At 35.1% G+C, this 72,089-nt stretch overlaps 3 protein-coding genes and 1 long non-coding RNA gene across 4 annotated transcripts in view; all 4 read right to left on the bottom strand.

The window, feature by feature from the left end:
* LOC129922818 (uncharacterized) overlaps positions 1-1,866 on the bottom strand; it is a 4,444-nt gene extending 2,578 nt beyond the window's left edge. The window contains exon 1 of the mRNA XM_056010363.1: positions 1-1,866. This exon is cut by the window's left edge and continues 2,578 nt beyond it. Within this exon, the coding sequence (XP_055866338.1) occupies positions 1-1,556 (1,556 nt within the window). The 5' untranslated portion in view covers positions 1,557-1,866.
* The window catches only part of LOC129922821 (uncharacterized), a 13,054-nt gene extending 7,260 nt beyond the window's left edge, over positions 1-5,794 (bottom strand). Inside the window, exon 1 of the mRNA XM_056010371.1 lies at positions 5,674-5,794. The gene's annotated coding sequence lies outside the window, so the exon portion shown is untranslated. The remainder of the gene's footprint in view (positions 1-5,673) is intronic.
* Positions 5,795-30,881: 25,087 nt separating this feature from the next.
* Positions 30,882-66,127, bottom strand: LOC106077170 (uncharacterized). The gene is made up of 9 exons (XM_056010413.1): positions 66,030-66,127; positions 65,283-65,345; positions 64,421-64,466; positions 64,071-64,136; positions 63,889-63,954; positions 63,664-63,741; positions 63,296-63,361; positions 63,115-63,180; positions 30,882-31,960 (listed from the first exon to the last, which is right to left on the bottom strand). Exons 2-9 carry the CDS (start codon positions 65,343-65,345, stop codon positions 31,017-31,019), a joined length of 1,395 nt encoding a protein of 464 aa, XP_055866388.1. The 5' UTR covers positions 66,030-66,127; the 3' UTR covers positions 30,882-31,016.
* Positions 32,293-45,494, bottom strand: LOC129922829 (uncharacterized). The gene is made up of 3 exons (XR_008774731.1): positions 45,252-45,494; positions 32,648-32,693; positions 32,293-32,358 (listed from the first exon to the last, which is right to left on the bottom strand). It is a non-coding gene; the product is annotated as an uncharacterized LOC129922829 (long non-coding RNA).
* Positions 66,128-72,089: the final 5,962 nt, after the last annotated feature.

Raw genomic sequence — 72,089 nt, 5'->3', positions numbered from 1 at the left:
ATAGGTATCTGGTGGTAAGCGCTTTTGAGGTCAAATGTACTGTACATTGAGTATTTAGATATTTCCTGAACCAGTTCATCCACTTTTGGCACGGGATACGCGTCGAGGTAAGTGAATCGATTGATGGTTTGGCTATAGTCGATAACCATTCTCTTTTTGTGCCTTTCATTCGTTGTTACAATTATCTGGGCTCGCCACGGGGACGTGGAAGGCTCAATAATTTTGTCAGATAGAAGTCTCTTGATTTCAGTTTGAATGAATTTGGAGTCAGGCATAGAATATTTTCTAGATTTAGTGGCTATGGGATGGCAGTTAGGAGCCAGATTAGCGAAGAGGCGAGGGGCTTCAACTCGTGCAGCTTTCAGCGTACAGACCTGGAGAGTGCTTCGTTTTCCTTCAAATGGGATCATCAGTTTTTCGTGCTGGCTGATGAAATCTAGCCCTAAGATTACATCAGATACTAGTCCATCTAGTAGTGAGAGCTTAACACTTTCATATTGTTCATCTTTGTACTTTATTTTAGCGAAAATATGGCCGTGAGTAGTGCGAGAAAGATGTGTAGAGGCCATGTAGATTCTGTTTCTGGACGTTTCTAATTTCCATTTGTACCTTTTAGCAATTGAAGAAGATATATAGCTTTCACTGCTCCCCGTATCTACGAGAGCCTTCAATGGTACTCCATTGACGAGTATTGAAATAGTAGATTTAGTAAGACCGGACGCTGGTGTCGATGCCCAGGAAGATCCAACGGTTGTAGTCCGAGACGTGTCATCATCTGCTTTCACTATGGCTGAGGTTGTAGATTTGAGTGTCTGTCTGGTCGATTTACAGACTTTCTGGAAATGGCCCCTCTTACCGCACAAGTTGCATGTAGCGTCACGGGCCGGACATCTAAAGCGTTGATGTGGGCTGTTTCCACAAAAGAAACATCTTTTACTAGTCGCCGCACTCACCTCGTGTTCTACTTTTGTCATTGGAGAAAGGCTCTCCTCGTCGGCGCTAGCTCCACAGGGAGTTTCAGAGTGGATGTTATACGCCATGGCATGGTTATGGGCATATTCGAGTTGTCTTGCCTCTTCATAGGCGCACTGTAGAGTTAGAGTAGATTTCTCTAAGAGTCGCAGCCTTATGCTGTTTGAAGCCAGTCCAGTAATGAAGGCGTCTCTTACAAAGATATCTCTGTGTTCTTCAGCGGTGACAGCTTTGAAGTCACAGTCTTTGGCCATACTTTTAAGCTTAAGTAGGAAGGAGTCAACGGTTTGTCCGTTCTCTTGTCGACAAAGAGTTATCATGTGCCGTGCAAAAATTTCGCTTTTAGGCTTCACGTAGACACTTTGTAGAACTTTGATTGATTCTTCGAACGTTGTACACTCACTTATGTACTGAAATACGCTCGAAGAAACGTAGTTTTCTAGTAATTTCTTTTTGTCAATCTCGCAATGAGAGACTGAGGAGATGAAATTCTCAAATGTTCTCAGCCAGTGCAGCCACTTCTCGGCAGCCGATGGCGAGCTAGGCTCTATGTCTAGCTCTTTTGGCATATATAGACGTTCCATTTGTATTACTACTTTTACTTACAGACTGAGAATAGTGTTGAACGAAAATCCAAAAAAGATACGTGAGGCACATAGATCCATGGAATTAAAAATTTCTATTTTAATAAATCGTAATAAGAAATAAAGGAACACTGAAGAGTAACCTAAAACAAGGCTTTATTAAACTAGAACGACACATGAACTGACGAAAGAGACTTGGACTGTAGCACACTAAATCAATGTTGTGAACACATTCTCACGACGTTACACAAACATAAACAAATAGCAACTATTTCACCACATTCACTTTTTAAAATTCTATCCTAAAGGCTTTCTAAATTTAGTGATTTTACAATAGTGTTACTCTATTCAAATTTAAACATTCGTTTGTTATGAAACTTACTACTCTTTTTTTTTTTTGCGTCTGTTCCAGTTTCTTAATGTTTTTCTTGAGTTAAAAGAAATCTGCTTACATAGATAATTTATAAAATGGTTCACTTTTTGGAAAAGAAAAAAAGTAGCCTTTACATTAGAACTTTGAAAGATCAAAAAAGTCATGATGTTCTATTTTCATTTCTCATGTAGTTTCTGATATTTAAACGGGAAAGACGGACGGACGGAAACACAGACCACAAAATACTAATAGCATTCATTCCCCTTTCGAAGACCACTAAAATTTTAAGATATGATTAATACAGCAATTTGATCCCAAGACAGTGGCGTCAATCAGGGAGGTGAGATGCTGTCTGCAACGGCTGACACTCGTGTGACACCCAAGTTGGAAAAATTGATATGTAAAAGCAGCTCATCCGAAAAAAAAATTAAGTCTCATGTTACATAACCAAACACCTAGACTAATAATCTTGAATATATATATATATATTGTTACGATTCTCTTCTACTCAGACCTTCTGTAAACACTGCTAAATACAACACAACACATCAACACATAAAGAACTTGACAACAAGGCTCCAAATATTCTGGTACTTAAGGATCAAATAAAACAACCAATACGACACAATTGGCAATACAATCAACAGCTACAACGTTAGACCGAATATTACTGTACTAAACTCATAAACTCTACTGTCTCTTCCTGGACTCGTACGTTTCACTGGAGGACTGCACCAGGACCGATTTCATTGCTGACTAACAGTCCCGGTCTCAACGCGCTCGGTCTTAAACTGCCGCTTTCCTACACACTGTGTCTCTGGTCTACGCAGGCTTATGATCAGATGACCATAACACGGGCGCTATTCACTTGCAAAGCTCATGCCAGTACTGTCCCTTGCCTTTCAATATAGCACCCTAAACCATTTTGCATCGCGAATAGGGTTATATATATATGTATTTTTACAAATGAACAGTGACAAGTAGAGGTAAACGTGTGACCCCAGCGAGATGACACAGAAGCCATTGTCCTCTGGAATCTATGCGAATAAACAAAGGCAGGATGTGACGTGTCCTCACGTGTTGTTCCAGGGGAAAAACAGATCTAAGAAGTGGGCAGTTACTAATGAACAGTGACAGATAGATGACACTGCAGCGAGTGTTCTCTGGAATCTACATGTTTAAATAAAGACAGGATGTGACGTTTCCTCAGTGTTGTTCCAGAGGATACTAGCAGTGTTTGTGCAACTTTGGAGGAGCGATTTGGGGCTCTTAATAAGTCAGTCGTGAGTGAGCCGTTACAGTCGATACAGACGATGTAAGACGTGTGCGGCTCTAGTGGAAGAGAAATGTGTACGAATTGATGCAAGTTAACTAGGGTAGAGTTAACTGGAGTGGACTACTGTCGTTAAAGTCTATACAGCGAACTACAGTGGACTTGAACCGTTGCAGTCGATACAGTCGATGTAAGACGTGTTCGGCTCTGATTCGGTAGACTTGAGTTCGACTTGGTTCAGCTTTGGGAGACCTGAAGCGACACTGGGAAGTGTGTCGGCGGTCTGTTCTGTGGAATACGGCTCGATGCAAGTTGAGGAGAGATGAATTGCAACGAAGTGAAGAGATGAATTGCAACGAAGTATAGCTAACTGTAAACTGACAAATATTGTACAGTCTTCTACGCTACATGTTACAGTGACGAATTGTTAGAGTTAATAGTCATTAAAGTTATAATGAAACTGAAAGTTAAGTCGTCAAGTTCTTTGCAGTGTTTTTATTTGTGTTGCCTACTAGTAGATTTAAACAAAAAAATTCAGAAATACGTAACAATATATATATATATATTGTTATGGCTATTCCGACAATGAAATGACAATGAAACAAATAGGAGGTAAACTTAAATATAATTCAATAACACCGGCGAAAGTCCGCAACAATAGATGTAGTGGACACTGATGGTGGTCAAGAAATATGTTTAATGATCAAGAAGGGAATCGTCCGATGTCAACTAGGTCCGTAAACTACTTCTTATTCTTGCTGTGATAAGAAAAGTGTCTTGTCTCTGTCAAATTCTAGAGCGTTCTTGTTTTCAACTATCTATCACGTCATTCTGTCGCTAAGTAAAAGATTTTCCCTTATTCCCGAAACAAAATAACTAAATCCTAATCATGTCATAACAACTCAGAAAGAACAAAGGACTCAGCAAGTATATATCTAACTTTGTTGTAATCTATCAGAACATTCCAAATCAAGCTATGTCTGACTATGATAACATATCAGATACCGTCTCTGACGTGGGCGCGCCTGCTTATGCACGATTATGTGTGTGTGTGTGTGTTAATGTTTAGCAAGTGTGGGTTTGTCGTTTGTCTGCTATATGCTTTTTTTTTCTGTTATGTGTCAGTGTGTCTGAAGTATTTATGTTTTTTCTGACATGTGTATGTTTGTTTAATGTGTGTTTGTATATTGGAAGTTTGTATCTATGCTTGACGTGTATGTCTTGCGTATGTTTGCATGTCAAATTTGCTGGCGGATCCAATGGTTTGGGGACGGTAGGGGCGATCGCCCCCCCCCCTCCTCACAAGACCGACCTCTTTGGGGAGGTTAAACGTATTTTAGTTCAGAAATCAAACAATTTGTATACAAATTGTTTACCTATGTTAATAATAAAAAAAGTAATTATTTATATCTCAAACCTTTTTTTTTTGTAGACACCAGAGCTTGTTAACATAATCTATATGATTAAAACTTGTTATTGATATTTTAACCCATCTATACCATCTCCACCCTACCCACCCCACCAAACATCGATACTGTCTTTCCGAATGACTATTATATCACGATTCAATTTCTGACAAACTAATTTAAAAAATATTTACTTTCTAACCTTTTTTTTTTTAAATTTACAACGACCTTCTTGATAACGTTCTACTTTCCAACAATCTATATTGAACTTTTTTTTAAAGCTGACACAAGTGACACAAACGCCCTCAAAAAGAGAATATCCTCCTATTAGATTTGTGTGATCTCAAATGGTAAATAATATATTGAAAGCACAATCTATGGTATTTTATACCTTTTAAAGTTCAGATACAACTGCTATTTTATTTATTTCCGAAAGCGAAAAATGTATTGTAAAAATAAACTATACACGCATTTTGCATAAAAAAATTGTTCAAAATATTTATTTTCAATGATAAAAAAACAACAACTTTAAAAAAAATAAATAAAAAAATGGAGACATTTAAGTTAGTTGTTTGTAAGTTGGGCATTTTTAAAACAAATTGCCGTACAAAAAAAAAATGAAACATTTTTTTACAAAGTTAAAGATTTTTTTTCTGTTTAAAATAAAATGTTTACTTTTGTTTTAAAAGAGAAAAAAATCTATTTAAGTATACATATATAGCGTTTGGCTTCCGAACCTGAGGTCCATGGTTTAAATCCTTGTGAAGACTGCGATTTTTATATTATATTTTTATATTTATATATATTTTAAGGGCGGCCCTGAGTCCACCGAGCTCTAATGGTTAACCGACTTTAGTTGGGGAAAGTAAAGGCGGTTGGTCGTTGTGCTGGCCACATAACACCCTGCTAGTTAACCGTTGGCCAAAAAAAAACAGATGACCTTAACGTCATCTGCCCTATAGATCTCAAGATCTGAAGGGGAAACTTTACTTTTTTAATATGCATTTATGTTGAATGCAATTGAAAACTACAATAGATACTATGTAAAAGATATCAAATACTTACATTATAACATTGCTCGTCAATGTCCAAAGAGACGCAACCGTTAATTATATTTATACATTAGTACAATCAATTAGGCCAGGTTGAAATGAAGTTTTATCTTCAAAGATATCAGTTATTTAATACATGTGAATAATATTATTAAAATTCACAAATCTCCCTTTCATCTGATATCATCAGGTTCGTCAGATTAACAACACAACAGTATTAAAATAAGCTTATTATTGTGAATAGTCTGTAGCTTCTGATATAGTTTCTAATGTTCTTGCTGAAAATATTGAAGCCACTTCAAGAACCGAGTTTGAGTTTGTGTTTCCATTGTAACATTATATCTGCCCCCTTCCACGTAACAATGTCACAATAACTATGTCAAGTATAGTACGTACAACTAACTTAAAATGAGATCCCGTGCTATATAAATGTGTTGTAAAATGTTTTACATGTTTTGGATATTTCTTCAGAGTTGAATTAGGTTAGGGAGATGGTTAAAATGTGACCAGAGTTGAATTAGGTTAGGGAGATGGTTAAAATGTGACCTGATTCTTGGAAGTTTATAAAAGAAGGGGATTTCCCATCCGTAATAAAACAATGTACAGCCCTGAAGTAAATCAAATACATTCTTAAAAATGGAGACATAATTTTTACATTGAAATAGTTTACGTGTCAACGTAGGTTGTAAAATCTTTATCCGTTTCCTGATCTTTATAAAAAATTTTCATAAAATGTTAAAAAAGCAACGTATTAGAGTTGGTAAAAACTGTTTAAAAAATATTAACAAGGTTACAAAGACAGACACAAACTTAAAATCGGCCCCCGAAGTGGTCCACCCAGGCAGGTAAAAAGGCAGGTTTCAATAAAAGGATAGGTGAAAGTGAATGTGAAGTTAGATGTGACTCTGGCCTAACTAATGTCTTATAATGAACATAGAATTGCTCTAAATGTTTTGTAAAAAGTCAATCTCTCATTCCTTAAGAAAAAAACAGTATCTGGTATTTTAGCTTGCCATTTATTATTCAGTATTTTTCTACGATAGGTCATGACCTAGTGGTTAAGTTTTTGTTTTGTTCCATTTCAACGTTCCGGTCATCGCTAATCCCCAGACTCTCATCTTATTCTGACCATTGCTTTAAATGATCGGAACTGTAGACTGTAGAAAGCCCAAGAACTAATCCAAGATACTTTTATTTGAATGGTGTAATGACACAAGATGCGTAGAACGTGGGGAAGGGGTTTTTTCCGTAGTGACGTGACGAGTAATTAAAAAGTAAGAAGAACGGAAGGACTGTGCCCTTCTTTTTTATTTATGAAATTGTTTGACGTTATCAGCCTGCGTTATCTAATAGATTAATTGATCAATCTGTTGTTGTGTCGCATGTAACATCACCATCTAGAATTTATAATTATCAACAAACAGACCATTTACAGTGGATTATGTATTTTGCCTCTACTAAAGTCTATATTTTGAAACTAGCTCTTAAGTTAGATTGGGGTATAGACGTGTATCTACCTGATATCGTAATTGTCGCTGTATATTATTTACTCCATAGCTTAGTTCACCAGAAGAAATGTAAGGGAGAGTTGACTGACAGAGTTCAAAGTCTGGATAGAGGTAGATCAAGTCTGATACCACTAGACTAGACAAAGCTGTCACTCTCCTAGACACATGCAGCACAAAATAATCAACTATACTCCATAACTGATATTTCTGAGAACAAAATAATCAACTATACTCCAAGACTGATATTTCTGAGAACAAAATAATCAACTATACTCCATGACTGATATTTCTGAGAACAAAATAATCAACTATACTCCATGACTGATATTTCTGAGAACAAAATAATCAACTATACTCCATGACTGATATTTCTGAGAACAAAATAATCAACTATACTCCATGACTGATATTTCTGAGAACAAAATAATCAACTATACTCCATGACTGATATTTCTGAGCACAAAATAATCAACTATACTCCATGACTGATATTTCTGAGCACAAAATAATCAACTATACTCCATGACTGATATTTCTGAGCACAAAATAATCAACTATACTCCATGACTGATATTTCTGAGCACAAAATAATCAACTATACTCCATGACTGATATTTCTGAGCACAAAATAATCAACTATACTCCATGACTGATATTTCTGAGAACAAAATAATCAACTATACTCCATGACTGATATTTCTGAGAACAAAATAATCAACTATACTCCATGACTGATATTTCTGAGAACAAAATCATCAACTATACTCCATGACTGATATTTCTGAGAACAAAATAATCAACTATACTCCATAACTGATATTTCTGAGAACAAAATAATCAACTATACTCCATAACTGATATTTCTGAGCACAAAATCATCCACATATTTATTCTTTTCATTATTACTCTTTTTTTTTAAATCTTTGACGATGTTTTTACGACATCAGTGAAGAAATGATATTTCAATAGATTTTGTCTATCACTGAATTTGAGGCTGTGTTATAGTCATTGCCTTTGATGATATTATTAATACAAAACATGAATGGTCATTGCCTTTGATGATATTATTAATACAAAACATGAATGGTCATTGCCTTTGATGATATTATTAATACAAAACATGAATGGTCATTGCCTTTGATGATATTATTAATACAAAACATGAATGGTCATTGCCTTTGATGATATTATTAATACAAAACATGAATGGTCATTGCCTTTGATGATATTATTAATACAAAACATGAATGGTCATTGCCTTTGATGATATTATTAATACAAAACATGAATGGTCATTGCCTTTGATGATATTATTAATACAAAACATGAATGGTCATTGCCTTTGATGATATTATTAATACAAAACATGAATGGTCATTGCCTTTGATGATATTATTAATACAAAACATGAATGGTCATTGCCTTTGATGATATTATTAATACAAAACATGAATGGTCATTGCCTTTGATGATATTATTAATACAAAACATGAATGGTCATTGCCTTTGATGATATTATTAATACAAAACATGAATGGTCATTGCCTTTGATGATATTATTAATATAAAACATGAATGGTCATTGCCTTTGATGATATTATTAATACAAAACATGAATGGACATTCACTAGCAGTGATAGTCGTTCATTAGCACTACTAGTCATTTATTAGCGCTTATACTCTTATAGTCATTCATTGGTACTATATTAATGTTTCTGTACCAATTCTTCTGCTGAAATTGATATTATCAAGATTAAACATTATACACCAGCACGGTGGTTGATGGGTTAAGTGCTAGGCTTTTGACCCTGGGGTCCTGGGTTCAAATCTCAGTGAAAGGCTTTTAATTTTAGGACTTTTAGAATGTCACTAAGTCCACCCAACTCTAATTGGTACTTGGCTTTAGTTGGGGAAAGTAAAGGCGGTTAATCGTTGTGCTGGCCATGGTAACGTTGGCCACAGCAACAGGTGGCCTTAACATCATCTGCCCTATTAATTGCAAAGTATGAAAAGGGAACTTTAATTTTTACTTTGCTATAAACAGTATTTACCATTTCCTTAATCGCTTAGACAAAAGAGGGCAAAAGTTAAGAAAGCTTCATTGCTATCTTCAGTTTACAGCCTAGATTTAGCCTGTCTTTCAATATATTATCATTGTGTTCTTCATATGTACAAAGAAATTTATAAGTTAGTGTTGCAATATATATACTTACAAGACATGAAATGTTTCGCTGTACGGTATTCCATTCCAATAAATGGCATTATTAACTTACCTAGCTTTTTACTCTAACTTATTATTATACTTAGTTCATTTTTGTTGGTTTGAATGCAACTTGATAATTAGATCATTAACTAATTTTTACTAAAAAATTATAATAAACTAAATGTTTATATATGCTATTTGTCATTGTAACTATTAAAAATGAGAGAAAGATCCAATATGAGAATATAACATACCAATTGGTATAATTACTAGGACGCTCTATCAACTAAGCTTATCTTATCTAAGCTTATCATATTTTATCATGATACATAGATAGAAAGATAGAACTAGATTGCAAATAGATATAGATAGACAGATAATTAGATTAGATTAGATTAGTTTAGATAGATAAATAGATAGATAGATAGATAGATAGATAGATAGATAGATAGATAGATAGATAGATAGATAGATAGATAGATAGATTGATTGATTGATTGATTGATTGATTGATTGAGATAGATATTTTTACCTGGAATGACGGTTAAGGTAGATGTGGCTGTACTTGATACAAAAGGATTCAACAGCACTATTTGACAATCATATATTCCTTGGTCTGAACTAGAGATGGGAAACTAACCGAACCCGAATCCAACAAACCGAACTCAATCCTCACTTATGACCGAACCGAACCTGAACTTTGAAACTGCTTGGTACGAACCGAACCCAACGAACCCTCCTTTTCTTAACCGAACTAATTTTGCAATTTGCACATCCTTTTTTTTTTGTTTAATAAAAAATAATAAAAATACTTATATATTTAAATTAAATTCTAATGATTCCATTATACTTTGAAAACTTGGGGGGTATTTTGAAAACTTTAAAAAGAAAAAAAAAGCGGCGCGCTGTGATTCCCATGGGTTTTTCCGTACGTTCCAACTCCACCCTGGCCTGGAATTTTCGCGGGCTGTTTGCAATATTGGTTTTGAGTCAAATAGGCGCCCTCTAATTAGATCTACATCTAGACTCTAGTTTCTAGTAATTAGAAAGTCAAAATTAAAATATTGTCACTTTTTTTTTGAGATAGCTGTTAGTTAAGAGTAGAATAGTTTTTGCCGATTAGAAAGTGTAGATATCAATCTACAATAAGTTCATTTGTGTTCTAGTTTAAAATAAATTTTAATTATCTTCTTTAGTGATTTATTTTTACAAAATTGTGAAGTATTCCATAAGAAGCGTAAGAAACCAAAAAATAGATTGCTTAAATGATTTCCACCCAGTAGCACTAACACCTATTGTTATGAAATGTTTTGAAAAATATATGCTTAAACAACTTGTAGCAAAAGTCAATAACAGCCTAGACCCTCACCAATTTGCATACAAAGCAGCTAGAGTAACTGAGGATGCCATTCTATTGCTTTTGGACCAGCTTTATAAGCATCTCGATATACCCAAAACATATGCACGAGTCCTCTTCGTAGATTTCTCCTCGGCTTTCAATACCATACAGCCACATCTAATGATAAACAAACTGAGTAACTTAAATGTAAGCCCTTACTTAAAAGCATGGGTTCTAAACTTTTTAACCCAACGGCCCCAGTATGTAAAGTCAACAACACCAAACCGTCAACTCGACTACTATGTACGAATGCTCCACTAATGACATAAGAAGCATCTATGACTCAGTTAAAATAATTAAATTCGCTGATGATACTGCCATAGTCGGACTTATTTGAGGAGACGAAACTCAGTATCGAAGCTCGATAGAAATGTTTACAAACAGGTGCACCGACAACTTTCTAGAACTGAATGTCACAAAAACTAAAGAACTTATAATAGATTTTAGAAAGAAAAAACAAACTATACGTGAACTGCAAATAAACACTACATCTATAGAACAAGTAAAGGCGTATAAATATCTAGGGGGTTATCATCAACTAGCTTTCATGGGAAGACCACCTTGGACCTCTGACAAAGAAAACATCCCAGCGACTCTTTTTTCTATACAAACTCAATAGCTTTAAACTAAGCAAGAAGATCCTTGAGACATTTTACGGCGCAACTATACAAAATCTGCTAACATACGCAATTACTTGTTGGTAAGGCAACGCCTCATCTAAATTCTTGCAACGTCTAGAAAACATCATTAAAAAAGCATCAAAAATTACACTCACAACATTACCACATTTAAAGGAACTTTTTGAACAAACGTGCCTAAGAAAAATCGAAAAAATCTTTGAAGACAACGGCCACCCGCTCCATCAGAACTACGCCAGGTCGTCGCGAGATGGGCGACTGCTGTCAATCAAAACAAGAACGGAGCGGTACAAAAACTCGTTCGTACCTCACTCGGTCAGACTCTATCACCGCCACTCATTGATCAGGGAATATGAAATGCACCAAGATGCCTGTGTGTAGTCGCTGAATAAACTCTTTATGTTGTCTGTTGTATTTATGTGTATTTTTATGTTGTGTTGTCTTTATATGAGAAAAGAGTCCTTGTAATCACAAATAATTTCCGTAAGGGTTCAATAAAGCAGTCTTAGTCTTAGTCTTAAATATTATCAGTGGCGTAGAAAGGTGGGGGAGGAGAGGGAGAAATGTAAATCCCCCCTGGGCCCCCACTTGAGGGGGCCCCAAATTAGTGTTTTTTACAATAAATATTCAATATTACGCAAAATGCAGGAGCCCCCAAATTGTTCCAGCCCCTCGGGGCCCCCAAATAATGAAAAATTCCTAGCTACACCCCTGAATATTTTGACTATTATTCTGTTTTGCATTATTGATCATTAGTATTTTCAATGCAGCCTTTCTCAAACTTTGAGTCCTCCCCCGTGGGTGGGGATGGTGAGTATCTTGAATTGAGGGATGGGGAGACGCAACTTCCTGACAAAAGGTGTATGTGTGTGTTTCCTGGTGGCGGTAAGAAGAAATTAAGCGATTGATTGGTGTTTATGTATTGATGATGATGAAATTAGCGTAATGCAAATGTGAAACGGCAGACAATCTTGAGACATGAAAGAGTAAAGACGTAGTTTTGTATTGACCTAGATTTTGTTTAAATATCAGTATATTTCATGTATATTACATCTCTATCTCAAGTTAAATATGTAAATATTGTAATAACAGCTAGGCTATATTGAGTTTTTCACATAAGAACTTTATTTTAAAGTTAGTTATATTTATTTATTATTATAAGGCTCGTCCAAAGATTAGTGAGGAATGCAGTTTTTCCCATGGCTGCGCAGTCCCAGCTGTAACCTACATATTTTGCGACATCTAGGGCAAGCATAACTATTGTCCGCAGGTGGTCGATTTTTTTTCGCGTCTGCATTTGTCCTCGGCAGCGGATTTTCTTTTGGTCTCAAATGTGTATCTCGCGGCTTTCGGGAGTGAACTCCAACTGACTTGTTCTGAGGCCGCATGTAAGCAGGTGCTCTCTGTCAGCTAAGCAAAGTTGACGCCTAAGCTCGTCTTTGAAGCGTTTCCGTGGGGCGCCTTTGTTACGTCGACCACCTTTTAGCTCAGCAAAAATGCCTTTGGCATACGTTCGTCTCACATACGGGATACGTGCCCTGCCCAGCGTAACTGTCGAACCATAAGAAGTCCCTCTATACTGTCCTTACCGGTAAAAATATAAAACGCCTTTTTTGGATCAATTGTAAGCGACAAACCAACGACCAACTAACAAGGAGAGGGGGCGTCGAAAAAAGTGTTTTGTTTCAGTGTAACTTATCTGAATATTAGTATAATAACATTTTTTAAAAATTAAATATATTAAGTAGGAGATGTCATTTTATCTTCTAATAAGACCTTGTCAACTGTAGACTGCTTTTTGCGAGGTGCGTATACACAATATGGGTCAAAACGTTTTGAAGAAAACATTTTAAAACATCTCCGATAGTGTGATTCTTCTGCATTTTTTTTGTCTCAGAATAGTTCAATTACTTTCGTATATTGCAATTTATTATAGTGACTACCTATTAGTGAAAAAAAATCCTCGATAGCCGTTAGCTTTTCGGAAATATGCATGCATATGCTAAGGCGGCTATTAATTAGTACGTTCAATATATAGACATCTAGATCTAATACTAGAGCTTAAGTTCTGATTTAGAACTCTTAAGATGTAATCTAGATCTACTTCTACATCTAGAATCTAAATGTAATCTATATTAGATTTAAATGAAAAAGCACTTATAAACTTCAAGAAAATTGAAACAACTTTAAATCCATTAGAACATTAACGGTAATCCGGCTGACTACGTCATGTTGTCTCTAGGCTTAGATATAGTCTTAGAAGAAGCTTAAGTTTCATGTACGGGTGTATTAGATGCGTTTAAACTACTTTTGAACAAGACCTATGTCATGCACATTGTACTTGAAGTTTTCTATGAGCGCTGTTGTGAGTTGTTTCTAAGAAGGCGCTTTCGCTAATTTTGTTGATGTCATTTTGCTTCTTTGTTTTGCCTTGAGAGGGAGTTCTCTTCTTTTGAGTTTCTTCCCCAGTATTGGGTAAGCTAGTTTATTTTACTGTCTTCTGAATATTGTAGATCTAGAATCGTTTCTATTATAAATAATATTGTGAATGAATGTCTCAAATGAAGGTGTATTTTTCTTATATAGGTACGCAGGCTTAGGACTCTGTGGAGTCAAGCCTGATTGTATGGTTTGGTCCTTGCCTCCATGTCTCTAGGTTGTGGGCTTCGTGGGCCCGAGCGAGTTGTGATCCTGTGATTAAGGTGTGACAGGTTATTTTGAATAACATTATTTACTTTGAATACTTATTTAACTTTTAGTGCCTATTGTAACGCCACAAATAGTTATTCATCATTTATGCTTCATAATGTCCTTATTCCATTAAATTGTTAAAAGCATGATCCTGTTGTTAACTATTGCAAGTTAACTTATCGTTAATTTTTAATTATTGTCGGTGTTGCCGTTCAGTTAAATGACATAGTCGGCATCTAGTTTTACATGCCGTTACACTTTGTTTAGTTAATACTGTTCTGTGAGGGGAAGCCCGGGCAAGTATCTCATACCCTAGATGAGCCTGAAATCTCCCTCCTGACAGCCTACACATTAACAAGATGATACTTGAAAAAATTTTAATGCAGAAAGGCCAAAGTCACGTCTCTGTCCGTAATAACATGTTATCATCTTAAATTCCTAACATAAACTGACTAATAACAACATAAATAAACTAAAATCATATTGTCCTTGAGGTCACCAAATGTCTCGTTCAATACCGTCAATTATGGTACGTCTCTATAATAGCTAAATGTCTAACGATTCATACCAAGACTTATAACTACAATGAAAATACATTTTTTCTTTTAAAAAATACATTGACCGGCCTAAGGTTGTTGGGAGCTCGCCATTTGGCAAGACGTGTCAATATGTTTGACAGGACTTTGGAGCCAACCCCCCTTCCCGAGTTTGAGAAAAGCTGCATTTAAAAATGTATTCCTGTTTTGGGATTAGAAAATAAAAATAAACAACGTCCGATCTTCTAAATTTAAACTTTCGTTATTTGTGACGGATGAATGGGGAGGATGCTGTAGGCCTAAAGCTCATATGTTTCCATGCCTGACTGTTCACGAGGGTATCCTATTGTCAACACAACGACCAAGCTACTTGCCAATGTATACCAGCTACATTTTAGATTTGGTTGGACTCTGAGTAAAGTTCTCATTTCAGACCTTGTGATCTATGGGGCAGAGGATGTAAAGGCTTACGGTTAACGAGGATGTTACATGGCCAGCACAACGACAATCCGCATTCTTTTGCCCAACTAATGTCAAAACTCAAAGGCACCTTAAAAATTTCAAAGTTAAAAACAGCAGATAAAAAAAAAAACATTGCTTTAGAAGCCAAGCGGTCTACCACTTAGCCAAATCAATGTCTATAAAGATCATATAAACAGTTCAGTGCTTATTATATAAAGCTGTAATTTCAAAAAGGTACAATTATAATTAAGCGTATAAAATTTAAAGATGTGTATAATAGACTTACCAAGAAAATAAAATGTGACAGCAGTCAACATGTTCTTGTCTATTGTCAGGATGTCTTCTGAGATGAACAGGAAGAAGGGAAGTAATCTAGTGCTAATGTTGCGATTCTCCTTCAACTTGATAGTGTAATTGTCTTCTCTTGTATTAATTTTGTTTTTCCCACCTTAAGTCTACTTGTTAAACTGTATGCTCTTATGAGAGAACATTTTCCCATTGTGCCTTTGTATACTTATGTATTTTAGAGTAATGTTTTTATCTACTTAATAATAGGACAAAAAGATGAAATTGTTTCTTGGAGGACTTCAGGTCTAAAAATTAAAAAAATAAAAGTTTCTAAAAATAAAGTAAAATAGATTATCAACTAGTTACGCAGAACAAATTAATAAATGTGTTGATAATCTACATATATGTCTATCGTTATCTCATAATTAGTCTGACATGACAGGGTTAAATCATTCCAAAGATAAAAACCTGATAGATAGTATTTGTTGTTTGTTCAACTTCATCCAAGCATTAACAAGTTTTTGTTCTTTTACTTTTGGTGAAACGGAAGACGAAGCCCAGAGAACTTGTTTAAACGTATCTTTACAACTAAGTATCAACTCTTTTAGTCCTTTTGTAATACATTTGTAGTACATTTGTGATTCATTCGTAATACACGTTTAATAAAAAAAAAAAATTACAACTTTTTTCATTCGTAATTTCGAACTCGTGTTGAATGTGTGGTAAAGCGCTTGGCTTCCGAAATGGGTTCAAATGAAAACTGGGATTTTTACTTTCTGGATCTTTAGGTCGTCTCTGAGTCCACGAAGCTCTAATGGGTATCTGGCATTAGTTTTGGAAAAGTAAAGGCGATTGGTTGTTTAGCTAGCAACATGAAACCCTCGCTAGCCGTGAGCCACAGAAACTGATGACCTTTACATCATTTGCCCTATAGATCACAAGTTTAGAACTTTACTTTACTTATATTTATATTTTCAAGTATTGTAGGCTGCTTGGTTGTGTGATATGCGCTCTGGACAGTCGTTTGATGGTCTTGATGGTCCTGCGTTCAAAAGATTTCAGTGCCGTAGCAAGGTTGGGTGGAGGAAGATCAAATTTAAAAATTCTCCCCTTGGTCCCTACTTGACGGATGTCCCAAATGAGTGTCAGAAATGTGTTTTTTACATTAAATATAATACATTAATTACATTAAATACTACATCACTGTCTAATTTGATGATGTAGAATGTCAAATACAGGGGCCTCTAAAGAGATGAAGCCCCCCCGGGACCCAATACCCTATTTACGCTTCTGAAAGATGTAATTATTTTCAAATCTGGAGAAACATCCGATACATGTCAAACATTTTACAAATATTTGTTTGAGGAAGTAATAAAAAAAGTCTCCTCTGAAGTAAAAGTTAGCACAACGCTGTCGGAAGGCAAGTGAAAATAATGCAGGTGTAGTTTAGCTGGTCTGATTGCTCAATGAACATACAATATAATAATTTCCATGAACTGTATCCCCCCCTATTGCCATACAAGTAAATGAACAAATAACAGACTTGCTACTGTCATCAACGGGAAACTACTCTACGCTTTGAAGATTTGTAATCCTACTACAGTTTCTGACGTGAGTAACCAGGAGAAGACTACTCTTTTCTTCCTTACTCAGTAAGCAGTTTCAATGGAATGCTGACAGTCTCAATCTTAATCTAATTAAATTATTTCACGCCAAAGTTTGTCTTCATGAAATGTGTGGCATTTTACGTCTCGAGAGACGATTTTTTTCGATTTGCAACTTCTTGTGTGACTAAAGAGGCCAATCCTTGATATGAATATTATATGAATCTATACATCTATTTATGTTAATATAGATGTACCTGTTTTATGTATCTCATGTTTACATAGGTATTTACAAAGTAGATATATGTTAACATAGGAGGAGACAGATAGATATACATTAGCTTATGTGTAAGTATAAAGTTTTAACTCCTGTCCTACTAAACAACGTATCAGGACCTGGTCTTGCGGTATGTGCGATGGATTGTCGTTCGGATTTATCGATGGTCCCGGCTTTATACTCATCCGACTTCCATCCCACGTCGTCCCCCCACCCCCGAAATAATTTATCTTTAACACTGAAGGAGCATCCGAAATATTTCAAATATTTTTACAAACAAACAAAACATGTCTTTTACAAGCTGTATGTAAAATTAGTTACAGTGGGGCCCAAGTGCTAAGATCCATATTACCCTTGTCTGACAAAATGTTATGTTTTATCTTTATTAAAAGGACCTTTTGAAAAGTCACCTATTTCAACTATTAGTTGAGTTTTCGGTGACATATATCTTCTTATGCCATGTTAGTGTGGAGTAAGGAAATATTTTTATCTAAGTGGTTTCTTTATGTTGCTAATAATTTTACTTTGATTCTTATAGCCACTTTGATCATGAGACATGGCTTTAGAATCACGATACATAGCTTTAGAATCACAAGACATGGCTTTAGAATCACGAGACATTGCTTTAGAATCACGAGACATCGCTTTAGAATCTCGAGACATGGCTTTATAATCACCAGACATGGCTTTAGAATCACGAGACACGGCTTTAGAATCACGAGACATGGCTTTAGGATCTCGAGACATGGCTTTAGAATCACGAGACATGGCTTTAGAATCGAAAGACACGGCTTTAGAATCACGAGACATGGCTTTAGAATCATTGAATGTCATCAAGAGCTAAACACAATATCAGAACCGCAGTTTATTGTTTTCAAAAAGAGACGCACCTAAGAAACACTATATCAGCACGGAGCTATCTAGGCGGTCAAGAACTTTTCAAACTGTAAAGTAACATCAAGGCAGAAAGTAAGAAAGACACTAAAATAAAGTCACATTTCTTATTCCATTACTGGCAAAAAAAGTGGTCCCTCTTTCTTAAGCATAAAACGGACGCCTGACGAATTGGATTTTATTGAATCAAAATTTAGAATCACACAAAAGCATTTAATTATATGAGTAAGACTTGTCTTTGAGTACGAAGATTAATGAGGAATGCAGTATTTTCCGTGGCTAAGCAGCCCTAGCTGTGACCTACATATTTTACCACACTACAACAAGCATTACCATTGTCCGCCAGTGGTCGAATGAAACACTTTCTTTTCGTCGTCTGCGTCTGTCCTCGGCAGCAGATTTTCTTTTGGTCTCCAATGTGTATCCCGCGGCCATTTTGAATGAGCTCAAGTTGTCTCGATCTGAGGCAGCATCCAAGAAAAGTATTGATCTTATCGGAGTGTAGGGGAGGGTTATTGCTATTACGCCTCTCCCCAACCAAATATGCCAGTGATTACGACTGTACGCTGCGGAGAATCCAATTTGAATGTATCCAACACGCTATTTATATATACAAATCTGAGAAGGAGTCTCTTGTAGAAGAAGTATTAGAACAACGGTTATCTACAAGTCAGATCAAGAAACAAAACAATTAGGTCTAATTGGATGTAATTGAAAATGTTTGTTAATTCAAAATATAATTTCCAGAATTAAATCCTATACTCTTAAGCGAGCAATTTTTTGTATATGTATATATATAATCACAAAAATCAGTATGTACAAAGCAATAGATCTCTCAACCTCTCTTCGCATTCACGAAAAATACTTGCACACCATCATTACATACGGTGCGAAGGGCACTTATCCCTTATGGGGCAATCTTTTTTTAGTGAGCTGAAAGGTAGTTGCGTAACAGAGATGCCCCCACAAAACAGCTTCTTAAGAATACTAACGCGATGTTTTTAAGTCTCTTATGAACAAAAAGTGTTATTTTAATTTGTTACAAAGCGCACGTTTGGCCATATAACGTAGAGATTTTTAATCCCTTGATGCTTCGTACTAAAGTCAGAATAAATATACTAAATGCAAGATCAATTGTCATTTCGAGTACATTTTGATTCCAAGCATATGATTGCAGAAGACTCTCTCGAAAACGTTTAAATGTTAAAAGTCTAACTTAAAAGATCAAAGAAAGACTTACAAGTGCAGGTAAAATCATAATCGCAGATATAGAAGTATTATCAAGTGGTCAAATCATTTGTTCATTACAAAGAGCGAAGATCCAAAAATATTCATAGTTCATGGTTTTATTGGTTTACCAGCTGACATCCTGAAGTCCTATCGATATATGACTTTAATGTTCTAACGGGGATTTAAACAAAACGTATATAGAAAATATTCATCACTTCCGGGAGAGTTTTAAAAACAGCATTTCTTAGATTTAAAAGGTGCTCCCGAATTCAAGACAGAACGATTATCAAATAAAAATAAAGTGAAAGATGACCTTCAAAAGATACGTTATTTGTGACATGATCCTAAGTATTCTAATCATTCTCATCTTTTAAAAGATGTCCACTATTTCTACTCCACCATAGCCTTTAATCATTACATCATGTAATTAGCGCATGATAATATTGACATCTTCTCTCATATAGACACAATATAACAAAGTACAAACCCCACATTAGAATTTATCTACTTATTTACTTATTGTAATCAATCTTGTGATGGGGGTTGTGGCAAATATGTAGACAGCCGACGCAAAGCGCCCCAGTCCACACTAGACGGGCTGTCAACCGTAATCTACGGCTCAGTACGACGGCTCAGTACGACGGCTCAGTACAAGTCCGGGACGGAGATGCCAGTGCAAGAGTTAATACGGCGCTACGGGTGTTAACGTAGATATATGTGTACAGTCTTGTGTTACGTGCTGCCAACTGTACAGTATTGGCTGTGATTTATTCAACATTAAACTATTACGTTCTTTTGGAGCCCTGAGTTGTCAAGTTCTTCAAGTTGGTGGTGTCGTGTGGTGCAGTTGCAGAGAGCTTGAATAGGGAGATTCGTAACAATATATTCTTTTATATTCTTTTATTTCTAAACCAATAGGAAGAAGGGATGTTGAAAGTTATAAACAGTTTAATAAAAGGCAAAAAATATTAAAAACATTCGAAATAAACATATTTCTGTATTACCAGACAATTCCACAATGACTAGAAAAACATATTTCTATATTACCAGACAATTCCACAATGACTAGAAAAACATATTTCAAATGGGATAAATGACTGGGAAGGAGATAACCAGCGTTCAAGTGACCAGGGGTGAAGTGACCTGGGGTTGCAATGACCGGTTAACACCTCAACATTTGTAATAGATCTAGGTTCAACTAAATCAATCAGTGATATTCGTTTTGGGTGCAATAGTGCAACGTGTCCAACAAATTGTGTCTTGAAACAGATTTAAACACAACGAACAAAACCTGAACATATATTAAATGAACATTTTCAATTAGACAAGTGTACTCCATTAAATGTATCAGTCCTCAGATTCCTGGGAAAGCATGATTACCTGTGAATACCTTTCTACTTTGCTAGCAGCATTACCTGTGAATGCATCAATACTTTGCTGACTAAATTGCTGCTTGAATTATTTTCAGATAAGCTGAAATTATTCTTCTACTTTACTAAGCGGCTATTAAGAGTATACAAGCTTTAAACAACATATGAAGATTCTGAATAATTTCTACAGTGCGGCAATGTCAAATCTGATAACATATGAAATAATTTATTGGAAAGGCAAAGTTTTATCTAAAATGTTGTGCCGCTTGGACAACCGCATACATACTACCATACACTAAACTACGACACACAACACTACCACACACATCACTACCACACATAACACTACCATACACAACACTACCACACACACAACACAACCACACACAACACTACCATAAAATACTAACACACACAACACTACCACACATAACACTAACACACAAAATACTACCACTCATCACACTACCACACATAACACTACTACACATAACGCTACCATACATAACACTACCATATATAAAACTACTACACATAACACTAGCATACATAACATTACCACTCAAAATACTACCACACATAACACTACAACACACAACACTACCACACACAACACTACCATACAAAACACTACTATAAAAAATAATACCATAAAAAACACTACTATAAAAAATACTACAATACAAAACATTACTATAAAAAATACTACCACACATAACACTACCACACAAAATACTACCACACATAACACTAATACACACAACACTACCACACACAACACTACCACACACAGCACAGCCACACAGAGCACAAACACACACAACAATACCATTTAGAACACTACCACAAACCTCACTACCATATTGAAATGAACCTTTTTAGAAAAGGTAAAACTTCCGATCGAAGGCCCTTTTGAAGAATGTTACCTCAAGTAGCAGCGCTGTCTCTCCTTAAGGTCAACTAGTCACAAGACAAAACTATCTTAGCAAGTCGTCAAAATCTTAGAAGGCAACAACCACCCGCTCTATTAAAACTACTTCAAGTGGGCGACTTCTGTTAATCAAGACTAGATCTGAACGGCATAAAATCTCGTTCCTTACTCGCTGGGCCGGTCTTACAAACTGCGGGTTCCAATTTAAAAGATGCTTACGAGACTCATCTTCTATTTTATACAATAACACATTTTACTATAGTCACAGTCTCGTTTGCCATTGCCTGTTAAATGTTCACATCTGGTTAAGACGGTGAAAAAGACACTTGAAACTCCTTATGTTGAAATAGGAGGTCGGTGTTGTGGGATTGACTTGGAGTTCAGTCAAGTCAAATTTAAAATATTTTTTATTGTTTGAATACTGGTTTAACACAGCATAATTAAATAACTTGTAATATTACTTCCTACTGAAGCGGTTCTCAACCTTTTATGCTCGGCGAACACTTTTTATAATCCTCACTTTGCCGAGACCTCCCCCCCCCACACACACATACAGTCTCCTTAACCTGCAATTTATGTGGACGGAAATGTCTTTCCAAAATAGGGCTCCACAGTAACATGAAAAAGTGTTCGAGATGAACCATAGTCGTTCTACAACTGAAAAAGTGTTCGAGATGAACCATAGTCGTTCTACAACTGAAAAAGACCAACATGAGAACTTTCGACGCTTTTTGTTTTTAATTACGTTGCAAAAAGTATTTTTTTTTATTTTCTTGTTTTCTATGAATGTTAAGGTTTGTTTCAGTGTTGACTCTATAGGCCTCATTCTCTACATTCACTTTTCTTTTATTAACTTTCTCTTGTTCCAAGTCCATGTATAAATGCTGGTCCATAATGAATTTATCTCCATGGACTAGAATACAATAGCGTTTTATTGATGTGATTTCATCTTCACCAAAGAAATGTTTGATCCAGCAATGGTGACACATTGATGGACAGTAAATTCATTTGTGGAAAATTGTATTCTGCAACAACGAAGATACGGTAAGCAGCATCTAGTTTTGAATAACCGTTATATAAAACAACAAAATAACAACAACGAAGATATGGTAAGCAGCATCTAGTTTTGAATAACCATTATATAAAACAACAAAATAACAACAACGAAGAAGAACAAATAAAAAGAACATGTCTACTTTCCAACAAGGAGGATACATTTACTAAAGGTGCCCTAAAGGTGCCCTTTGTATCCTCTGGATGTATGCCATTGTTTATATTCGTCAACTTTTTACTTTTTTTTTTCATTGAGTATTGAAATTGACAATCGTTTCCTAATTTGTTTGGTAATAATGTAATTCGAGTAATGTCAATTACCATCACCGCCACTTGTGTAAATCTATATCCACTATGGGACAAATATACTTGTTACAAACACATTAAAAACAAACAAAAAAAAATTCGATAAAAAAATTGTCACCTTCCAGTTTTCCGATGGACTTACGCGACCACCGGCAAATGGTCATTTGCACAAGGGAGATAACAACGTCATAAAAACTTTAAGCAACATGTAACTTCTCTTAAAACTGCAAGTCTTTCTGTCACTCAATTCTCTGGCTTCAACTTTCACTCTCTTATATTAAACAGCCCCTGCGATGGACTTTCTCGTGGATACATTAGAATCAATTCAGTCAAGATAAACAAATGATTCACCATCATCTAGACAGCCGATTGAAACACATACACACACACACACACTTCTTTGGAGTCACATATATAAATATCTGTAATAATAAAAGCCATTGTGGTTTCTTTTTCAGGAGAGTTTTATGTATTTCTTAAATGCACAAATGTTAAGAACAATTTTCTCATGTAAAATAAAGATTTTTATTACTAGTAGTATCAGTACCATTTCTATGTAGAACAGATAAATGTTTGAAGTGTTATTTCCCTTAAGACTTTTAGTTCCGCAGCAAATTATTTACATGTTTATTTCTCTCATCTTCTAATACTCGAAATAGTGACACACAGTGCTGGATTTACCTATAGGCAACATAAGCTATGGGCAACATAAGCTATGGCTAATATAAGCTATAGGCAACATAAACTATGGACAACATAAGCTATGGGCAACATAAGCTATAGGCAACATAAGCTATAGGCAACATAAGCCATAGCTAACTAAACGTATAGACAACATAAGCTATGGGCAACATAAGCTATAGGCAACATAAGCTATAGGCAACATAAGCCATAGCTTACTAAACGTATAGACAACATAAGCTATGGGTAACAAAAGCTATAGGCAACATAAGCTATAGGCAACATAAGCTATAGGCAAAATAAGCCATAGCTAACTAAACGTATAGACAACATAAGCTATGGGCAACATAAGCTATAGGTAACATAAGCTATGGGCAGCAAAAGCTATAGGCAACATAAGCTATGTGTAACATATAGTATTAAATTTTCACTTAATTAATCAAAGCAAAAAATCAGTCATTAAACTCCGATTCCCACCCCCTCTCGGCTACGCCCATGGTCAAACGTATCCATTCCCCATAGCCTTATGTAATTGGCTCGTTGCAAAGTCGCAGGTCAGTGTTGAAGTCTTCTATAACAACTGATCTCATCTAAGGTCATAAAGGGAATATATCCACACTTTCTTTCAGGTTAAAAAATATGTTCCCCTTGTCTAAACCTTGCAGTACCAAGTTGTAGTGACATGGCGTCAAAATAATTGTATTCTTTCATGTCTTAGATCTAGTTCAGGTATTTTGATTTGGGTTTTGATTCTAAATTTGTACTTTAAATCAAAAGAAAACCGTAACTTACTGGACGCTTTATCTTCTCGTTGATAAAATATTATAATCCATTTAAACTTCCTTGAAGACAAAAATAATACTAACGGTTAACACTTGCACAACACTAAACATGTCTTTGAAAAAACACATTGGTACACAACACAAAAGGCTCAGACATTTTATCGGTAATGTTTACATTTGTTCAATAGAATCAATTGTAAATAAAAATATTTTTTTGGAATGAAAATCTAAAACTAAATCACACAAAATATGTTTAGTTTAAGAAACTCGTGTTCAAGGGCAGTAATGCAATTCATTTGTATGATGGGTGAAGCAAACAATTTTTTTTTTCCTGAAATGATAATAAACTTTTTAAAAAGCAAAAGGTTTTACAGTGTATTTAGGTCAGACGATATACCTAACTCTTGTTCTGCACAGAAAGAGTTAATTAGAGATACACATTTACAAGACTATTTTGATGTACATCTCTGTTTTTGTCAACCCTTTAATGATAGCCATTATAAAACTCTTGAAATGAAATATTTGTGTTCATCTATAGTCTATCGGTGCATACCTTGCATGCCTACAAGGTCAAAGTTGTCTTCTTGTTGTCTGTCTGTTTTACATGTTTTGCAAGTTCCTTCTGAATTGAAGCTTCTACCTAGCCCATAGCTTCATATGGCAAGGGAGGGCAGCGGCTTGGATTTGAACCCTGAACCTTCGAGACAAAGCACATATTTGTTTTGCAATTTTCATTTACATCAATGAATTATCTTTTCGATTGTGTGGACCCTTTTATTTTATGCATTGGTTACACACTTAAATTAATACAATATTAATTCTTGTTTTAGATTCTCAAAATTTACATACCGTTATCTCTAATATTAGTTCTTCTATTAAAGGTAAGTACAAATGTCAACTAATTCAATACTTACAGACACTTTATTGACTCAGAATTACAAAAACATTTCTAGTTGCAATGTTTGGACTTCAAAGAAGGGAATGGGTCAATGGTGTTTCTATGAAAGTGAAATAACGTTGGAATAGAAGTGAAACATTTGTAACTTTATAACTTTAAGCTGACTTTTAAATATCTTGTATATGGCAATGAGCCGCATAGGTTGTCAATCTTTTTTAATTAATGCTTCCAATCCACCAAAAAGTACGCCTGCGTCTTCTAGTCAGCCCGCCAAATCCCCTAACTATAGACCTTCCATAGTAATCGATTAAATGCACTTTCTATGTACGAAAGCCCAAACCTAAATTAACACTTTAATTGATAGCAAAAGTAGGAATTCCAGGCTTAACTTTCACAAGTGGAAGCCATAACTGTACTTGGTTCGATTATATCCCTTATATATATAATTAGACCAGAGGTGGCTTTGGGGGAGGGGGAAAACTGGGGCAATCGCCCAAAGCCAAGTTTCTTAAGGGGCCCCACGATAACAAAAATGAATCAATAGTCCCATTAATCTGACAAACAAAATTTTACTATCCGCACACATACAATACATACGTTACATAGTCTAATGGCCAACAGTACAGTACCTACGTAAGATACCATTATTTCTACCTTTAATAAGGCTTACATCGTATGAGGAGGACGAGGATGTTCATGAGATTGTGTACATTATATATATATATATATATATATATATATATATATATATATATATATATATATATATATATATATATATATATATATATATATATATATATATATAGCCTACACTTAGGTCTCACACTCTCCCAAAGGTCTCGCGTAATTCTAAGGTAGCCTCTGAGTTCAGTCTATCATTTCGCCTCAGTTTTAGTCTATTTAGTTTAAGTTGAATGAGCTCAGAAATGTGCGACATAAATTATCCTTTCCCTTCTATGTCAAAGACTATGTCGCTAGAAGAGGCGTGTTCCTAGTTGTGGTCTCTGTTTCTGTAGTGAAAATTTCAAACGAAATTCACGGAACAATGAGAAAAAGAAATAAAAAGCCAAGAATGATGAATTTAGTTTTTTACTTTTTGATAAAACAATAAAGAAAGGAACAAAGGTGAGTAACTCTTTAATTCTTTTAGTTTTGTGTTAAACCGAGTTATTTTTTCTTTTCTGCTTTGAATGATAAACCGAAACCAAACGTCCCATTAAGCCTGTCATGTGGTCTGGGGGCATCAATAGCTGGCTGCCACGGCGTAGGTCTGAGGGTACAGACCTATTTTAATGATAAGTCTCACTTAAACCACTTATCTACTTATTAAGGGAGTTTGACTTTGTATTAGGCATCAAACTGACACTCCAAAGGTAACACGGAAACGTTCTCCTAGATACCTCATCTTCAAAATGTCACACACAAACAGATTGGGACCATTGCGAACTGACACAAATTAACAAGAATACGAATATGACCACTTTTAATGCTCTACATCAGTGATGCCCAAAATAATTCAATCTGCGGGCCATTTTAATTTCCAACACAAGTGTCCCGGGCCACATGATGGAAAAGATGCACAGACTACAGACGATACAGAACCAAAGTCTTCTGCTTTCAATACCAGGAGGAATAGTACGAATGTAGCTAGTTACTTACAAAACAAGCAGAAATCAAACACATCTGCAGGAATCTACAACCAAACAGTTTTCTATGGAAATGTAATATATACAGATTTGTTTTTAAACAAAGACGTAAACAACACACATTCATTCTACATCTCTTTCTTAGAGTATACTACACACTTTCATTTATGAAAGAATAACTATGAAAAACTTGCTTTTTAGAGTATACGGTGGTATAGGATATTGCTATATATTGTTGTATATTGTTGAGAAGCTTTTTTTTATTAAATAACATTATTACACTTTTTACAATTTTAAGAATGCAGAATCAAATATTGTAAGATATTCCAATTTAATTTTTGTAAAATAAAATTTAGTTGGCATCAGTGAAACTCAATCTAGCGTCCGTGACAAAGTTTAGTTTATCTCCAGACTCCCAAATATTATTCGAGAAAAAAATATAATAGAATTATTGTTTAATTTCTCTTATTGTATATAATATGTGTTTAACCCGAATAGTGAACGCCTAGTAAAAAAAAAATAATAATACAAAAGTAAAGCACCCATTTCAGACCTTGTGATCTATATAGCAGATGATGTAAAGGTCAATGGTTTCTGTGGCTCATGTGTCATGCGGCCAGCTCAACGAACAACCGCCTTTACTTTTCCCAAACACTAATGCCAAGTGCACATTAGAGCTGGATGGACTTACAGGCGCCCTAAAATCCCGAAATTCAAAATCCAAGGATTTGAACCCGTAATCCTCAGTTGGATGCCGAGCGCTGTAACACTTAGCCACTACACCTCCTTTAAACGCCTAGTGTTGTTGCAAACTTTTTTGGACGTGCTTTCAGAAATGAAGTGATATGAGGGTATGCAGGTTTCAAACCCGTCACCATCGTGATGACACTTATCCCGCACTGGGGACGACCACATGCCAAAGGCAATTTTTTTTTGCGAGCTTGAAAGAAAATGTCGTGACAGAGGTGCCTTTATTTAGCGCTACTAAGATCTATGCCAATATTGGCATAGCGGAAAAAAAAGCTGGCAGAATATTACTTTTGAAAAAGACAGCTGGAGAGCTCTCATGAAGGCCGATGGGTATACGTTTGAGGCCAATAGGAAAGCCCTTGTAGACAGAAGGTGCAGAAGACGTGTTGTTATTCTATTTCAAACGGGTCGTCCTATTCGCTTCGCCTAGGGTCCCTGATGACCTGTTCAAACCCCAAAGATTTTGTGTTCTTTGTTAATGGATGGAAACATAGACATTTCTACTTTAATCTAAGAAGTCTTTTTTTTTCTAAAGTGTGTAATAACAAATAATGATTTAAGTGTAGGTTTGTAGAGAGTTTGATTTTATATTGTCTGCTCAAATCACTTTCACCTTAACCTATCCCTGTGTCTCTAGAAACGATGGGGTACCACACATGATCAGTAGAACGTCTTTCTCCATTCCTCTTAATTATTTTGCCTTTAAAATAACCTCTTTCAATGACAAGTCCATGTTGTCTTCCCATCGATTTTTCAATCTGTCTTATTTTCTTTTTCCTGGTACTGTTACCTGAAATAAAGTTTTTGCGAGTCTCGAGGGTTTGTAATATGGCCATAACATTTTAGCTTGCATTTTGACAGTGGACAGCAAGTCATAGTATAGCCCTATTGATATTTTGATCTTATTTTAAATCTCCTTCTTTTTGATGCAGTCCTTACAAATGATGCCTAGAATCTTTCTATAGCGTCTCAATTTCATCTTTAGTATCTTTCGCTCTAGTTTTACAGTCAGTGTCCAAGATTGACAAGTATATAAGAATGTAACCTTTACCAATGAGCACATCCGTCTGATTTATGTGACAAGGTCTAAGGCTTTATCTTTCCCAATGTTTACAAAGCTTCTCTCAATTCACTCTAACTGATTTGTGTGTGGTAAAACTGTGTACACGTTATTTCTGCGACACCCAGCTGAAATATTGCGCAACTTTTTTTTTTTACCAGACAACACAAGGATCAATAAAACAAAATACTACTAAACCAATTAGTTAATTAACTATTGGTCATAATTTATTTTGTTTGGTATCTCGACCAAGGGAAAGAAATTGTACTTGACTGAAGGGATAGTATAAGCTGAATTAGTCCCCTTTGTAGGTCGCATTTCTAAATTGTAATGAACAAAATGCAATTTTCTCTAGTCAAAAGTACCTCACTAGCAGGTGATTATCACGTCGACTCGGGGAGGCGAGAGCCAGGAGTTAGCATTCATGTCTCTCCCCCCCCCTTTCTTAAAATTGAAATGCTTTTAAAATCTAATAACGTAAAATCCATCCAGACTTCCCTTTTATTCTTAATAAGTGATAGAATCATAGCTAAAACACGAACTTTCGCTAAACGAAAAAAAATGGTAAATAAATATTTCTAATCACACAGATTTGTTATTGTTAGTCTAGATCTATCACAAACGTAATTACATGACTGATGCAAACTAATTAATACATTACACTTCGTTTAAATTTTGTGAATTAAAAATAAAATGATTTTTTTTTTAGTTTTTCTTGTTTTTGGTCTTATCCAATCATGTACAAGTTTGTTTTGACTTTTGATGATACAGAAGACGAAGTCCAGAGAACTGGTTTAAAGGTATCTTTACAACTGAGCTAAAACTCTTTGAGTCCTTTTGTAAACTAAGCATTTGTAATACATTTGTATTACATTTGTAAGACATTTGTAATACATGTTTAAAGTATTAAATTAATTTAATAGTTTTTATTCATAATGTCGAACGTGTGGTGGAGTGGTAAAGCGCTTGGCTTCAAAACCGGGGTCCGGGTTCGAATCCTGGGGAAAAAACTGTGATTTTTACTTTCCGGATCTTAAGGCGCTTCTGAGTCTACCTAGCTCTAATGGGTTCTTAACATTAGTTGGGTAAAAGTAAAGGCGGTCGGTTGTTGTGCTGGCCACATGACACCATTGTCAACGTGGGCCACAGAAACAGATAACCTTTAATTCATCTGTCGCGTAGATCACAAGGTCTAAAATTTACTTTTATAAATGTTTTCAAGTATTGTAGGCTGTTTCGTCGTGTGGTAAGCGCTCTGGACTGTCGTTTGCTGGTGTTGATGGTCCTGGGTTCAAAAGATGTCAGTGGCGTAGCTAGGGTGGGTGGAGGGGGATCAAACTTAATAATATCCTCAGGCCCTTACTTGAGGGAGGTCCCAAATGAGTGTCCAAAATGTGTTTTTACATTAACTATTAAGCCATTTATCTCGTTTCGTGATGTTGAATGTCAAAATGCAGGGGCCTCTAAAGAGGTCAGTCACCCGGTCCCTCAAAATCCCTAACTACGCAACTAAAAGATGTAATTATTTACAAATATGGAGTAACATCTGAAACATGCTAAACATTTAAAAGTCTCCTCTGAAGTAAAAGTTAGCACAACGCTGTTGGAAGGCAAATGAAAAGCACGGTAGTTAAGCTGGTCTGATTGCTCAACGACAATATAATCATTTCCGTGAATTAGATCCTTATTACCATACATGTTTTAGTTTTGAACAAATAACCGATTTGCTACTGACTACTGTCTTAAAAGTGAAACTACTGTACGCTTTGAATATTTGTAATCAATCTACAGTTTCATCCGGTAAGTTCTCTCAGTTAGTGGAATTGAGATGATTGTGCAATGTATTTAGTTATAAAATGTTTTTCTGTCAATCTTTTGGTGTTTAAAAGGGCGGTGGCTATATGATTAATTTCTTTGCTTCCCAGGTTTGAATCCTGGAATTTTGAATCATCAATCTGGAATCTTAAATTAGCCTGACAAAAACATGGATAAAAAAGGAAAAAAAACATTATAAATTTAAAGATAACATACACAATTTATTTACACATCTCAAGACTAAAGAGACATTTAAGTTAGAGATTTAGAATGCCAAGGGTTCTCAAAGACATCTTCATGGTGGAGCTGGACAACTCACAAGGGAAACAACTCACAAGAAATAAGCAACTGCACAGTAATTTAATCCAGACTTGAAACTTCCACCGTGGACATGATCAGACCAAGCCCAGTCTTTATACCCCAGACAGTGGACTTGTGCTCCACTACTTCCTGGACATGTGCAAGTTGTATAAGTAAACTTAGAGCTACCACCCACCTCTGGTCTGTCCTTCCATTGACCAACACTGACCTGTTTAGAACATCCATGAGGATGTGACACTATAAAGGTCAACTTGTGTGAAGATCTAGAAGCCAAGTATTTGTTCCAGACTTTCCCCCTGACATTTTCATAATGTTTCCACATTCCCATCAGTTTATTTCCTAAAGTTTCATCACATGTCACACAGTTCAACCAACACCAGTCATCCTCAATGTTTACACATGTAACACTGACCTTATTAACACTGACCATTGGACTGTTATCTCTATCATAAAACAATCTCAAGGTTGTGTGGTTGGCCTCAATGTCATCAAAAACCACATGTGTGGCTGTGTACACTTGAAACTCCCACCACACATTGCTGGGTGAGTTTGAACCTTCACATTTTCTACACCAACACTTTGTGTAGTCAGTACGTCCAAATCCTCCATCTTGTCTGACTCCATCTTGAAACTTGTTTACATACCTCACTCTTCCACTTCCTGTCCAGAAGTTTCTTCTCTCACTCATGTTAGAAAATGGATATGGTCGAGTTGTCTTTGGCCAAAACTTTGGTCTGTCTGGACTTGACATTGTAACACTAACTCTAACTGTGAGGTCAGCTGTAACTTTGATGTGTTCATACAAATCTTTGACTTGAAGACCTTTAGGTAAATGTTTCAAGGTGAATGTATCAACAGGTATAAACTGGCTATGACCTGGATTCTTCTTACAGCCCACAAGATATTTGTGTAGATCAGCTTCTCCACCTTCTGACTCCTGAGTTTCATGATCACCTGGAGAACAAGGAAATAAATTTGATCCAATGTTTACAACACAATGTACAGTATTGAGTCAATCAAGAGATATCTATAAATAGATCAAGTCTAACCCATGTGTTGATCTCTACAGTTTATACACTAAAAATGAAACTCAAAAGTTACCAATTAGTGGAACTTCAACATCATCTGACTGGACTTTGGACTGGTCACTGGCAAAATGATAAGGATCTGAAAGGATGAAAGTCAAATAACTATTTTATATATTCTTTTCTTTTATCTTTATTATTAGAAAAAAGATTTATACAAAAACCTTTCTCTATCTAAACATTTACAAACAAAAAGTTTACCTGTATCTGGATTCTCATCACAGAGACTAGAGGAGTCTGCTAGGTAAGTCTGATCCTTTAGACAAACTGAAATAGTTTAAATACATGTGTCAGTCTGTCTAATTTTTTACAGAATTTTTTTTTTTTTTTTTGAAAAAAAAAAAGAGAATATTTTTTAAAACACTGCATTTTTTTCATAGAATAGATACCAAAGACTTAATATATAGTTCTAGAAGTTGAACATAGACCTAACATTGCAACAACTTGAATTTGACATGCTACATATTATTGTGCTAAATTCTAGTGAAAAATTTGATAATAAAATAAAACCATAAAACGTTTTAATTTTAGGTATCGTTTCACTCTGATTTCATACCATTAAGTCCACAGGTGACTTGACGAAAACTTGGGTCTCTACGGTTCTGGAAATTAGAACAAAATATGTACATTGTTGCTTTCATTTTTGTTCTTTATACATAAACAAATTTACATCAATGAAATATTCTCAGAAAAAAATCTACTTTTTGTATCCTTTTGCTTGTACAGTAAAATTAAAGTAATATTTTGGTGTTTAATAAATTACTTCAACTAAGATTAACTGCCTTTTATTTTTGCTCTTAGACTAAATGTAATACATGTGAAATGCTTTATTATGAAATGTAAAAAAAATAAAAATTTATTAGGCTTTGGAAGTCTAGGTTTTAATTTTAAGCTCCAATTGACTTGAAAATAACTTTTGGAGTACTAGATCTAGATCTAAGTGACAAATCCCTTAAGATAGAAAACAAAATAATAAAAATGAAAAGTAGTAATAAAAAAAAAGTCAAATAATAAAAATATAAAGAAACTACAAATAAAAAAATACATTAGTCTAGGATTTTTTATGTATATTGTTTTGAATAAGACAATAGTATCCTTATTACAAAAATTGGGTATTTTTTATCTAGATCTGGCAGCCTGGTAGTGTGATATGCAATCATAGTTGTCTCTCAATAGTCTTGGGTTTGAATCCTGCCTGCTCCATCCCTAGTCATCCTGCCTGAATTTTTGCAATTATAAAAAAATGCTGTAACCACATCTACATTTTAAAGTGTACAATTTAGATATTACCTAATTGATTTCAATTATTTTTTTAAACAAAGATATTTACACTTTTAGAATTAGTCTAGATCTATTAGGCCTACTTTTTGTTTATCTTTTAGATTTTATATAGATGCATTAACTTTTATTTAAATCTAAGTAGGCCTATATCTAAACTCTAAAGATGGATGTTTATAAAATGTTTTACATGTTTCGGATGTTCCTTCAGATCTACGGGGGATGGGATGGATATATCAATAGACTAGATGTAGTATGAATTACATTGTTTATAAATCTAGACTATAGGCTAATGTGAATTTAGATGTAGATATATATTTTCTAATTTACCTAAGATCTAATTAGTTATGGTGGTTTATATAGATCTACACCAGAGTCTAACTTTTAGATTTAAATTTACCGTTCTAGCTTAAGTTTTTTAGACAGTACAGATGTTAATTTAAAAAAGAGAATAATTATGTTCTATGCATTTCAAGTGTCAATCTAGACATGCATGTTAAACATTGGCTTAAACTTCTGATAAGTCTTTGGTTTTTCAGACTAATTCGGGCAACCCATTCAATCTTTACTGGCACTAGGTAAGGAGCACTTGAAGTTGGTCATTGTGCTGGTCACAAGACACCCTCGTTAAATGTAGGCCACAGAAAAAGATGACCTTAATAACATCGTCTGCCCTACATATATTGAATGCAAGATCTGAAAGGAATACTTTTTACAAGATATACAAGTCTCTTAACACTAGATAGATCTATTTATAGGCTTATGCTGATTATGGATCTAGTAGAATATTATCTGAACCTATATCTATCATAAGATCATCTAAAAATTGATTAGATAACAGACATCTAGATCTAGTCTAGATCTATTATAGCAAATTTCATCTATAACGTAATAGATATTAAATCGATGTCTAATTTAATTTAGATATAGATCTCAATTTATATGTTTACAATATTTACTACTGAATCTAGACATTTAAAGATCTATAAACGTAAAGGTTAATTAAGTCTAATCTAATTCTAGATCTAGACTCTACACAAGCTAATCTAGAAAAAAAAGAAGAATGGATTTATCGGCTGCAGTATTCGTTACTCGTAATCGAAACATTTATTTACGCTTACAATTAAAATCTCTACAACAATATGGACGAATACAATAGTCATTTGACAAAGAGTATAAATCTAGGTTTTGTTAAGATTTTAAAACATATAAATATAGGATCATGTATTACTGATAGACTATATTTTACAAACACCATTTACATTTTATAAATATACAAGATCTATCAAGACTGCTAGTTTTAGATTCGAGTAATTGAATTCAAAAGTAATCGCAATTATGTAAAACCAGATTTTTCTGAACTTTAAAATTGCAATTTTAATTCTACATAGTTATTGTCTTTTTAGTATCATTATTGTTATTATATTACAAACGGAATAATTATCATTCTCAGGCTCTTCCATTGATGGCCTACCTTCGTAAAAAAAATACAAAATTCATTGATGATTGTATTAATGACAATTAATATTTTCATTTTTCATTAAAACCTACCTGGCATGTCAAGGTTGTGCGTGAAGTGAAGAAAAAAGTATGAGATACACAAAAAAGTTGTTTGTACATGTTTGATATTCTACTTCCTACTTAAAACCTCACGCAGAACGACGGGAGAGGGTAGCGGGTGTCATGCGCTTATGGATTGCTTCTTTGTTAGGGGTGTGTGTGTGTGTGTTTGTTTGATTTTGTGTTGTTATTTTTTTTTTATCCCAATGGTGCGCTGTTTCTAAGGACGCGCTATGTTGGCGTCATTGCTTCTTTTTGTTTTGCTTGGGTATCAGATTTTTGCTTAAATTTATAATAAGAAAAGCCAAAATAAGAAAACATTTTTTAGTTAATTTAAACAAATACAGACTTACTTTTTCTGTTTTGAGTATTTTCGATACGTTTCTATCAGTTTTAGTTTTTTTCTTGCGGAACATCTTGCAGAACATATTTGACGAGTTCTAAAAATAAATAAGAATCGCTTCAAAGTATTTTTTTTTTACCAAACATTCAAGGGCAGATAACTGAAACTTTTTTTTTAACTTTGTTACCCAATAGGCTTTTTTTTATCTTCCAGTTCAAGAAATGACGTACAAAACTCTGAGTACTTTGTAGACCTTGTTGTAACTCATGTTTCATTTTTTTTTCTTGTTTATTTCCAAACATTAGCTGTGAACGTTTGTTGTTACAGTTTTAACCTGAGTTTTGCCCAGCCCTTTTCTTTTCAACTATCATCCTACAGAGTAGTCCGCACTTGTTGTCGGGGTTTGGGATCTAGTTGTCTCTCACACGAGAGTATTTTTATTTGTTTATTTCTGGACATGTGTCTGCGGAATTCGACTAACATTACGTTAAGGAAAAAGAATTAATTAAGTAAATTTGCAAACGACGAAAGAATCTTCAAGACTTTGGTGACTATTTATAATTTAGAAGTATTATTTGAAATTTCCGATTTCTTATTAAATATATATTTAGCAAGAAATTCCTTTAGTCATAAAGTCACAAAAAATATGCGTAGACAATATATTAAATATCACTATCTGATAAGTTTAGTTTTTCATATACCACATGCTTGACGCTATACATCGAATTATAAACACACACATGCAGATACAAACATATACGTGCAATTATAGCCATACACATGTCACTTTGTAAATCAAAAGCGGTTAATTGCTTGGCTTCCAAACCTTGGGTTTTGGGTTCTAATATCAACGAAGACTGGAATTTTTAATTTTTAAACTCCGATGGGTACGAATCGTTATGCTGGTTAACTGTTGGTCAAAGAAACATATGGCCTTTTAACATCATCTGCACTTGAGATTTTTTTATCGTACATAAATAATGATTTGGCCGGTTTTAGATCTAAATCTGTACAAAATCAGTACAAACCTAAATTAGTTCTACTATTCACTATTCTACCATTCTGTATTAAGAGAATCATTATATAAATAAAATAATACAATGAAGAAATGACTTTGAAATAGAATGCGCGCTGGAATGCCGTTTGGATTTATCGATGGTCTCGGGTTCAAACCCTGCCCGCTCCCATGTCTCGTCGTCCTACGGGAGGTTTGGACTAGGAAGTAAACTATCTTCAACTCTGAAGCATGGGCGTAGCCAGGGGGGGTTTGGGGTTCAAACCCCCCACCCCTCCGAAATGAAATCCCCCCCCCCGAAGGGGGGAGTCGGAATTTGGTGACTGATTTTTTGCTTAGATTTTGTTTATTTTAGGTGAGATTTTAATACTAAACCATCACTTGCCCCAGCACAACCAAAGGGGTTTTGAGTTTAAAACCCCCTACCAGGGGGGTTCGAGTTTAAAACCCCCCAACCAGGGGGGTTCGAGTTTAAAAATCCCTACCAGGGGGGGTCGAGTTTAAAAACCCCTACCAGAGGGGTTGAAGTTTAAAAACCCCTACCAAGGGTTTTGAGTTGAAAACCCCCTACCAGGGTTTTGAGTTTTAAACCCCCTACCTGGGGTTTTAGCAGTTAACTCCCCCTCTTCTATAATACAAAACAAAAAAAAATGCAAACGAAAATCCCCTAATTCCATGAGCACAGTTAAGGAAGATTTTGATTTTAAAACCCCGTCTAAAATTTACGATAAACCCCCTCTTTAATATAAAAAAAAGCTAATTACGCACTCAAAATGTTATGAGCTTAGCTAAATGGGTTTTGACTCAGTTTTGAGTTTAAACTCCACTTCAGCGGAATTTGAAGGTAAGAAATACCTCTTTAATAATAAAAAACAAAGCAAATTATACATTAAAAATGTTATGAGTGTAGTCAAAGGGGTTTTGAGTTTAAACTCCCCTCTAGTGGAGTTTGAAGCTAAAAATTACCTCTTCAATATAAATAAAAGAAAATTACTCACTCTAAAATCTATGAGCGTAGTCAAAGGGGTTTTGAGTTTAAACCCCCCGCCAAGGGGGTTTGAGGATAAAAAATACATCTTCAGTGTAAGAAAAAAGCAAATTACGCACTCAAAATGCTATGAGCGTTGCCGAAAGGGGTTTTGAGTTTGAACCCCCATTCAGAGGGGTTTGGTGCTAAAAATACATCTTCAACATAAAAAAAAGCAAATTACACACTAAAATTATTTGAGCGTAGCCAAGCGAATCGGGGGTTTTGAGTTTAAACCCTTAGTCTACAGATGGCTTTTTTTAAAGTTTAAAACCCCTCCAGATGGTTTTGAGTCTAAATAAGATCCGCCTACAGAGCATTTTGAGGTGGAAAACCCCCAACAGAAGATTTTGACGATAAAACTTCTCTTTTCGATATAAAATCTAAAGCAAACTACAGTCACTTAATTCAAGAGAGGTTACATATTTTTACCAGTGACAGGGCTCCATTAATAAACTGCAGTGAATAGTCAACTACTGAAATCGAAAAACACTAAATGTAGCTCAACAAAGATGGCTAAGACAGATTTTAGGAGTCAGTTATAGAGATCGGGTCTAAATCAAGGAAATCCTATGCCGACCCCTTAGTAAGATTGTGAGAGAACGACGCATGAGGTTTGCGGGACATGTTCTCCGACAAAATGAATTACGCATAAGAAGAGTTGCAATGATATCCTAGTACAACTTCACGCCACTCATTCATGGAGGTTTTCATGGTAGGTAGGAAGAGGCTTCAGACATTACCAGTGACAGATTTTTATGGAAACAGCTTGACGTTAAATGCTCCGAACGGCGTGGGAGGGTCTAAGTCAGTAAGAATAGCACATTAGGTTTTTGAAATAGAACTTTTTAATAGCAGGAAAATGCACTGTAGATACCTCAGAATATGCATTTTGTTGGTTTTCAATATCAGAAATAGTACTTGGCGGCGGGGCTTCGCCCCGCGCTGGGGGAGCTCCTAGCGCTCCACCAGACCCCTTTGCTAGTAATGTCGGGGAATCTACAATTTTTCCACTATCTCATAAAAGAACCTATTCTAGGGCACAATAAACGTCTTCCGAAAGAATGAAGGGTCAGAATGTAATAAAGATTATGTAATCACACACACACACATAAATACATATAATTTTTTTTTCGCGAGGGGGGGGGGGTTGGGGGGGGGGGAGAAAAAAATCACCCCCAAACCCCTCCCCCCCCCCCCCCCCCGAAAAAAAAATCCTGGCTACGCCCATGCTCTGAAGGAACATCCGAAACATGTCAAAAAATTTTTGAAACATTTTTACAAGTAACTTGGTTTATAGGGTAGTTTATTTCATCATCCTTATCATTTTAGAAGAAGCCTGATAGGAGCACTAAAAACAAAGGAGACCATGAACATGTAGAAGAAAAGTATTGTTATAAACCTGGTGGTGGCACAGATGGGGGTGGTGTGTGTGTGTGTTGTCAGCCAACGCCAATCGCCCCAGGCCAGCGCTAGACGAGCGGTCGAGCGTGACGAGTTACGACGGTCAGCCGAGACGAGTTTCAACAGGACGGTTCTAGAAGGATCGGCGTCGTGAACACAGCTCAGGAGCGTCACGAGAATTGTAGTCATCTGACCACCCAGAATGGTCGAGCGACGTTCTGTCGGGTTCTAGAAGGCCAGCAGGGACCCTATATAAAGAGCGAAGGTATCAGAGACCAGTCAGTGACAACTTTCCAGTCTACAGTTCGTTACAACGGCTCAGTACAAGTCCGAGGCGAGACAGAGAGAGACCAGTGCAAGAGTTGATACGGCGGAGAGATATTTGTACAGTCTTGTGTTACGTGCTGCCAATTGTACAGTGTTGGCTGTTATTTATTGACATTAAACTATTACGTTATTTTGAAGCCCAGAGTTGTCAAGTTCTTTAAGTTGGTGGTGTCGTTTGGTGCCATTTGCAGCGAGCCTGGATAGTGAGATTCGTAACAGTATCATAGAAAGATACAGCAGTCGAAGAAGTGAAAATGTCTCTTTATGAGAGAAGTCGTGCTGAAGACAACCGATAGAATGGACATTAGAAGCAGTGCACAGAATCTTCTTCTTGCAGTGGAAAATTAAGAATTTTTTGCTTATCTTGAATTTTGGTCAAATCTCTGCGCCCAATTTATTTAGTTCAGAAGAAACTAGAAACAAAACTGAACTGCACATAGGGAAGCTGCTGAAGACATTAAAACCCTTTCTTACTTTCTACAAAATGATGAGAAACGGACGAAACTGATCTCCCAATTCATCGAAAAAGCAAAAGAATATATTGATAGCTATGGATTTCCTGTAATCAAAATTATCAAAAGAAAGAAAAGACTTGATGGGGAGTTGAGTTCTGATGTAGAACTGTCAATAGAATTGAATTTCAATTCAAACGTGTTGCGAAAGAAATGCTGCACAGACTTCATATGGAGATGAAGGACATATTACAAAGGCTGGAAAACCATGTGGACACCTTTGGGTTTCTTCTTGAACCAAGACACCTCTTGGAGTCTTTGGATGATAACACGCAGGTGAAAAACTCTGTTAATTTTTCTTGTTTGTATGATGAAATACAGTCAAATCGCTTGCTCAATGATGTCATTGATGCACAAGCACTTTTTCCACAGAAAACCAGTGCCACAATCACCAACTAACATATAGAGAAAGCTGGCTCTGTAAGGGTAATGATTTGTGCTCAAACCTTGCAAACTCCATCCGAATATTGCTAACTCATGCCTATTCCTTTGCGTCAAAAGAGAGATCATTCTCAAAGCTCAAGTTAATCAAACACCCTCTCGGGAGCAAAAGACGCAAGAAAGGCTTGGGCATGGCCTTATTGTCTGTGGAATCACTAATGATCGACTTTATCGATGTAGATGATGTTATAGATGCCTTTGCTGCACAGAAAGCACTACGCGAAGCGACATGAATTGAGATTTGTCACTTGTGCATTATTTCGCCAATAAACAACGGTATTATTCATTAAAAGATTATTAATGATGATTTTTGTGTTAATTTAACTGATATACTGTACTAATTTGAATGTATAGGCTTACATAGTTGTTAAGAACATTATCTCATGTCAGTTTATCAACTGTGCAAGGGATCCCCAAAGAGGTCAATCCCCCGGGGCCCCCAAATATCTAGCTACGCCCCTGGATCTACTGGTTTAGACTACATATGTTAGACAACCATTGTTTCTTCCGTTAGGTCAAATGTCGACCCCGGATGCTAATTAGACGTATTACTAGTCTGATGATGATGAATCGTCCATTAAACACACTTGTGCTACTGGCGCTAGGTTTATATGGGTTGAACGTATTTGCTGATTTAGGTAAATATACAGGACTGTTTGTAATTGCGAAATTCTTCGGCCTCAATGTTGAGAATGTTAAAACCACGAAATGGCGCTAAATAAAAACACATTTAATTACACGACTGATTCAAACTTATTGATACCATTACATTTCATATAACCTTTGTGATTAGGTTTTTCTTGTGTTTTTGGTGACTTGTTCAACTTGACCCAAACATTCACAAGTTTTTTGTTCTTTGACTTTTGGTGAAACAGAAGACGACGTCCTGAGAACTGATTCAAACATATCTTTGTAACTAAGCATAAAGTCGTTTAGTCCTTTTGTAAACTAAGCGTTTGTAATACATTTGTAATACATTTGTAATACATTTTTAATACATTTGTAATAAATTTGTAATAAATTTGTAATATATTTGTAATACATTTGTAATAATGTTTTATGTAAAATAAAAATGAATTTGTAAATTTTTATTCGTAATTTCAGAGGCGCGTTGGATGAGTGGTAAAGCGCTTGGCTTCCGAATCGGGGAACTGGTTTTGAATCACTGTGAAAACTGGAATTTTTACTAAAGGTGTCTTTAGAGTCCACTCAGCTCTAATGGTACCTAACGTTAGTTTGGGAAAAGTAAAGGCAGTTGGTTGTTATGCTGGCCGCATGACACCCTCGTTAACCATAGGCCACAAAAACAGATGACCTTTAATTCATCTGCCCGTAGATCACAAGGTTTGAACCTAACTTTCCTTATATTCATATTTTGAAGTATTGTAGGCTGCCTCGTAGTGCGGTATGCGCTCTGGACTTCTAGACTGTCGTTCGACGGTCTTGACAGTCCCTGATTCAAAAGATGTCAGTGGCGTAGTTAAGGTGGGTGGAAGGGATCAAATTTGAAAATCTTCTCAGGTCCTCAAATGAGTTTAAGTATTACGCCATTATCTCATTTAAGATTTCAAGTGTCAAAATGCATGTTAAAGAGATGAAGCCACCGGGTCCCCAAATCACTAGCTACGCCACTGAAAGATGTAATTATTTTCATATCTGGAGGAACTTTCGAAACATGCTAAACATTTTAAAGTCTCCTCTAAAGTAAATGTTAACACAACGCTGTTGGAAGGCAAATGAAAAGTACGGTAGTTAAGCTTGTCTGATTGCTCAATGAAAATACAATGTAATCATTTCCATGAAGTAGATCCTTATTGGCATACAACTAAATGAACAAACAACAGACTTGCTACTGTCATAAAAGGGAAACTACTCTACGCTTTGAAGATTTGTAATCAAACAACAGTTTCTGTCGTGACTAACCAGGAGAAGACTACTCTTTTCTTCCTTACCAACTACTCAGTAAACAGATTCAATGAAACGGTGACATGCTCAATCTTAATGTAATAGAATTATGTCATACCAAAGTTTGTATTTATTATAGGAATATTGCATGAATCAATGCTTCTATGTATGTTGATATAGATGTAGCTGTCTTATGTATCTCATGTTTACATAAGTAATTACATATTAAATTATGTTCATATACCAAAGAACGAAATGATATATGTTTGCTTATGTTCATATACCAAAGAACGAAATGATATATGTTTACTTATGTTCCTATACCAAAGAACGAAATGATATATGTTTGCTTATGTTCATATACCAAAGAACGAAATGATATATGTTTGCATATGTTCATTACAAAGAGCGAAGATCCAAAATGTACATAGTTAATGTTCATAGTTAATGATTTTGTTGGTGTGTTTACCAGCTGACAGCCTGAAGTCCTATGGATCTGATTGATAACTTAAATGTTAGAACGGGGATTAAAACAAAACGTATATAGGTGATATTAATCACTTCCGGGGGAGGTTTAAAGTCAGCTTTTAATAGATTTAAAATTGTGCTCCCAAATTCAAGATAAAATGATTAATTAACAAATAAAAATAAAGTAAAAAATGAACTTCAAAAGATAATCTTTTGTGACATCAAACAAAACATGTCTTTTAGAAGCTGTATGTAAAATTAGTTACAGTTGGCCCCTATTCATATTAACTTCATCTGATAAAATGACATCTTTATGTGAACTTTTAGTTGAGTTTTACATGACCTCCATTTCGTGAAGACATGTTTTTTTTTTTTTTTTTATATGGAGTTAGGACATTATGTTTATCTTTTTTAATGTTGCTACATAATTTCACTTTGTTTCTTATAGCCATTATTATTGAGTTTTCATTAAATGAAATGAAAAGTTTTTTTTTGTTTTGTTTTTGGAATATCTTTTATATAGCGCTACTTTCATGCTTATATCATGTTTAGAGCGCTATGGTTCAATCTTATTTGTGGACCAGAGGTGTCTTGGAAATGGTCTTCTATACCTTCAATCGCTCAGTAAACACAAGTCTGCTCGAGTCAAGTGTCGCTAGGTATCCAAGCCCAAGCGTGCTTAGCATCTCGTCCACACACCCCACTGTGTAAGAATACTAAGAAGGTTCAAATAGGTCAGTTATAAGAGCATATAAGTCAAGCATTGTTTGCTGGTTTGTTTGACGTGTTTTGGATCTTCGTTCAGTATTAAAGATTATTATATCACATCCCAGACCGCCAACAAGATGACAAGCAGGGGCGTAGCTGCAAACTTTAAATGTTCTAGTTGGACCCTGATGAAACTGCTGTACATATACTATTATATATATATATAAGAATTCTCGCTTAAGATTATAGTATTTAATTTCATAAATGTTAGCAATGAAACATCTTTCAACTCACAAAAATTATTAATTTGCAATGTCAAAGCTTAATACAAGAACGAAACGGAGGCATCATGCCCTGAGCGCAACATCAAGACGCAAATCCCAATGGGGCCTCCAACAGATCTTGAAAAATAAAAAAATAAAATTCTGGGAAATTTATTTTGAACTAACAAACATTTTTTAATTACATCTAATTAGACCTAATTGTTTTGTTTCTTGATCTGACTTGTTGATAACCGTACTGCTAATACTTATTCTACAAGAGACTGTTACTCACATTTTTATATGATGCAAATAGCGTGTTGGATACAATCAAATTGGATTCTCAGCAACATACAGTCGTAATCACTGGCATATTTGGTTGGGGAGAGTCAGGAATAACATTCCCCAACCCTCCGGTCAGACCAATACTTTACTTTTGTATTTCCTGCACCTGGTGGCGGCCTCAGATCGAGATAACTTAAGGTCATCCACAAAGGCCGCGGCATACACATTTGAGACCAAAAGACAATCTGCTGCCGAGGACAGACTAAGACGACGAAAAGAACTTAATCGAACACCGGTGGACAATGGTTATGCTTGCCTTAGATGTGGCAAAATATGTAGGTCACAGCTGGGGCTGCGTAGACACTGCATTTCTCATTAATCTTTGGACTCGTAGACAAGTCTTATTAATATTATTAAATGCCTATATTTCTATATAATAAGCTGTAAGATTCTACGTTTTTATTTCAATAAAATCCAAGTCTTATGCTCAAGAAAAAAAGGACCACTTGTATACATTTTTTGGCAGCATTGAAATAATAAATGCAACTTTATATTTGTGTTTTTCTAACTTAATGTCTTTATGATTTCTTACAGTTTGAAAAGTTTTTGACCGCCTAGATTAGTTCAGTGCCGATACAGTGTTTCTGTTGTCCTTATGTGCGTCGCTTTTTGAAAACAATAAACTGCGGTTCTGATTTTGTGTTTGTCTTGATGGCATTCAGTGATTCTAAAGCTGTGTCTAATATATTCTAAAGCTGTGTCTAATATATTCTAAAGCTGTGTCTAATATATTCTAAAGCTGTGTCTAATATATTCTAAAGCTGTGTCTAATATATTCTAAAACTGTGTCTAATATATTCTAAAGCTGTGTCTAATATATTCTAAAGCTGTGTCTAATATATTCTAAAGCTGTGTCTAATATATTCTAAAGCTGTGTCTAATATATTCTAAGCTGTGTCTAATATTTTCTAAAGCTGTGTCTAATATTTTCTAAAGCTGTGTCTAATATTTTCTAAAGCTGTGTCTAATATATTCTAAAGCTGTTCCTTTTTTTTTTCTAAAGCTGTGTCTAAGACGTTTGAAAGCTGTGTCTAATATTTTCTTTAACTGTGTATACGACATTTTTAAAGCTGTGTCCTAAGATATTCTATAGCTAAGACATTCTAAAACTGTGTTCAGGTCAGGACATTCCAAACTGTGTCGAATACTTCTAAGGCTGTATCTAAGATTTTCAATAGCTGTGCCTAAGACATTCTAAAGCCGTGCCTCATAATTCTAAAGCTGCGTGTAAGAATTCTAAACCAGCGTCTTAGATTTCTAAAGCTGTGTCTAAGAATTAAGCTGTGTTTCATAATACTAATACATTCTAAGTTTTCTCATTAGAACAGAGCAGAGCAGGAGTCATTTTCTTCTTTATTATAATCATACACCAATCCTAAACTTATCACAAAATGTAGTATATAGTTGCATTAATAATTTGTACAAAAACAAAAATACTAAATTTATTGGATCTAGACGAGGTCTTGGATATCTACATTAGGTGTATTTTTTTTTATAAATCGTATACATAATTAAACATTGGAATATAGGTACACAAAATAATAACATAAATAATCATTGAACTTACGTTATTTAAAACTTATTCACATCCCTACAGTCTCAACATCTTCCTAAACTATTTGAACTTACACCTAAATGTTGTTGGCTTCTTTCAGTCTTCACGGATGTGATTCGTTTCCTAGAACACTTTTAAACTTGACTGTGAAGCGCTATTTTAGGAGACACTCCCATCCACGTAATTGGACATTGAGAATTGATGCTTGAGGAAATTCCCTATAATATTACAAACCAGTGATGCCCAAAATACGACCCGCGGGCTACATCCGGCCAGTAAACATATTCCATCCGGTCCGCCGACACGTCAACGCAAAGTGTAAAAAATCCTCTGTTCAAAAAACAAACAAAAAAAGTGATACTAAACCATAATATATTTTATATAATTAAAGAGTGGCTCTTTGTAAACATTATAACATTAAACACCTTTATGAAACCAAACACATAAATAAGGCGGCATTCTTAGTTTGAGACGCAACTATTATATTACACCTAGGCTGAAGGACTGATGACAATGTTTACCAAAAACAAACAATAAAATATGTCGGCTGTAAGGCGAGCTACAGAGCTGTACACATTGTAACTAGAGACATAAAGCCATTTTCCGACAGCAAATGCATAAAAATAGTGCTTGCTACCAATGATGGGTAATCAGTCCTGAAAAGAAGAATCCTATTGAACTTATCAGCCTTTCTCATTATAATTAAAAAGCTAGTGAAAGATATCTCCATTCAAAACTAACAGAAAAATTGGATTTCGAAATGTTTTCTTTTGCCGCCGACGAATTTACCGACATATCTGCCACAAATATGGTTGACAGCAAATGTTATTAGAAATATTGTGGAGTCAAATGGTAGCAAGTCTCTGTGGCTTCATTGGATTATTCCCCGACAAAATCTGTGTGGCAAGCTGTTCAGTCTGGACCATGGGATGAAAATCGTGTTCAGATCATACAAAGTCCGTGGTTTAAAATATATATCAACGGCCAAATTGTCATGTTCCCAGACAGAGCTACATCTTACAAAGCTAGACATTCCTGTTTAACAAATAGAAAGTGATGCAGTAATCTTTGTTCCTTGAAGAAACTTTTCTAAATCTCCGAAAACAAGCGTTAATGATGATCACAATAATTAATAGTACCTGTTTGTGAGGACAGACATTTTCAGTGAGGTGAGTCATGCTATGTCTCAAGGACAAACATCTAAGTAATTTAAATTAGCAAGTACTTTGTTTAAAGTACCGGATTTTTAGTAAGTGGATGTCCTGGGCAGCTTTTTGTTAAGATCTATATCTTCTTCACTATTATTTAATCTAAAAAAAATGCGATATTTGAAGAGGAAGAGAGTATTTATCTCATTCTCATTTTACCAATGCATAGCGCTATTTTGTTTGGAAACCACTGACTACACATATTATCTCCCTTGAAATAAAACCCTAGTTAAAATCCTTGTCCAACTCACAATTGACAATAAGAACCAGCTTCCTCACACTTTCAATTCTTACACACCCCTGCTCCTTACAAAGCAGACGTTTATGAATTTGTTTTGTTTAAAACGTGCTTTTGTGTAGCTCGTCTGTCAAGTCATTATTCATCCTCTCTAATCATATCTCTTTTGTGGAGCTCGTCTGTCATGTCATTATTCATCCTCTCTAATCATATCTCTTTTGTGTAGCTCGTCTGTTATGCTATTATTCATCCTCTCTAATCATATCTCTTTTGTGTAGCTCGTCTGTTATGCTATTATTCATCCTCTCTAATCATATCTCTTTTGTGTAGCTCGTCTGTCATGTCATTATTCATCCTCTCTAATCATATCTCTTTTGTGTAGCTCGTCTGTCATGTCATTATTAATCCTCTCTAATCATATCTCTTTTGTGTAGCTCGTCTGTCATGCCATGTCATTATTCATCCTCTCTAATCATATCTCTTTTGTGGGCCTGTGGGGGAAGCGATATCTGGAAAATGGCTTCCGGGTTGCCTTTAGGAGTTCAGCAAATAATTCAAGATTTTGGGTTAGTCGCCCAGCGTTTTTTACTGCTGAGGTGCATATATTAACTTAAATCTTTATAAACTTTTAAAATCTATCTGAAAGAAGTTGTGTGCTTTTCATCTAAATTGTCACATTTCTTATTCCTTACGCTAGAGCAAGTTTGTACAAGTGCTCTTTCCTCCCTAATGCTATTAGAGAATGAAATGGGTTGCCTGAATCATACAGGAAAACCAACAACTAGATGTATAACTAGATGGACATATAAATGCGTAACTTTCTACTTGTTTTGTAGTAACGTCTGTGATATATAAGATAAGATAATGCAGGACTCAAATCATGCCAACAATAAAAAGTCTTACATTGTTAATTTCAGTCCTTCATTCAAAGAAGAGAATTACGTTCTAGACGTCTCCAGGTGACATTCTACTCGTGCGTGTTAATTAGAGACTGAACTTCTATAAACTCATTGGTTTTTCTGGCTGATTAGTGTTGTGTACGGTCGTTGACTTGTAGCACCAAACTGCTAGTAGACAGTTAAATCGATGTAGGCGTATTATATTCTAACTTGTCAAACTTGAAACAGCTCATGTGTGAACAATGCTATATATACTTTGTATTATCATATATTATAGTTTAATATGAAATAAATAAATAAATAAATAAATGTAGTAGACTTTGTTGAGCTCAACAGAGATGGCTGAGACGGATTTTGGGAGTCAGTTACACAGACCGGATCTCAAACAAGGAAATCCTATGCCGAACTGGAAGTCGAACACTTAGTGATGTTGTGACTGAGCGTCGCATGAGGTTTGTGGGACATGTTCTACGTCAAAATGAATTACGGCACACCAAGAGTTGTGATAACATGGAAGCCAAAACGAGGAAAGCGCAAACAGGGACGTCCTCGTATTACCTGGCGACACACCTTCATGGAGGAGCTCAGAGCAGTGGACATCAGGTGGGAGGAGGCTTCAGACATTGCCAGTGACAGATCATTATGGAGACAGCTTGCCGCCCAATGCGCCGAACGGCGCGGGAGGACCTAAGTCTAAGTCTAAAGTAGACTTTAGTAAAAATATAAAATAGTATTTTGAACAAAATCGAGCTTACAAAAAATATGCCTTTTCATTTCAGCATTCTGGAGTCGCCTAATGTACACAAGACATCTTACGACACTGGCGCTTATATTGCATCATTCACACTGCATAGTCACCAACCAATCGATAACGTCTTCTCACTGTCACAGTAGAAACACACACACACACACATACACACACACACACTCCATAACATTTCTGCAACCCATTCCATGCTCTAATTGCCCTATTAGAAAATTGTAGAAATGTTCTCTTGACAGCTAAACCTTTCATCAAATTTGAAAACTGCCCTGAAGAAGTAGACGTCGGTGCTACAGTATACTGTCTATGTAGTGTTGAAGGTATAGAACCAGTAAATGCAATGTTTAGGTGGTATAATACAGTCACCAATGTATTAATCTCAAACACGTCAAGACTGATATTTGTGACAACTGAACACAGTCGAGGTTTGGATTTATAACACATTTGTATGATCATTTCAAAACGGTTTAGAGAAATAATTGATTGACTTTGTGTTTTTAAATGATGATTTTATGTAATTATTAAAATTTTATTATTTTGATTGAAATGAAATTAAGGGTTTGCTTTTATGATGTATAATATGGGTGGTATTGTATTGCTTAGTTTTCTTATTTCTTGTAAGCCATAATCTAATGTGATGTGTCTTTAAGTTAAAAATATGCAAACATTTACAAGCGGTCCAGATAAGATGAATTAAATAAAACTACGAGAATAAATAAAAAAGCTTAGAAGCAACTAAAAGTTTAGCGACTGTATAGACTGGCGTGTTTTGGCTGAGTTTTTAACAGGTGACGATACACCCTAAAATAAAAAAAAACAATATGGAGAGCTCCCTGATTTGGAAACCACTGCGCAGTTCATCTCATGTATTGGTCAAGTCATCTGAGGGCTTCAACATAATAATGACAATGAAGAAGATGATGATGATAATATATCTCAAGTAGACACGTAAAACCATTGGACATTATGCTGTTCTTAGCACTACAAGGAAGATACCATACGAGACCTAAAAATCATAACTTGTCCATTGCCAACCAATATCTGTGAAGTCCCTAGATTGACGTTCCAAGATTAAATTGAGACAGAGGCTCAGCAAAAAAAAACCATACAGCCGTGTTCTCTAGACTTGCGAGCTTGAGATTCCTTCATGAGAGAATATTATTGTGTCCTAGTCTATACCAGGTTTAGCACGGCAGGGAATTTTAGAACTCAAACTGAGAACCATCGCTACGACAGTCCCATTTGCATAATCACAGGTCAGGAAAATATTTACTCTGTAGACGCGGAGGTGCACAGTTGAGTGATAAGGCGCTTGGCTTCTGAACCAGGTTCCGGGTTCGGATCTTAGTAAAGAATGGGAATTGTACTTTAAGGATCTTTAGGGCGCCTATGCGTGCACCCAGCTCTAATGGTTAGTTACATTATTTGGGGAAAAATAAAAGCGATTGGTCGTTGTGCAGGCCACATGACACCCTGGGCCACTGAAACATAAGATGTGGGCAACATAACCTATAGGCAACAAAAGTTATAGCTAACTAAACGTATAGATAGCATAAGATGTGGGCAACATAACTTATAGGCAACAAAAGTTATAGCTAACTAAACGTATATGCAGCATATCCTGTGGACAACATAACCTATAGGCAACATAATATGTGCATAGTACTACATTGGCTTAAATCTCCTAGCAACTATTTAGAGCCTTAACTTATCGCTGAAGCTACAGACGTCTCTTGAAAATAATTACGTCCTCGCGTATCCATGATGTAAAAGTCATTCCTGTCAGTACTATACTTGACCTAAGTCATGTTTTCCTGACTGATTCAAGTACTTCGCTACGTGCTCTAATGACAGAAGTCCAGTATCTATGGAGTGTCATTTGAATATTTTGTTTAGTAGAATTTACAACAAAAACGAACGTTTAAGCCTGTTTAAATTTAAAATATTTTTTATTGTTTAAATACTGGTTTAACACAGCATAATTAAATAACTTGTAATATTACTTCCTAATGAAGCGGTTCTCAACCTTTTATGCTCGGCGAACCCTTTTTATAATCCCCCACTCTGCCGCGACCCCCCCCCCCCACACACACATACAGTCACCTTATCCTGTAATATTTGTGGACGGGAATGTCTCTCCAAAGTAGGGCTCCACAGTAACATGAAAAAGTGTTCGAGATGAACCATAGTCGTTCTACGACTGAAAAAGACCAACATTAGAACTTTCGACGCTTTTTGTTTTTAATTACGTTGCAAAAAGTATTTTTTTATTTTCTTGTTTTCTATGAATGTTAAGGTTTGTTTCATTGTTGACTCTATAGGCCTCGTTCTCCACATTCTCTTTTCTTTTATTAACTTTCTCTTGTTCCAAGTGATGGTCCATAATGAATTTATTTCCATTGACTAGAATACAATAGCGTATCATTGACGTGATTTCATCTTCACCAAAGAAATGTTTGGTCCCGCAATGGTGACGCATTGATGAACAGTAAATTCATTTGTGGAAAATTGTATTCTGCAACAACAAAGATATGGTAAGCAGCATCTAGTTTTGAATAACCATTATATAAAACAACAAAATAACAACAACGAAGAAGAACCTATAAAATAATATGTCTACTTTCCAACAAGGAGGATACATTTACTAAAGGTGCCCTATGTATCATCTGGATGTATGTCATTGTTTATATTCTTCAACCATACTTTTTTTCTTCATTGAGTATTTAAAATTGACAATCTTTTCATAATTTGTTTGGTAATAATGTAATTTGAGTAATGTCCCTTACTATCACCACCACTTGTGTAAATCTATATCCACTATAGTACAAATATACTTGTTACAACACATTAGAAACAAAAAAAAAAACAAATTCGAAAAAAAAAATTGCCACCCCCCAGTTTTCCGATGGACTTACGCGATCACCGGCAAATGGTCATTTGACCCCGAACGGGTCGCGACCCACAGGTTAAGAACCCCTGGTTTAGAGGATCAAATATTGTGTTGGGTTGGGGGCAGCGTTGTAATGCGGCCCGTTTTATGGACGGATTGAAAAGTCTTCCGGGCAGGACACACACACACACACACAAAGATATCAACTATTTTAATCGTAACCAGGCACACACACACACACAAAGATATCAATTATTTCAATCGTAGCTAGGCACACACACACACACAAAGATATCAATTATTTCAATCGTAGCTAGGCACACACACACACACAAAGATATCAATTATTTCAATCGTAGCTAGGCACACACACACACACAAAGATATCAATTATTTCAATCGTAGCTAGGCACACACACACACACAAAGATATCAATTATTTCAATCGTAGCTAGGCACACACACACACACAAAGATATCAATTATTTCAATCGTAGCTAGGCACGGGTATGAGCTAGTTGATTTATATTTGTAAGTAGGTTCAATTCACTTTTTTCCAGTGATACTGAATAGGTAGCAATAGCGAGTCTTAAGAAAATATACAGAAATCTTTTAAATCAAAAAATGAACATACTTCTTATTACACAGCTGTCAAGGTCAAAAAGAAATGTCCGTTAAAGCACAAGGGAGATAACAACGTCCTAAAAACTTGAAGCAACATGTAACTTCTCTTAAAACTACAAGTCTTTCTGTCACTCAATTCTCTGGCTTCAACTTTCACTCTCTTATATTAAATAGCCCCTGCGATGGACTTTCTCGTGGATACATTAGAATCAATTCAGTCAATAGAGACAAAGTATTCACCACAATCTCGACAGCCGATTGAAACACATACACACACACACACTCCTGTGGAGTCAAATATACAAATATAAGTAATAATAAAAGCCATTGTGGTTTCTTTTTCAGGAGAGTTCTATGTATTTCTTAAATGCACAAATGTTAAGACAAGTTTCCTCATTTATAATAAAGATTTGTATTACTAGTAGTAGCAGTACCATTTCTAGGCAAGATAATTGTTGGAAGTGTTATTTCTTTTAAGACGTTTAGTTCCACAGCAAATTATGTACATGTTTAGATCTCTCATCTTCTGATACTCGAAATAGTGACTCGAAGTGCTGGATTTACCAATAGACAACATAAACTATGGGCAACATAAGCTATAGGTAACATAAACAATAGCTAACTTAACATATAGACAGCATAAGCTATTGGCAACATAAGATATGGGCAACATAAGCTATAGGCAACATAAGATACGGGCAAAAAAAAGCTATGGTCAGCATAAGCTATATTAAGCATAAACTATTAATATTATATTATTATAGCTTTTATATAGCGCTACTTCCTTGCTTATAGCATGCTCAGAGCGCTTTGGTCCTATCTCATTTGTGGACCAGTGAGGTGGAGGGAGTATCTAGGAGTTGGTTTTCCGTGCTGCCTTTAGGCGTTCAGTAAACACAACTCTGCCCGAGTCAGGTGTCGAACCTCGAGCCATTTCTAGGTAGCCAAGACAGGCCAAGTTCAAGCGCACTTAGCCTCTCGACCACGCTTCCCATGGGCAACATAAGTTATAGGCAACATAAGATATAGGCAACATAAGCTTTGGGCAACATAAGCTATAGACAACATAAATTATGTGCAAAAAAAATATAGGCAACAAAAGCTATAGGCAACATAAGCCTTAGGCTTGATTTGAGTTCTGCTTCTAAATCTAATTTTGAATCAATAGAAAAAACTAACTTATTGGACACGTTATCTTCCCGTTGATAAAATATTATAATCCATTTGAACTTCCTTGAAGGAAAGAACAGCACTAAACATTAACACATGCACAACACTAGACATGTCTTTGAAAAAAACACATTAAATGAAACATAACAAATGCGGCACAGACATTTGATCTGTAAGGTTTACATTAGTTTAATTAGAATCCATTGTAAATAAGAATATTTTTTGGAATGAAAATCTAAACAGAAAAAAAAAAAAATTAGTTCAATAAACTCGTGTTGAAGGGCAGTAATTCAATTAATTTGTCTAATGGGTGAAGTAAGTATGAATCATTTCCCGTAAATGATACCAAACTGTTTAAATAACAAAAATCTTTTACTGTGTATTTAGGTGAGACAAAGAACGTAACTCTTGTTCTGCAGAGAAAGAGTTAATTAGAGATACGCATTTACAAGACTATTTTAGTTTGCGTCTGTGGTTATGTCAACCTCTTAATAGTTAGCAGTTTTAAAATTATTGAAATAAGTTGTTAGTGTGCATCTATGGTCTACAGATATATACCTACATGGTCAATGTTGTTTTCATGTTGTCTGTCTGTTTCACATGTTTTGCACGTTCCTTCTGACTCGAAGCTTCTCCCTAGACCCATGCTTCATCTAGGAAATCGGGAGGAGAGCAGCGGCTTGGATTCGAACCCTGGACGTTCGAGTCGATGCACACATTGGTTTTGCAATTTTCGTTTACATCAGTGGTTCTCAACCTTTTAAGCTAGGCGACCCCTTTTACAATTCCCCATTCTGCCGCGACCCCCCACACACACACACACACGCACAGCAATAGAAGAATAGACAATAACAATCCATATTTTCGATGGTCTTAGGCGACTCTTGGCAAATCGTCAATCGACCCCCAAAGGGGTCGCGACCCACAAGTTGAGAACCCCTGGTTTACATCATTGAATTATCTTTTCGATTGGAGATTTGCCGTGCACATTTTTTGCACACTGGTTATAGACTTAAATTAATACGATATTACTTCTTGTTTTAGATTTTCAAAATTTACATACTAGTATCTCTAATATTCATTCTTCTTACGAAGATTAGTTCAAATGTAAACTAATTCAATGCTTAGCAACTTTTGATTTACTCAGAATTACAAAAACATTTCTAGTTGCTTGGAAGAAGGAAGCAGGTCAACTGTGTCTATAGGAAAGAGATAATTTGCAAGGAAAATAAAGTTGGAAAAGAAGTGAAACATTTGTAACAGTTCAGTTGTTGTTGTTTTGAAACTTTCAGTAGACTTTTCAATATCTTGTATATAACAATGAGCTGCATCTCTTCGCAAATCTTTCCAATTGAGCCTTTCGTTCTACATAAAATCACTCTTGGGCCTTCTAGTCAGCCCGACAAACTTCCGAACTTTCTTAGTGATTGTATGCGCTATATATGTAAGAAATCCCAAACCTAACTTAACACATCAATTGATAGCAGAAGTAAGAGTATAATGCAAGTATGCACTATAGCAACACAAAGTAAACGCTGATTTATACAGTAAAATATCCCTTATATATTTCATTAAATCAGAGGTTAAATTTTACAAAACTTAAACTATCAGAACACATACAATACATACGCACGTAGTCAAAAGGCCAATAGTACAGTACCTCCTACGTAAGTTACGATTATTTCTTTCTATAATAAGACTTACATCGTAGGAGGTGGACAAATCTGTTTATGTAATAGTGTACATTAAATATAGTCTACACATAGGTCTTACACTCTCCTCAGCTCCAGTGTAATGCTAGTTTTTGTCTTTTTACAACTTTAATAAACCCGAGGATGTGCGAAATAAATTATCCTTTCCCTCCTTCATTGTCAAAGAATATGTCGCTAACAGAGGTGTGTGTCTAGTTGAGGTCTCTGTTTTATATCAAAGAATATATCGTTAACAGAGGTGTGTGTCTAGTTGTGGTCTCTGTTTTTATATCAAAGAATATGTCGCTAACAGAGGCGTGTGTCTAGTTGTGGTCTCTGTTTTTATATCAAAGAATATGTCGCTAACAGAGGTGTGTGTCTAGTTGTGGTCTCTGTTTTTATATCAAAGAATATGTCGCTAACAGAGGTGTGTGTCTAGTTGTGGTCTCTGTTTTTATATCAAAGAATATGTCGCTAACAGAGGCGTGTGTCTAGTTGTGGTCTCTGTTTTTATATCAAAGAATATGTCGCTAACAGAGGTGTGTGTCTAGTTGTGGTCTCTGTTTTTATATCAAAGAATATGTCGCTAACAGAGGTGTGTGTCTAGTTCTGGTCTCTGTTTTTATATCAAAGAATATGTCGCTAACAGAGGCGTGTGTCTAGTTGTGGTATCTATTTTTATATCAAAAAATATGTCGTTAACAGAGGTGTGCGTCTAGTTGTGGTCTCTGTTTTTATATCAAAGAATATGTCGCTAACAGAGGTGTGTGTCTAGTTGTGGTCTCTGTTTTTATATCAAAGATTTCAAACGGCATTAACGAAACATTGAGAACGAGAAATAAAAAGCCAAGAGTTTCACATTTAGTTTTACTGTTTTATGAAACAATTGGCAAAAGAACAAAGGTGAGTAACTCTTTTATTCTTTCTGATTTGTGTTTAGCAGAGTTACTTTTTCTTTTCTATTGTGAATGTGTGTCATGAATCTAGACCAGGAGTGGGCAACCTTTTACTACCGAAAGCCGCATAAATAAAATTTAGGGACTGAGGGGCCGCATAAATATATAGTTTTTTTTTTTTTTTTTTTTTTTTTTTTTTTTTCACTCCCAAACTACTACAAGAGTTAGCAATTTCTTGAATTAATTTTACGAATGATTTTTTTTAAATTTTACTATTGTCATTTTGCATCATAATTCTCAAAGCTGTTTAGTTGTACTTATTGGGTAGTATTTAAGTGTTTATTCTTGTGCAAATTTCGAGATACAATAGTAAACATTGTAGTTGTTTATATTTCTTGTGACTGCTGTCAAATTACAGTCAATCAGCATCAACCTGTTCATAGATGATTTTGGTTCCAAAAAATGTGAAAGTTTAGCAGCAAAGTTTTTTCAACGTGTGAACATACAGCTTCTGGCACCATGGAACTCCTGGAACTAACTGGAACTTTCAGGTCAAACTTTGCTTGGAGTTATGACATCTGGAGCTGAATCAGCTTCTGCATTAAATGGTGAACTGAGGGTATTGAGAACTGGTTCCTAGTTCTTGACGTCTTAAAATTGGCTTCAAATTCCACTATCAAGGAATCCAAATTAGTCTTGCACTTTTTAAACATTTCACTAGTTACACCTTTCAGCTAAGGAAAATGGCAAAACCCGATTTCACTAGCTGGCCTCAAGAAGTTGAATAGTTTTGTTTGAAAAGATTTAAGATGCACATACATTTCATTTGCAGACAACAAATAGCAATGCATCCGATGATAAACATCAAGTCTGTCTTCAACTCTTCATTAGAAATATTAGCAACAAAATCACAGTCAATGTCCTTCAAGGAATGTAACCATTTCTACCTTGAGATTCCATATTCTTCTAATGCTAGGCCAGTGGATAATACTGTGTTACCTTACATCGGAATGTTTTTGTTTCCTAATCTTCAAGTACTTCTCGGAACTGCCAGCCAGAGCCGGCCTTAGATAATTGGAGGCCCTAGCAGGAGTGATTTTGGTAGCTCCCCTCCCCGAAAAAAAAAAAAAAGAAAAATGAAAAAAAAAAACAGCGAAAAAATTATAATTATGCAATTTATTAAAAAAAAAACAACTAGCGTAATACAACAATAACAGTCAGACAAGTTTCACATATTCTTTTCTATTATAATTTAACATACATCCTGCGTGAAGACCCCTGTCATTCAAGGGTCTTAAGTAGTAAAATGCCTACGGTGTACCCTGTACCAATAAATGAATAAGTAGTGTTATTATTTTAATAATTAGATTATTATATCAATGTAGCTTTGTGTAAACTTTATCCGTTATGAGTTTATGGTCGGGTTATTGTTTTTATTTTACTAAAAGTAAATTTAAAAGCAGTTGTTACCCTTGCCCTATTGTACAAACCAACACAACTCTTTCAACACAGTTCTTCATAGCATTAAATAAATACTGACCTGGGCTTTTGTCTTTGACTGAATGCAACGAAATATTACCATTTCAAATAATCTTTGTTTTATTTTATTCTTTTTAGAATGACTTTTAGAGACAATAGTTTCTTTCGGTACTTGACGTTTTGGCGCCGCCGTTTTGGCGACGGGACGTTTTGGCGCAAGATATCATTTGACGATAATTTAATAAACACGCAGCTTTTTTTAATGAGCCCTTGAATTCCAGCGACTTATTCAAATAACCATGGTGTCTATGTATACTTAACTTAAAGTATTTTGAGAAACATGGTACATGTATTTATTTTTACTTATTATTAGCAAGTATTTGGTATGTATAGATGGAGATACCATACAGTCAATAAATAAACCAATGTTAATGTAAACAAATAATGGCATCAATTTTTAGTCTAGCATCGATTCATTTTGTTTTTAATTTTAAAGTAATATCTTAAAAAAACTTTTTTTGAAAATAAAAGTGTGCCTCTTAATAAACAGACATACACAAGCCAAAATGTTTATTATAGAAAATGATGTGAAAAACAAACACACATTTACATTTAGTACGTGAAAAATATGTCTTAACACAAACACTCGTGTAAAACATAGATATGAATAATTCTTTTAAAAGAAATAATACAATAAAGGTACATAATGTATTTCGCGCCAAAACGGCGGGGCCAAAACGGCGGCGCCAAAACGTCCTGCTTCGAGTTTTTTTAGCCTCTTCATTATTTGTGATAAAAATCAAATGTTTCAATAATTTCTTTTCATAGTTACAATTATTTATTTTTAATATATTTGCATTTTTATATGTGTAATATGTGGGCATGCCTGAATTTTTGGGTGTCCGCGGGCCGCACGAAGCACTTCGGCGGGCCGCATGTGGCCGCATGAGGCCCGCGGGTTGTAATTTGCCCACCCCTGATCTAGACCATTTGTCATAGTAGGCCAGTCACGTGGTCTGGGGAGACCGATAGCTCGCTGTCACGTCACAGGTCTGACGAAGTACCATGATGATTGGTCTTACATAAACCACTTACATTATATATTACCAGATCTCCGGGGCTCGCAGAGACCTTTCTTCTGGGAACACCACCAGGAAAAAGAATATAAGAGGCAGAAAGAAAAGCGATGGGAGGACAACATAAAAGAATGGACGGGCCTGCCATTAAAAGAGGTTCTACCTAGGCAAAGGACAGTGGAATGGAGAAAGACGGTCGACGAATCTTGCATGTTGCCCCAACGGTTTAACAGACTAAAGAGATAGGTAAGGATACAGATAAATGTAAATCACTTCACTACATATCAAAGGAGCTCGACTTCGTAATAGGACTTAGATGAAATGTGTTTTCGGCTCAGTAAACACAACTCTCCTCGTGTCGGGTATCGAACCTCGAACCCCTTCATAAGTAGACAAACCAAGCCAAGTTCAAGTGTACTTAGCCTCTCGACCACGTATTTAGCGGAACACTTGGCTTATTGGAAGTGAGAGTAATTCACATGGTGACCTACTAGTTAATTATTGTAGTAGTTTGTGGAACACTTGGCTTATTTGAAGTGAGAGTAATTCACATGGTGGCCTACTAGTTAATTATTGTAGTAGTTTGTGGAACACTTGGCTTATTCGAAATGAGAGTAATTCACATGGTGGCCTACTAGTTCATTATTGTAGTAGTTTGTGGAACACTTGGCTTATTTGAAGTGAGAGTAATTTACATGGTGGCCTACTAGTTAATTATTGTAGTAGTTTGTGGAGCACCTTTTCAGACCTCGTGGAACACTAGGGTTCAAAGGAATACAGTTTGGGAATCATTGACTTACACTAGCGATTGACAAATATTCTTTCATTACGATCAGTAACACTTTTTTTATTTACTCTCTTTAACCAAGTGGGCAGTCACGCGTGCCAATACAATAATTAAAAAAAAAAAAAAAAAACTCGAAAGTAAATTTAATGGAATCACATACAAGTTCGCATGTTGTAGATGCATTATTTTTTATGTGTGTCCTCATATATCCTTCATCTCTTCAACCCAAGTCCTTATATTTTCTTTATCTCTTCAACCTAAGTCCTTATATGTCCTTTATTTCTTCAACCTAAATCCTTATATGTCCTTCATTTCTTCAACGTAAATCCTCATATGTCCTTCATCTCTTCAATCCAAGTCCTAATATGTCCTTTATCTTTCCTATTTTTCTTAATCATGTTTTAAAATTATGTATTTAGGATAGAGCAATAATAAAACTAATAGTGGTAATTTAAATTTAAATAATATTATGGGGTTATATAACGACACACAAAACATTACACTCTATTTATTCATTATAAATATTCAGGATAGCATAAGAAATGTACATACATATAACTTCACTTCAAAATTATTGTACGTTTAATTAGGCTCTTGCTTCTTATTAAATAATTAAACAATCAAGTTACCAAGAAGATAAAATCCTGATAGTTTCACGCCCTTCTGTTTCTTTTGATTTTACAGCTTTCTGGTGTAAACAGTATCTTGTGTTTAACAGTGTATTTGTATCGCCTTATTGATTTCACTTACATTTGTAGGCATATAATTGACACGGCATCGTTTTTTTCTGTTCTTATACAACAATACATATAAGTAAATAAGATAAGCCAGCAGAATATAAGATACACTGCCACATTATGGAGTCCAACGTCTCTGTTTGATGATGTTTTAGATTGTTGTGTTGTTGAGTTGGTATGTGATGCTGAACCCAAGCCGTTCACTGTTGAAGTTCCTGGGGATCTAGGTCGTAGTTGTGTTGGCGTTGAAGATGTCTGAGGACAGGTTCCATCTAAAATTGTTTGAAATGTTTTCACCTTTAGATAGAGTTATAGATACGAAGTACAAGAGATGGTTTCTATTATTCACGTCTGTAATGGGAGACAATGTGTGTTTCCCGAAAATTCATATATATCTATATATATATATTATAATGAGGCAAAGGAGAGAAAGTGAAAGAGAAAGACTGAGAGAGAGAGAGAGAGATAGAGAGAGAGAGAGAGAGAGAGAGAGAGAGAGAGATACATACATACGTACATAAATACACACATAATAAAGCTTGTCTTCGAGGAAGAAGATTAATGAATACAGTATTTCCTTTGACTACGCAGCCCCAGCTGTGACCTACATATTTTTGTTGAGAATAGTATAGTCAGTTTGACGTTGTGCTAGGCACTTGACACCCTCGTTAACCCTGACCGCAGAAACAGACAACCTTTACATGATCTGTCGCATAGATCCTAATGTCTGAAAGAGAACTTTACTTTTACATACTTCTAATGTACTTACCAAGTTTGTGCAGTACAGCCAAGCATCAAATGTTCTTATCAAAATCTTATAGAAATACGTGAGCTTCAATCAACCCATACATCATTACAGTCACACAATGACTCTTCTAATTATGTAACTGTTGTTTTTAATGGAGAAATACGTGAGCTTAAACCAATACACCATTACAGTGGTCACTTAATGACTCTTGTAATTATGTATATTTTTGAAATGTAGAAATACATTCAGGTAATCACATATCTCTATAAGGATCAATACAACATTCTTGGTCTTGTGGTTTCTAATATTGAAATTTAGTTAGTGTTGTTTTGTTTTAATTGGTTTTTAATACCATTAACTAATTATAATACATTATTTATTTATTTCGTTACCAACATTGCCTATGTCGGTGCGTAGATTATGGTATTAGCACCAATGTTTATTAAAATTTAAGTGCACATTTTTTGAACGCACTTTCTTTGTTGCGTTGCTGCTTGTAGGCTTATGGAGTGGTTTTGGTATGCTGGTGTAACGTTTGTTGAGATTCTTCTGTGTTCCCCTGTTTAGGGTGAGTATCTAAGGCATGACTGCATTTCGCAGTTGTTTCGATGCCATAGTATACTAGACCTTTTGTTAGTTTGTCTTTACTATTTGTTTCTACAGGGAGTTAGTTATGGGATTATCAAGATTTACATTGGAGTTTGTTATCGGCAGTGTGACAGTGTTGAACGTGTGGCGTTGTGGGATAGCAAGGTGCAGAACTATTGTTTAATAGCTATAACCACAATATTCGATTATTTTAGATTCAATGTCATTACTCCATCAGTTGTCATTATTAATTATATTCATGTCATTAAACAGTTACATTGTTAACATTGAGTCGATTATTATTGTAAGCACGAAGGTGCCTGTTGAAAGTCAGGGGCCCGGGCAAACGAGCTAAGGCCTTAACATAACCCTGACAGCCTACTCGTCGACATAATTTATTTACACTTTTAAAATATGATGCAGACAATTTATTGAAAATTTCTAAAGGTGCAAAAAAAGACATGGCTGCATGAAAAAATGGACTTTGATTCATTTTCAATTCATTTTTTTATCATTGATAACTTTTTGTATTTGAAATGTTTGCAAACTTTTAAATTACCTTTTAAATGAAAAAAAAAACAAACAAAATACGAACTACATCTAGTAATTTTTTCCACAAACCTGATCGTCGATAGCAAGTTCTAGATCTACACCTGGTATATTTTGTTTGTAAATAAACAGGTTTCAATTATTGTAAATGTTAATTACAAACAACAACATCAATAACAAGGGAAACAAAATATTGTAAGTTTAAAGACAGCATACACAATTTATTTACATAACAAGAAAAAAAGTTGATCTAAGGCAATAGGAAGATTTGTATTTGTAAGTCCAAAACAAAATGTTTCTAGTAAATAAATAAATCAACATCTATTACAAAGTATAAATGTATTTATCTCAAGACTAAAGAGACATTTGATTTTGATGTTTAGAATGTCAAAGGTTCTCAAAGACATCTTCATGGTGGAGCTGGACAACTCACAATGGAAACAACTTAATAGACATGACTAACTCCACTGCAATTTAACCCAGACTTCAAAAAACATCCAGTGTGGATAAGATTAGTAAAAGTCCAGTTATACCCTAGACAGTAGACATGTGCTCCACTACTTCCTGGACATGTACAAGTTGTATAAGTAAACTGAGATTTATTAATATCCACCTCTATTTTGTCCTTCCATTGACCAACACTGATTTGTTTAGAACATCCATGAGGATGTGACACTATAAAAGTCAACTTTTTTTTAGATCTAGAGTAAGAGTATTTGTGATAGACTTTCATATTGATTTTTTCAAAATCTATGCATGTTTGCATCAGTTTATTTCCTAAATTATCATCACATGTCACACATCTCAACTCACACCTGTCATCCTCAATTATGGTATCAGTAACACAGAGCTTATCAACAATGACTTCTGGACTTCCATCTCTATCATAAAACAATCTCAAGGTTGTGTATTCGGCCTCAATGTTATCAAAAACCACATGTGTGGCTGTGTTCACTCCAAACTCCCACCACACTTTGCTGGATGAGTTTGATTTTTCACATTTTCTACACCAACACTTTGGGTAGCCAGTACGTCCAAAGTGTACGTCTCCATCTTGATACTTCTTTATAATCCACACTCTTCCACTTCCTGTATATAAATTATTTTTTTTTCTGACATTTTAAAATATGGATATGGTTGAGATGTCTTAGGCCAATGCTCAGGTCTGTGTGGACTTATCTTTCTAACATTAATTTGAACAGTGAGGTCAGCTGTAACTTTGATGAGTTCATACAAATCATCGTCTTGAAGATCGTCAGGTAAATCTTTCAAGGTGAATGTATCAACAGGTATAAACTGGCTGTGACCTGGATTCTTCTTACAGTCACGTCGATGTTTGTGTAGATTAGCTTCTCCACCTTCTGACTTTTGAAATTCATGATTACCTGGAGAACAAGGAAATAAACTTGATCCAATGTTTACAACACAATGTACAGTATTGAGTCTATCAAGAGATATCTATAAATAGATCAAGTCTAACTCATGTATTGATCTCTACAGTTTATACACTAAAAATGAAACTCAAAAATTACCAATTAGTTGACCTTTAACCTCATCTGAATGGACTTTGGACTGGTCACTGGTGAAATGATGAGGATCTGAAAGGATGAAAGTCAAATAACTATTTTATATTTTCTTTTGTTTTATTATATTAGAAAATAGACTTATACAAAAACCTTTCTCTATCTAAACATTTACAAATCAAAAGTTTACCTGTATCTTGATTCTCATCCCCATAACTGTATAAGTCTGCTAGGTCAGTCTTATCCTTTGGACAAACTGAAATAGTTTAAATGCATGTGTCAATCAGTCTAATTTTTTTTACAGATATACTTTTTTTTTTAAACAACAATTTGTTTTTTCAAAATACTGCATTTTTTCATAGAAAAGAAACTAATTTTTTAAAATAAAGTTCTAGAAGCTAAGCATAGACCTAACTTTGCAACAAATTGAATTTGACATGTTACTTATTGTGCTAAATTCTAGTGAAAAATTTGATAATCAAATAAAACCATAACACTAGTTTAAACTTAGGAATTGTTTCTTGCTGAATGTATCAACAGGTATAAACTGGCTATGACCTGGATTCTTCTCACAGCCCACAAGATATTTGTGAAGATCAGCTTTTTCACCTTCTGACTCCTGAGTTTCATGATCATCTGGAGGACAAGGAAATAAACTTGATCCAATGTTTACAACACAATGTACAGTATTGAGTCTATCAAGAGATATCTATAAATAGATCAAGTCTAACTCATGTGTTGATCTCTACAGTTTATACACTAAAAATGAAACTCAGAAGTTACCAATTAGTAGACCTTCAACATCATCTGACTGGACCTTGGACTGGTCACTGGTGAAATGATGAGAATCTGAAAGGATGAAAGTCAAATAACTATTTTATATATTCTTTTCTTTTATTATTATTAGAAAATAGACTTATACAAAAACCTTTCTCTATCTAAACATTTACAAACCAAAAGTTTACCTGTATCTTGATTCTCATCCCCAAGACTGATAAAGTCTGCTAGGTCAGGGGGATAATATGGAAAAACTGAAATAGTTTAAATACATATGTCAGTCAGTCTATTTTTTTACAGATATAATTATTTTCTAAAAGAACACAAAATACTTTTCAAAATACTGCATTTTTCTATAGAGAAGAAACTAAATATTTAAAATAAAGTTCTAGAAGCTGAACATAGACCTAACTTTGCAACAACTTGAATTTGACATGCTACTTATTATTGTGCAAAATTTAAGTAAAAAAATTTGATAATAAAATAAAGCCATAAGACTAGTTTTAAACTTAGGTATTGTTTCACTCTGATTTTATACCAGTTTGATCAATGAGTTCTTTTGCAAAAGAAATGAATGTACAGTTCTGAAAATTAGAACAAAACATGTATATAAAGTTGCTTTCATTTGTTTCTTTATATATAAAGAAATTTACATCAATGAAATATTATCAGAAAAATCTAATTTTTATATCTCTTTTGCTTGTAGAGTAAAAAAAGAAATATTTTGTTGTTTTTTTAATTGTATTAAGGACACTTGATACTGAAGTCAAGCCTGATTTGTAGTTGCATGGACACTACTTGGCTATTCTACTTTGCATTGGGTTGCAGGCATCGCGAGGCCGGACTGGACTGTTTGCATGTGAGGTGTACTTGCCTGATAACTAGATCTATGTATAATTTCACTTAATTTAGGCCTTCTATAATGGTATTTATTATTTGGCATAATCATCATTTATGTTTGAGTTGTGATTTTTTGGCACATAATCACAATGTAGGCCAAGTTTCTCCAACCTCCATCTCAGAGGCCATCTGCTACCAGTGAATACTGTCAGCTACTTTATTTTATGCCAATGATGACAAAATATCGCCTAAATAAATCCGTCCTACTCAAAACTCGCCAAGCAAGATCGCCTTTGACAAGCAGTCGTCTCCCGTGTAGGATAAGTGATAGTGAAAGCATAACAATTAATAAATAGATGTCATTTTGTTCAAATTCGCCATTTTTTTTTAAAGGAGGGCGCTGGTGGATTTTTTTAAAAAAAAGATACAAAAGTGGGGCGGTACGCTAAAAAAAGGTTAAAGACCACTGATTAAGATTTTTTGTTGAGATATGGGCAATGTTAGAGTTGTGCCTAAATAAAAGAAAATTTTGTAGTTAATTTAAACAACTATAGACTTACTTTGTCTGGTTTGAATATTTTACACACTTTTCTATCAAATGGAGTTTTTCTCTTGCAGGACATCTTTGACGAAATAAAAAAATAAATAAGAATCGGTTCAAAAAAAATTTTTACCAAACATACAAGGGCAGATAACTGAAACTTTTTTTAACACTTTGCTACCCAAATAGACATTTTTATCTTCCAGTTCAAGAAATGACGTACGAAACTATGAGTACTTTGTAGACCTTGTTGTAACTCATGTTTCACTTTTTTTTTCATACATTTCCGAACATTAGCTGTGAACGTTTGTTGTTACAGTTTTTATCTGAGCTTTGCCCAGCCCTTTTCTTTTCTTTTGACAAGCCTTGATATGTCCTAAAGAGTTGTCCGCACTTGCTGTCAATGTTTGGGATCCAGTTGTCTCTCACAGGAGAGTATTTTTTATGTTTATTTCTGGACATGTGTCGGCGGAATTCGACTAACTTTACGTTAAGGAAGTAGAATTAATTAAGTAAATTTGCAAACGACGAAAAAATCTACCAAACTTTGGTGTCTATTGATAATTTATATTTAGCTAGAAATTCCTTCAGTCACAAAAAATATGTGTAGACACTATATTAAAATATCACTATCTGATAAGTTTAGTTTTCATTTTACCACATAATTGGCGCTATACATTAAATTATAAACTCACATACAGATACAAACATATACGTGCAATTATAACCACACACATGCCCAGCTTGTGAATCAAAAGTTATCTACCGTGTCTATGTCAGAGGACTTGGCGGCTGAGTGGTTAAGTGCTTGGCTTCCGAACCTTGGGTCCTGTGTTCGAATCTCAATAAAGACTGGTATTTTGAATCCATCTGTTTATGAATTTATTTAAAAGTTATTGTAAATTTTACAATAATATTTATTAAAAATTAGAAACAGACGGCCTTCATGATTGACACTCGGCTATCTCGTTTTAAGGTCGCATCTTATTTTATATAAAACAGACGTTACTCAAAAAAATATGACTATATCCTAGGCGTAATGCATATATTTATACATATTAAATAATGACCTAAATTTGCCAAGTCAATGGTTTTCCTGGCTAGCTCAGGCATCCATTCCATGCTCTTATAGCATTAGGGAAGATGGAGCATTTGTACAAAATAGTCTTAGCATATGGAACGAGGAATGTGCCTTTACCTTTGAGTTTTGTTTTTTAGTATTTTATTAGATTTTGTTTTTGTATTTTAAGATTATGGTTCAGTGTTTTATGTATAACTGCTACTTCATTTTTTAAAATTCTATCCTAAAGGCTTTCTAAATTTAGTGATTTTACAATAGTGTTACTCTAGTCAAATTTAAATATTCGTTTGTTATGAAACTTACTACTCTTTTTTTTTGCGTCTGTTCCAGTTTCTTAATGTTTTTCTTGAGTTAAAAAAAATCTGCTTACATAGATAATTTATAAAATGGTTCACTTTTTGGAAAAGAAAAAAAGTAGCCTTTACATTAGAACTTTGAAAGATCAAAAAAGTCATGATGTTCTATTTTCATTTCTCATGTAGTTTCTGATATTTAAACGGGAAAGACGGACGGACGGAAACACAGACCACAAAATACTAATAGCATCCATTCCCCTTTCGAAGACCACTAAAATTTTAAGATATGATTAATACAGCAATTTAATCCCAAGACAGTGGCGTCAATCAGTGAGGTGAGATGCTGTCTGCAACGGCTGACACTCGTGTGACACCCAAGTTGGAAAAATTTATATGTAAAAGCAGCTCATCCGAAAATAAAATTAAGTCTCATGTTACATAGCCAAACACCTAGACTAATAATCTTGAATATATATATATATATATATTGTTACGATTCTCTTCTACTCAGACCTTCTGTAAACACTGCTAAATACAACACAACACATCAACACATAAAGAACTTGACAACAAGGCTCCAAATATTCTGGTACTTAAGGATCAAATAAAACAACCAATACGACACAATTGGCAATACAATCAACAGCTACAACGTTAGACCGAATATTACTGTACTAAACTCATAAACTCTACTGTCTCTTCCTGGACTCGTACGTTTCACTGGAGGACTGCACCAAGACCGATTTCATTGCTGACTAACAGTCCCGGTCTCAACGCGCTCGGTCTTAAACTGCCGCTTTCCTACACACTGTGTCTCTGGTCTGCGCAGGCTTATGATCAGATGACCATAACACGGGCGCTATTCACTTGCAAAGCTCATGCCAGTACTGTCCCTTGCCTTTCAATATAGCACGCTAAACCATTTTGCATCGCGAATAGGGTTATATATATGTTTTTTACAAATGAACAGTGACAAGTAGAGGTAAACGTGTGACCCCAGCGAGATGACACAGAAGCCATTGTCCTCTGGAATCTATGCGAATAAACAAAGGCAGGATGTGACGTGTCCTCACGTGTTGTTCCAGGGGAAAAACAGATCTAAGAAGTGGGCAGTTACTAATGAACAGTGACAGATAGATGACACTGCAGCGAGTGTTCTCTGGAATCTACATGTTTAAATAAAGACAGGATGTAACGTTTCCTCAGTGTTGTTCCAGAGGATACTAGCAGTGTTTGTGCAACTTTGGAGGAGCGATTTGGGGCTCTTAATAAGTCAGTCGTGAGTGAGCCGTTACAGTCGATACAGACGATGTAAGACGTGTGCGGCTCTAGTGGAAGAGAAATGTGTACGAATTGATGCAAGTTAACTAGGGTAGAGTTAACTGGAGTGGACTACTGTCGTTAAAGTCTATACAGCGAACTACAGTGGACTTGAACCGTTACAGTCGATACAGTCGATGTAAGACGTGTTCGGCTCTGATTCGGTAGACTTGAGTTCGACTTGGTTCAGCTTTGGGAGACCTGAAGCGACACTGGGAAGTGTGTCGGCGGTCTCTTCTGTGGAATACGGCTCGATGCAAGTTGTGGAGAGATGAATTGCAACGAAGTGAAGAGATGAATTGCAACGAAGTATAGCTAACTGTAAACTGACAAATATTGTACAGTCTTCTACGCTACATGTTACAGTGACGAATTGTTAGAGTTAATAGTCATTAAAGTTATAATGAAACTGAAAGTTGAGTCGTCAAGTTCTTTGCAGTGTTTTTATGTGTGTGCCTACTAGTACATTTAGCCAAAAAATTCAGAAATACGTAACAATATATATATATTGTTATGGCTATTCCGACAATGAAATGACAATGAAACAAATAGGAGGTAAACTTAAATATAATTCAATAACACCGGCGAAAGTCCGCAACAATAGATGTAGTGGACACTGATGGTGGTCAATAAATATGTTTAATGATCAAGAAGGGAATCGTCCGATGTCAACTAGGTCCGTAAACTACTTCTTAGTCTTGCTGTGATAAGAAAAGTGTCTTGTCTCTGTCAAATTCTAGAGCGTTCTTGTTTTCAACTAACCATCACGTCATTCTGTCGCTAAGTAAAACTTTTCCCTTATTCCCGAAACAAAATAACTAAATCCTCATCATGTCATAACAACTCAGAAAGGACAAAGGACCTCAGCAAGTATATATCTAACTTTGTTGTCATCTATCAGAACATTCCAAATCAAGCTGACTATGATAACATATCAGATACCGTCTCTGACGTGGGCGCGCCTGCTTATGCACGATTATGTGTGTGTGTGTGTTAATGTTTAGCAAGTGTGGGTTTGTCGTTTGTCTGCTATATGCTTTTTTTTTCTGTTATGTGTCTGTGTGTCTGAAGTATTAATGTTTTTTCTGACATGTGTATGTTTGTTTGATGTGTGTTTGTATATTGGAAGTTTGTATCTATGCTTGACGTGTATGTCTTGCGTATGTTTGCATGTCGAATTTGCTGGCGGATCCAATGGTTTGGGGGCGGTAGGGGCGATCGCCCCCCCCTCCTCACAGGACCGACCTCTTTGGGGAGGTTAAACGTATTTTAGTTTAGAAATCACACAATTTGTATACAAATTGTTTACCTATGTTAATAATAAAAAAGTAATTATTTATATCTCAAACCTTTTTTTTTTTTGTAGACATCAGAGCTTGTTAACATAATCTATATGATTAAAACTTGTTATTGATATTTTAACCTATCTGTACCATCTCCACCCTACCCACCCCACCAAACATCGGTACTGTCTTTCCGAATGACTATTAAATCACGATTCAATTTCTGACAAACTAATTTAAAAAATATTTACTTTCTAACCTTTTTTTTTTAAATTTACAACGACCTTCTTGATAACGTTCTACTTTCCAACAATCTATATCGAACTTTTTTTAAAGCTGACACAAGTGACAAAAACGCCCTCAAAAAGAGAATATCCTCCTATTAGATTTGTGTGATCTCAAATGGTAAATAATATATTGAAAGCACAATATATGGTATTTTATACCTTTTAAAGTTCAGATACAACTGCTATTTTATTTATTTCCGAAAGCGAAAAATGTATTGTAAAAATAAACTATACACGCATTTTGCATAAAAATTGTTCAAAATATTTATTTTCAATGATAAAAAAACAACAACTTTAAAAAAAAATAAATAAAAAAATGGAGACATTTAAGTTAGTTGTTTGTAAGTTGGGCATTTTTAAAACAAATTGCCGTACAAAAAAAAATGAAACATTTTTTTACTAAGTTAAAGATTTTTTTTCTGTTTAAAATAAAATGTTTACTTTTGTTTTAAAAGAGAAAAAAATCTATTTAAGTATACATATATAGCGTTTGGCTTCCGAACCTGAGGTCCATGGTTCAAATCCTTGTGAAGACTGCGATTTTTATATTATATTTTTATATTTATATATATTTTAAGGGCGGCCCTGAGTCCACCTAGCTCTAATGGTTACCTGACTTTAGTTGGGGAAAGTAAAGGCGGTTGGTCGTTGTGCTGGCCACATAACACCCTGCTAGTTAACCGTTGGCCAAAAAAAAAACAGATGACCTTAACGTCATCTGCCCTATAGATCTCAAGATCTGAAGGGAAACTTTACTTTTTTAATATGCATTTATGTTGAATGCAATTGAAAACTACAATAGATACTATGTAAAATATATCAAATACTTACATTATAACATTGCTCGTCAATGTCCAAAGAGACGCAACCGTTAATTATATTTATACATTAGTACAATCAATTAGGCCAGGTTGAAATGAAGTTTTATCTTCAAAGATATCAGTTATTTAATACATGTGAATAATATTATAAAAATTCACAAATCTTCCTTTCATCTGATATCATCAGGTTCGTCAGATTAACAACACAACAGTATTAAAATAAGCTTATTATTGTGAATAGTCTGTAGCTTCTGATATAGTTTCTAATATTCTTGCTGAAAATATTGAAGCCACTTCAAGGACCGAGTTTGAGTTTGTGTTTCCATTGTAACATTATATCTGCCCCCTTCCACGTAACAATGTCACAATAACTATGTCAAGTATATTACGTACAACTAACTTAAAATGAGATCCCTTGCTATATAAATGTGTTGTAAAATGTTTTACATGTTTTGGATATTTCTTCAGAGTTGAATTAGGTTAGGGAGATGGTTAAAATGTGACCAGAGTTGAATTAGGTTAGGGAAATGGTTAAAATGTGACCTGATTCTTGGAAGTTTATAAAAGAAGGGGATTTCCCATCCGTAATAAAACAATGTACAGCCCTGAAGTAAATCAAATACATTCTTAAAAATGGAGACGTAATTTTTACATTGAAATAGTTTACGTGTCAACGTAGGTTGTAAAATCTTTATCCGTTTCCTGATCTTTATAAAAAAATTTCATAAAATGTTAAAAAAGCAACGTATTTGAGTTGGTAAAAACTGTTTAAAAAATATTAACAAGGTTACAAAGACAGACACAAACTTAAAATTGGCCCCCGAAGTGGTCCACCCAGGCAGGTAAAAAGGCAGGTTTCAATAAAAGGATAGGTGAAAGTGAATGTGAAGTTAGATGTGACTCTGGCGTAACTAATGTCTTATAATGAACATAGAATTGCTCTAATTGTTTTGTAAAAAGTCAATCTCTCATTCCTTAAGGAAAAAACAGTATCTGGTATTTTAGCTTGCCATTTATTATTCAGTATTTTTCTACGACAGGTCATGACCTAGTGGTTAAGTTTTTGTTTTGTTCCATTTCAACGTTCCGGTCATCGCTAATCCCCAAACTCTCATCTCATTCTGACCATTGCTTTAAATGATCGGAACTGTAGACTGTAGAAAGCCCAAGAACTAATCCAAGATACTTTTATTTGAATGGTGTAATGACACAAGATGCGTAGAACGTGGGGAAGGGGTTTTTTCCGTAGTGACGTGACGAGTAATTAAAAAGTAAGAAGAACGGAAGGACTGTGCCCTTCTTTTTTATTTATGAAATTGTTTGACGTTATTAGCCTGCGTTATCTAATAGATTAATTGATCAATCTGTTGTTGTGTCGCATGTAACATCACCATCTAGAATTTATAATTATCAACAAACAGACCATCAACAGTGGATTATGTATTTTGCCTCTACTAAAGTCTATATTTTGAAACTAGCTCTTAAGTTAGATTGGGGTATAGACGTGTATCTACCTGATATCGTAATAGTCGCTGTATATTATTTACTCCATAGCTTAGTTCACCAGCAGAAATGTAAGGGAGAGTTGACTGACAGAGTTCAAAGTCTGGATAGAGGTAGATCAAGTCTGATACCACTAGACTAGACAAAGCTGTCACTCTCCTAGACACATGCATCACAAAATAATCAACTATACTCCATGACTGATATTTCTGAGAACAAAATAATCAACTATACT

Source organism: Biomphalaria glabrata, chromosome 14 (genome assembly GCF_947242115.1).
Source record: "Biomphalaria glabrata chromosome 14, xgBioGlab47.1, whole genome shotgun sequence".
In the NCBI taxonomy this organism is placed as follows: domain Eukaryota; kingdom Metazoa; phylum Mollusca; class Gastropoda; family Planorbidae; genus Biomphalaria; species Biomphalaria glabrata.
Note: the sequence above shows the minus strand (reverse complement) of the source record. Positions and strands in the feature narration are given on the sequence as shown.

What these genes read in the sequence shown, in the direction of transcription:
- LOC106077170 (XM_056010413.1), bottom strand. Translation starts at nt 65,345, where the DNA reads ATGTCCTGCAAGAGAAAAACTCCATTTGATAGAAAAGTGTGTAAAATA. An exon ending in GGATGAGAATCAAGATACAG is followed by an intron (nt 63,955 to 64,070) that starts GTAAACTTTTGG and finishes TCATCCTTTCAG; the next exon opens with ATTCTCATCATTTCACCAGT. An exon ending in TGTTGAAGGTCTACTAATTG is followed by an intron (nt 63,742 to 63,888) that starts GTAACTTCTGAG and finishes CTTGTCCTCCAG; the next exon opens with ATGATCATGAAACTCAGGAG.